Source organism: Bos grunniens, chromosome 25, assembly GCF_055505025.1.
Source record: "Bos grunniens cultivar Pamir isolate PY7600 chromosome 25, Bosgru_T2T1.0, whole genome shotgun sequence".
Lineage (NCBI taxonomy): Eukaryota > Metazoa > Chordata > Mammalia > Artiodactyla > Bovidae > Bos > Bos grunniens.
In genome coordinates, this window is record NC_141189.1 from 16,005,429 (window position 1) to 16,068,540 (window position 63,112).

At 48.7% G+C, this 63,112-nt stretch overlaps 3 protein-coding genes and 2 long non-coding RNA genes across 8 annotated transcripts; 1 reads left to right on the forward strand and 4 right to left on the reverse strand.

Moving 5' to 3' along the window:
- Window positions 1-6,247: 6,247 nt before the first annotated feature.
- On the reverse strand, window positions 6,248-17,868 carry FBRS (fibrosin). Its single transcript, XM_086374931.1, has 18 exons — window positions 17,039-17,868; window positions 16,562-16,741; window positions 15,793-15,828; window positions 15,645-15,674; window positions 14,520-14,568; window positions 14,128-14,428; window positions 12,474-12,775; window positions 12,063-12,268; window positions 11,903-11,947; window positions 11,589-11,684; window positions 11,284-11,352; window positions 10,494-10,523; window positions 10,040-10,111; window positions 9,609-9,729; window positions 9,432-9,512; window positions 8,504-8,587; window positions 8,155-8,362; window positions 6,248-8,059 (listed from the first exon to the last, which is right to left on the reverse strand). Exons 1-18 carry the CDS (start codon window positions 17,492-17,494, stop codon window positions 7,480-7,482), a joined length of 2,946 nt encoding a protein of 981 aa, XP_086231057.1. The 5' UTR covers window positions 17,495-17,868; the 3' UTR covers window positions 6,248-7,479.
- A 2,156-nt stretch (window positions 17,869-20,024) lies between these two features.
- PRR14 (proline rich 14) lies at window positions 20,025-27,126 on the reverse strand. 4 transcript variants are annotated; one of them, XM_086374932.1, is made up of 12 exons: window positions 24,821-27,126; window positions 23,988-24,059; window positions 23,695-23,863; window positions 22,999-23,120; window positions 22,735-22,924; window positions 22,406-22,449; window positions 22,095-22,204; window positions 21,217-21,805; window positions 21,010-21,079; window positions 20,835-20,926; window positions 20,504-20,575; window positions 20,025-20,413 (listed from the first exon to the last, which is right to left on the reverse strand). In XM_086374932.1, the coding sequence occupies exons 1-12, from the start codon at window positions 25,039-25,041 to the stop codon at window positions 20,131-20,133; spliced, it is 2,034 nt and encodes a 677-aa protein (XP_086231058.1). In that variant the 5' UTR covers window positions 25,042-27,126; the 3' UTR covers window positions 20,025-20,130. The 4 variants fall into 4 exon arrangements, with proteins under 4 accessions (XP_086231058.1, XP_086231061.1, XP_086231060.1 ...); XM_086374935.1 differs by having other exon boundaries at window positions 22,999-23,049; window positions 24,821-25,247; XM_086374934.1 differs by lacking the exon at window positions 24,821-27,126 and adding an exon at window positions 24,461-24,732.
- A 7,727-nt stretch (window positions 27,127-34,853) lies between these two features.
- On the reverse strand, window positions 34,854-58,934 carry LOC147345124 (uncharacterized). Its single transcript, XR_015154558.1, has 2 exons — window positions 58,677-58,934; window positions 34,854-37,470 (listed from the first exon to the last, which is right to left on the reverse strand). It is a non-coding gene; the product is annotated as an uncharacterized LOC147345124 (long non-coding RNA).
- LOC147345125 (uncharacterized) lies at window positions 37,690-40,782 on the reverse strand. Its single transcript, XR_015154557.1, has 2 exons — window positions 40,484-40,782; window positions 37,690-37,957 (listed from the first exon to the last, which is right to left on the reverse strand). It is a non-coding gene; the product is annotated as an uncharacterized LOC147345125 (long non-coding RNA).
- Window positions 40,822-46,591, forward strand: LOC147345126 (uncharacterized). Its single transcript, XM_086374937.1, has 3 exons — window positions 40,822-41,370; window positions 41,579-41,692; window positions 43,668-46,591. Exons 1-3 carry the CDS (start codon window positions 41,166-41,168, stop codon window positions 44,849-44,851), a joined length of 1,503 nt encoding a protein of 500 aa, XP_086231063.1. The 5' UTR covers window positions 40,822-41,165; the 3' UTR covers window positions 44,852-46,591.
- Window positions 58,935-63,112: the final 4,178 nt, after the last annotated feature.

The following is a 63,112-nucleotide window of genomic DNA, read 5'->3' on the forward strand; positions in this document are numbered from 1 at the left end:
TTTCGTTGTTTTGTTTATGGTCTCCTTTGTTATGCAAACGTTTTAAGTTCTTTCTTATGATTTCTGACCAGAAAGGCATCACCAGCAATTGTTCTGCAAGTACCCTGTTCCAGGCACAGAACTTGGTGCTTATTAACATGGAGAATTCATAGAGTAATGTTAAAAAAAAACCCAAAAAACATTAAAACTCCAGTTTCATGTATTGTTGGTGGAAATGTAAAATAGTTAAGCCACTTTAACTAGTTGGCAGTCCCCCAAAATATTAAACATAAAACTACAGTATGATCCAGCAATTCCACTGCAAATTATATACATAGGACTTCCCTGGTGGTCCAAGGGCTAGGAATCCGCCTGCCAGTGCAGGGGACACAGGTTTGGCTTCTGGTCTGGGAAGATCCCTCACGCCTTGAAGCAACCAAGCCCAGCAACCAAGCCCATGCACCATAACTACTGAGCTTGAGCACCTACAGCCCATGCTCTCCAACAAGAGAGGTTATTGCAATGAGAAGCCCACACAATACAACTAGAGGGTAGCCTCTGCTCACCACAGCTAGAGAAAGTCCATGCAAAGCAACGAAAACTTCAGCATATATAGCCCAAAAAATCCCCCCAAAACAAAGTATACCCCTGAGAAAATTGAAAGGGCTTCCCTGGTAGCTCAGTGGTAAAGACTTCACCTGCAATGCAGGAGACCCAGGTTCAATCCCTGGGTGGGGAAGATCCCCTGGAGGAGGACATGGCAACCCACTCCAGTATTCTTTCCTGGAGAATCCCATGGACAGAGGAGCCTGGTGGGCTGCAGTCCATAGGGTTGCAGAGTTGGAACAACTGAAGCAACTGAGCTCAGCTCAAGAAAATTGAAAACAGGCATTCATACAAAAACTTGTACACAGATATTCACAGCAGCATTATTCATAATAGTATAAATAAACAACTCAAATATCCATCAGCTGAAAAATGCATAACACAATGTGGCATTTTCATACAACAGAGAATATTACTTGGCAATAAAAAGGAATGAAGTCCCAACACACGCTAGAACATGAATGAACCTTGAGACCACAATACTAAGTGAAAGAAGCCAGTCATAAAAGACAAGGTGACTTGTATGGTATGTGAATTATATATTAGTAAATTTGTTTTTCCCCTTCATGGATCACAGCCTTGTCATGGCAAAGGGGCTTGCATAACTCAGTGAAGCTATGAGCCATGCCGCATAGGACTACCCAAGAAGGACAGGTCATAGTGAAGAATTCGGACAAAAGATGGTCCAGTGGAGGAGGAAATGACAACCCACTCTAGCATTCTTGCCTGGAGAACCACACAGACAGTATGAAAAGGCAAAAAGATATGACACTGGAAGAGGAGCCCCCAGGTCAGAAGGTGTACAATATGCTACTGGGAAGAGTGGAGGGCAATTACAAATGGCTCCACAAAGAACGAAGTGGCTGGGCCTAAGTGGAAATGATGCTCAACTATGGATGTGTCTGGTGATGAAAGTAAAATCTGATGCTGTAAAGAACAATATTGCATAGGAACATGGAATGTTAGGTCCATGAATCACGGTAAATTGGACATGTCAAGCAGGAGATGGCAAGATCAAACATCAACATCTTAGGAACTGGTGAACTATGCAAAAAAGGTCTTAATGACCCAGATAACCACGATGGTGTGCTCACTCACCTAGAGCCAGACATCCTAGAGTATGAAGTTAAGTGTGCCTTAGGAAGCATTACAATGAACAAAGCTAGTGGAGGTGATGGAATTCCATCTGAGCTATTTCAAATCCTAGAAGATGATACTGTTAAAGTGCTGCACTCAACATGTCAGCAAACTTGGAAAACTTGTCAGCAGTGGCCACAGGACTGGAAAAGGTCAGTTTTCATTCCAATCTCAAAAAAGAACAATGCCAAAGAATGTTCAAACTACCATATAACAATGCTCATTCCATATGTTACCAAGGTTATGCTCAAATCCTTCAAGCTAGGCTTCAATGGTGCATGAACTGAGAACTTCCAGATGTACAAGGTGGGTTTAGAAAAGGCAGAGGAACCAGAGATCAAATTGCCAACATTCTTTGGATCATAGAGAAAACAAGGGAATTCCAGAAAAACATTTATTTCTGCTTCCTTGACTACTTGAAAGCCTTTGACTGTGGATCACAACAAACTGTAGTAAATTCTTAAAAGAGCCTGGAATACCAGACTACCTTCACTGTCTCCTGAGAAATCTGTATACAGGTCAAGAAGCAACAGTTAGAACCAGACATGGAACAACAGACAGTTCAAAATTGGGAAAGGAATACATCAAGGCTGTATATTGTCACCCTGCTTATTTAACTTATATGCAGAGTACATCATTGGAAATGCCAGGCTGGATGAAGCACAAGCTGGAATCAATATTGCTGGAAGAAATATCAACAACATCAGATTTGCAGATGATACCACGCCAATGACTGTGGCGTGGTACAGCAGAAAGTGAAGAGGAATGAAAGAGCCTCTTGATGAAGGTTAAAGACGAGTGAAAAAACTGACTTGAAACTCAACATCAAAAAAGCTAAGATCATGGCATCTGGTCCCATCAGTTCAGACTCTTTGCGACCCTATGGACTGCAGCACCCCAGGCCTCCCTATCCATCACCACTCCCGGAGTTTACTCAAACTCATATCCATTGAATTGGTGATGCCATCCAACCATCTCATCCTGTGTCGTCCCCTTCTCCTCTCACCTTCAATCTTTCCCAGCATGAGGATCTTTTCACATGAGTCAGTTCTTCACATCAGGTGCCAAAGTATTGGAGTTTCAGCTTCAGCATCAGTCCTTCCAATGAATATTCAGGACTGGTTTCCTTTAGGATTGCCTGGTTGGATCTCCTTGCAGTCCAAGGAACTCTTAAGAGTCTTCTATAACACCACAGTTCAAAGGTATTAATTCTTTGGCACTCAGCTTTCTTTATAGTCCAACTCTCACATCCATATACGACTACTGGAGAAACCACAGCTTTGACTAAAGGGACCTTTGTTGGCAAAGTAATGTCTCTGCTTTTTAATATGCTGTCTAGGTTGGTCATAACTTTTCTTCCAAGGACAGTGATTTTGGAGCCCCCAAAAATAGTCTGTCACTGTTTCCACTGTTTCCCCATCTATTTGCCATGAAGTGACAGGACCAGATGCCATGATCTTAGTTTTCTGAATATTGAGCTTTAAGCCAATTTTTTCACTCTCCTCTTTCACTTTCATCAAGAGGCTTTTTAGTTCTTTCTTCTTCACTTTCTGCCATAAGGGTGGTATCATCTGCATATCAGGTTATTAATATTTCTCCTAGCAATCTTGATTTCAGCTTGTGCTTCCTCCAGCCCAGTGTTTCTCATGATGTACTCTGCATATAAGTTAAATAAACAGGGTGACAATATACAGCCTTGATGTACTCCTTTCCCTATTTGGAACCAGTCTGTTGTTACATGTCCGGTTCTAACTGTTGCTTCCTGACCTGCATACAGATTTCTCAAGAGGCAGGTCAGGTGGTCTGGTATTCCCATCTCTTTCAGAATTTTCCAGTTTATGGTGATCCACACAGTCAAATGCTTTGGCATAGTCAATAAAGCAGAAGCAGATATTTTTCTGGAACTCTCTTGCTTTTTCGATGATCCAACGGATGTTGGCAATTAGATCTCTGGTTCCTCTGCCTTTTCTAAAACCAGCTTGAACATCTGGAAGTTCACAGTTCATGTACTGTTGAAGCCTGGCTTGGAGAATTTTGAGCATTACTTTACTAGCGTGTGAGATGTGTACAATTGTGTGGTAGTTTGAGCATTCTTTGGCATTACCTTTCTTTGTGATTGGAATGAAAACTGACCTTTCCCAGTCTGGTCGCATCACTTCATGGCAAATAGAAAGGAAAAAAGTGGAAGCAGTGACAGACTTTATTTTCTTGGGTTCCAAAATCACTTGTAGATGGTGATTGCAGCCATGAAATTAAAAGATGATTGCTCCTTGGAAGGAAAGCTGTGACAAACCTAGACAGCATATTAAAAAGCAGAGACATCATTTGGCCAATAAAGGTTCATATACTCTAAGCTATGTTTTTTTCTGGTAGTTATGTATAGATTTGAGACTTGGACCATAAAGAAGAGTGTCAAAGAATTGATGCTTTGAAATTGTGGTGCTGGAGGACTCTTGAGCATCCCTTGGACTGCAAGGAGATCAAACCAGTCAATCCTAAAGGAAATCAACCCTATATATTCATTGGAAGGATTGATGCTGAATCTGAAGCTCCAATACTTTGGCCACCTGATTTTAAGAGCCAACTCATTGGAAAAGGCCCTGATGCTGGGAAAGATTGAAGGCAGCAGAAGAGGGTGACAGAGGATGAGATGGTTCGATGGCATCACCGACTCAATGGATGTGAATTTGAGCAAACTCCAGGAGATAGTGGAGGGCAGAGGAGACTAGTGTGCTGCAGTCCATGGGGTTGCAAAGAGTTCGACATGACTCAGCGAGTAAACAATGATAACAACAAAATTTGTTGTTTTTAAAACCCTCCATCCAATAAGGAAACCATGGCACAAAAATGAGCACATTCCTTAAGATTACACAGCTACTCTCCTGAGTTCATTCAGGGCAAGATACACACTTCCAAATAGCAGCATCTCGATGGTACATGATCATGGTTTTGTTTTGTTCTTCCCCAATGTTGACAGTCTTTTCTGGACTCCCCCTTTACCTCTGCTTGAAGAACTGCCCGAGTTGGGTCAGAGTAGGAGATGGGTCAGTGGAAGATAATAGTTACCAGGACTCTTTAATTTCACTCCTTCATCTCATATGAGTTTACTGCTCCTCTCTCACTGTAGCATGTAAGCGCTAGGAATGCTGGGCTTCTGTTGTTTACGCCTGTATCTCCAGGTACTACTAGTTCCACACCCAGCATGATGGATGCAGCAAATAGCCATTGAAGGAATAAAAGGCAGACAGTGGAGGTTTCTGACTTTGGCTCTAACTCTCAGAGGTAGAAATGGAGTAGGGGTGAGGTGGTGCACAGCATCAGGGATCTGAGGCACTTGTGGGAGAGATCTAGGAGACATTGGATATACGTGTCTAGAAAGTATTTCCCTGAGAATTCCACACCCAAATGCTTATGGGGACCAGGGAGGTGCCAGGAATCATGACAATGGCCTGTTCCTAAACAATGGATTGGAAAGGACAGTGGCAATCTGGAAAGAATACGCCCCATCTCAAAGGACAGTCATAGGGGAAGTAGGTATAGTGTCAACAGATGAGTTTTCAAGAGAAGCTGAGAACAAGAACTGCCGGTGAAACCTTGTGTGCAAGCCAAGCTTCCCCTGGCCAATCCATTTCTGACTTGTCAGCATGAACTAGGCTTGAGTCCTCCTGAGAAGTCAGGTATGTGTGGCGGTGGCAGAGGACGCTGGATCTGTCTTTCCTAAGGTGATCGATGGGTACACTTGGAACAAGTCAATTCTGGGTAGTTTGGGTGAGAGCCAGCTTTTGTAGCTTAGTTTAGTAGTCACTTGCTTTTTGAATGATTATACCAAAGAACGTTAACTGTATAGTACATTTCACAGGATCCCATTTTTTTGTAATATTTTAAGAATACCAAGTAAAGTAACTGGAGGAATATGCCCAAGTTAACAGTGGCCATCTCTGAGGAATGGGATTATAAAGCATTTTTTCTTTGTACTAAGTATTTGTGTACTTATAGTTTTATAATGACCATGTATTTAAAAAATCAATTAAAAAAATTACACATCTAACACTAGTTACTATGCGTGTTCATATACATGTGCAGGTGAACACAAATACCAAATGATTGACGGTGGTTACCTCTGGAAGGGTATGTGCCTTGGGTGTGTTGATAGATGCTCAAGTGCTATAGCTGGCCCTCCCTGTCTGTGGTGCCACATCCATGGAGTCACCCGACCATCGATCGCGCGGTACTATAAGACGTATTTGTTGACCGAAGTCCACATGTAAGTGGACCTGTGCAGCTCAAACCTGTGCTCAAGGGTCAACTGGAGTACGTAGTCCTCGCGGTCAAAAAGTATGAAAAACTTCACTGCCCAGCACTCCAATCCAACCCCTCCAGAGGGAGAACAAACTGCCCAGGTGGGAAGGAGGGTAAAACCTTCATCAGGACATGGGCAGTACTGTCCTCATCCCTCCCTGACCCCAGGACCCAGCCCAATACCCACCCAGGTGATCCAAACACACTCAAAGAGGAGCCAAGGGGCCTCATTGTAACACTCGTTTTTATATAAATATCCGCAAGTCATGTTACAGAATAAGCCCCACCGGGGAAAAAAAGTCAACGTTATGTTTTTGTTAAATCAACCCCTGCCTTCTAGGTTGGGCCCCAGCCTGGGGGCACTGCTGCTTTGGGAAGGCTGGGGCTGCTGCCAAGAGGCTGCTGAAGAAGCTGCCTATGTGGCCCACCCCCAGGCCGACCCCCTTCTTTGGTGTGTGGTACATGGTGACCTTCTCTGGCCCCTACTCAGCCTGAGGCAGGGTTCTGGGGGACAGGGTTCTGGAGAGCAGGGCCCAGGAATCCTGGGGGCACTTGGAATAGAGTGGGTGGGGGGGAACCAAGCCACTAAGAGGTGGAGTATGAAGCTTAGAGGTTGCGCCTTTGGGGAGTGGGGGCACAGAGGTAACAGGAGCAGGTGGGGGAACCCGGGCTGTCAGTCAAGCATGAAGCATCTGCCCTTCTTTCTGGCCTAGGTACCCAGGTCCCTTCCCCTGTTGGTCCCCCTCCTGCTGGTCCCCGTATTCCCAGGAATAACCCCTGGGTTCCTGCCTGTCCCCTCCCAGCTCTTCCCCCTTCAATTCCCCCTCCCCCCACAGAGAGGCCAGAGGCTAGGAACACAGCACCAGTCTTAGGATTTAATTAACCAGGAAGGGGGATTATTGGGAGGGGCACCCCTGTAAAAATGTACAAAAGGTCTGGGGGGCTATGTGGAAGGGGAGATAAATATGTACACGGAACCCCCCTTCCTTTAGCCCCTCCTCCCCCAGCCCTGAGAGGGCATGAGGACTTGGGTGGTAGGTGACGAGGAGGGGGGCACTTTGGCCTCTGGCTTAGTGAGCCCTTGGCGAGGCGGGCCAAGGGCCTAGGGGCCCTCAGAAGGGGCGATGGTGCACCTCAGGAGATCATGAGATGTGACCTCTGAAATGACCCCCACTCTCAAGTACACACACACACACACACACACACTCTCTCTCACAGACACACACACACACACATACCTCTCTAGAGGCTTGTGACCTCTGCCCTCCCAGTGACCCCAAGGTCCAACTGATGCGTGATCTCATGGGGGTTGGGACTTCTGCTCCCAGATTCCATGACCTCAGAGGTGGCTGGTGAGGTCAAGATCTCTGCCCTCCAGCCCTGGCTCGAAAACCTCAACTCTAGAACCATGTCAGAAGAAAGGGGGGATGGAGCTATGCCCCTGCCCCTCCCCTTCCCTCACCTGTCAGCCCGGGCTGGGCCAGGGGCCCGAGGAGGGGAACTGGGCCGGGGGGCGGGCACAAGTGGAGGTGGTGCCCCCAAAAGGGCTCCTGGTGGGGTCTTGCTGAGAAGGTGAGGGGTTCCTGGGGCCGCAGTCGGTGGTGGCGGCGGAGCCAAGCGGCTGTAGAGGAGGGGATGGGCAGGCTCCAGACCATAGAGGCGGGCGGCGGCCACGGCCCCAGGTCCAGTCAGCTCCTCGCCCGCCTCGTAGAAGCGGGGCGGCCTAGCGAGGCGAGGGGGCCCAGCCAACCAGGTTGGCTCCAGGAAGCCAGCACAGCGCTCTGGAGGACTAGGGCCCAGAAATGGGGGTGGCCGGGGCCTCTCAAACAGCAGGTGAAGGCCTTGGGGCCCGGTGGTGGCAGCGGCGGCGGCGGCAGCAGCGGCAGCAGCAGCGGCAGCGGCGGCGGCGGCAGCCTCTTCCTTTCGCTCCTCCTTTACCCGCACTGACTCCTTGGTGGGCCGGGCTCCTTCCTCACCAGCCCGGGCCTTGGGAGTAGCAGGAGAAACTCGGAGCTGGGGCCGGGAAAAGGGGAGGTCCCTGGGGGAGGTGAGGAAGGAGAGGATGAAGGAGCTTAGATGGATGGTGGGCAGCAGGCAGAGGGCTGGGCAGGTGGGGAGCACGTGAAGCCACACCTGTCCTTCTCCTCCTTGGTGAGAGAGGGCTCCCTCCGCTCCACCGGCCGCTCCTTGTCTGAGCCCGGGGTCCGGGCGGCCTCAGGGGGCCGGACCCAGGCAGGAAAGGCCAGAGGACTGCGGTGCAGGCGGCCCCATGGGTCTGGGGGGGAGGCGAAGGCTGGTGGGGCCCCTGGACTTTCTTTCTGGGCAAAGACGGCGCCGGAGTCTAGACAGAGGACAGAGCAAAAGACAATGGGAGCCAGGGGTGGTAGGGCCCACTCAGGCACCCTCCTGGCCCCCTGCCTGAGCACAGCAACCCACCGCCCTAGTCCCCACCCCACCCCTCCCCATCCCCTCCAGCACTCACTGAATGTGGGGCTGCCCAGGCCTCCAAAGGCCCCGTTGGAGAGGGCAGCCAAGGAGGCGAAGCTTGTGGGACGCCCAAAGGGATCTGTGGGAGAAAGGGGGGACGGTCAGAGCATTGGGCGGCCGGCTCCGAGCAGGCATCATGGACTGGCAAAGAGGCTGGTCAGCAAGCAGGCCCTGGAAAGGTACTGAGGTTTAATGTGCAATGTGTTGTTTAACAGCATAAGTTCCATGAGGGAGGTGGGATCATTCCCATTTAAGGAAGATCAAACAGGCTCAGAGAGGTGAAGTGACTTGCCCATCAATGGTCATCTAACCTGCGAGCGGTACCCCTAATCCAGGCCTCTGACTCCAAGGTCAGGCTCTTACCCCACATTCCCCTATACCCGCCACCCAGGCCAACTCAACAGCCAGCCACTCCCCTGAAGAATCTCTGCTAGCTGCCTCCCACCCACATGCAACTGAACCCTGACTGTGTGTGTATGTTACATGGCCGTGAGAACACCTAACCTGCCAGCTGGGGAAATCTCACAATTGCCTCTTCTAGAACACCTTTCCCTGGGCCAGCCGGCTCAATTCTTCCTTGTTCATCCAAACTAGGATAAACCTCTCCAAGAAGCTGGCGGAGACCACTGGGAGCCAGGGACCATGCTGCACAACCTTCCTCCACACGCCTCTCCCCACTACTCCTGGCTATTTCAGACAGTGACTGAGCTGGGCAATGACTCTGCCCTTCGTTATCCCATTTTACAGACTGTAAGATCAAGGCTCAGAGCAGGGAGAGTAACTTGCTTGAGGTCACAAAGCAAGTGGACCCAGGTCTACCCTCCATTCCAGCTGCCTCTCAGGTTTAATTTCAATCCCCCGCTTAACACCTCCAAGAAGTCAGGGTCAAGGCCTGGGTTGCCCAACATGCCCTTGGCTCTTACCAATGTGGGTGCTGGGACTCAGAAAGGGTCCATGGGCCCCGGGAGCTGCCGTGAAAGGGTTGGCTGCAGCATGGACGGCACCTGGGGCAGAGAGGCGGATGAGGCTGAGTGTGTGCAAGGTGGGCCTTGGGCTACAGGTGGGCACCCTCAGGCCCAGAGAGGGCTGGCCAGACTCACCAGTCGCAGTGAAGAGGGAGGCGGCCGGGTGGGAGAGCTCCTGCCCAGGGGGCAGGGCCCCATAGGGCCCCGGAAGGCAGGGCAGGAGGTCGTTCCGAAAGTCAAGCTTGTGGGAGTCGCCCTGCATGGGACAGGGAGAGGGGCAGTGAGTGAGGAGGCAGGTGTGGTCCCGCTCTTGCTCTTCCACCCTGAGGCCCCCTCCGAGAGCTGGCTGGTGCCAAGGGAGGGCGAGGGTGGGCCTCTGCCTCTCTCCAAACCTTCTCTGACCACCCCCCAGTTAGCTAGAGAACCTAGTACTGACTGTGGAATTGCTCAGGCAGTGACCAAGGATAGGAGAAGACGTTTCTGGCCAAGATTCTGCCAAGCTCCACTGAAGGTAGACACCCAGAGCTCAGGCAGGCCCGCTCTCCCCAGCCCTCTGGCCCCAGTACCTTCATCTTTTCCTGGTGTCTCAGGATCATGTAAGCCACGCGCACGTGCATGGCACACCACTTCCCTGGTTTCTGCCGCCCCAGAAGGATGACCAAAGGGAAAGGGAAGGAAAGAACGTTCACTCATCACCCACTCCAGACCTGGCCCTGGGCCCAGCATCGCCATACAACATCCCCACTTGTCAACCCCTACAAGTGAAGGGTTAGGACTAGGTTCATTTCACAGCCTAGGAAACTGAGGCTCAGAGAGAGAAACAGTCTTGCCCAAGATCCCACGGCCTGCTATGTGTGAACCCGGGCCTGCGGTTTGCAAGCCTTTCGTTTCCTGCTGTTCCATCTGGCTGCCTCCATGTCTTGGGCTTCTGGCTTATTCCCAAGCAAGACCCACCCCTCAGACAAACACGCTGACACCAGCCCCCAGCCTCATGCAGCCTGAGGTCCTCACCAAACTCACCCTCAAAGGTGGCCGGAAATGGTCAGGGATCTGGGAAGGGCAAAGCAGAGATTGGCGGCAGTTCAAACCTGTTTACTGACCTGGGCACCTCATCTCCATAGTCCCCAGTACCCCACCCACCCAAGCACCTCTCGTGTGGTACCCTCAAACCTTTCCTTTTCCCCGCTTCTCCAACTCCAGGCATCTCCCTTCCAGTACCAAGTTACTGAACCTGGCCCCAAGGAGGTGCCCTGCCTGGAAGGCTGTAGAATGGGTTAGTGGGCAGCAGGTTTCTCAAAGAGTAGCTCTCTGACTGACAACTTCATGTATAATGAGGAACTGCTTAAGATTTCTTTAGAAAAATACCTTTACAATTGTTAAAACAAGCTGGAAAACCTCTGGACTAGTCTCTTTAGGAACTATATCCTATGCTTTTCACCATGTTCCCAGAGCCCTGGGCTTTAAGGCTGTTGCCCATGTCTCGTCACAAAGGGGCAGCTTATCTTTTCGTTAAGAACAGAACTTCCTAGTGTGATGTCATTTGGAAAAATAGAATGCTGTGACTTAAAAAAACCTGAAAACTCTTATAAAAATTACTGTCCTATAATCTTATTTCTGGGGCAACTTCACAAAATTCCTATCCCTCATGCCTGAGAAACTCTTCACCGACAGAAATTCCCTCTCCTCAGATTCTCAGGGATACCCCTGATCACATATTAAAGAGAGGGATCAGGGGGTCACTCTCAAGTCAACACTGCTCTCCCTCAACAGATCTTCGAGCTCCCTGAGGACCTGCCTTGACCCCCCTCACCTGTGTCCCCTTTTGGGGAAGCCCGCTCGGCACTGGCCCCAGTCGTGGTGGCAGCTCGGGGTTCGTGCTCTGAGAAAGGGGAGTGGAGGGATCAGTCAGAGAAGCTGATGCCAGGCATAAAAGGGGGCTAGAATCAAGCTGGGGGCTGGGACTGGGAGGGAGTATGGCTTTGAAAAAACCTGGATCCACAGGGTGAGGGCAGGAGGAGGGGCGTGGTTTGGGGCAATTAGAAGGTACATGGTTCTGGGGGTGTCTGGGTTTGTAAGGGGTGGGAGGTGGTGGTGGTGTCTGGGTTGGGAGCTCACCTTGGGCTGGAAGGCCCCCTGCAGGGAGCCAAAGGAGACAGCCGGCGGGAGGCCCGGAGGGAGGCCGGGCACTGCGGGAGGGAAGGCCGTGTACGGCTGTGGAGAGAAGGGGACTAGTCCAACTGGGGGTGGAGGTGGAGCCCAGGGCGGGTCTGCTCATTGGTCCTCTGGCCTCCACCCTAGACCCCCCACCCTCCCCCAGGGAGCTCTCCCAGGCTCAAGGCTCTTGCTTTGGAAGCTGAAGACTGGACCCCCACAGTCAGGGCCACACACACTGATATATCAATGCCCACGCACCACACACACACACTCACATTATGCCGGAAAAGGCCTTCCATCTTTCCTGGATATTTCTCAAACTAGGGAAGAGAAGGGAAGAGTAAGCTGCCAGCCAAGAACCCAGGGCTTTCCCCTGGAAGCCACACCCTCCCCCCAGGTCTCTGAGTCTCATCACTGGCCCAATGAGGAGCTCACCATGTGGGGGCCGTGGGGTGGCAGCAGGCCCGGGGGGTAAGGGGTGAAGTGCTGGTGGGTGTGCTGGTGGGTGTGCTGGTGCTGGTGGTTGTGCTGGTGGAACTGGAAGGCCAGGGGCCGGGCCGAGCCCCCTGCCCCCACCACCTCGGGGCCACCCTGGGCATTCAGGTAGCGAGAGTTCAGGTCCTGGCCGATCAGGTCCTGCTCTGTGGGAGGGGAGGGGGAGAAGGCTTTAACATCTGTAGCCACCATGGCAGCCTCCTAGGGCCCGGGTGACTGGCCTTCCCTTCTGGCCTTGGGCCACTCCCTCCTCAAGCCCTGCTGCCTGCTAAGGTCCAGATGCCCCGAAGTCAAATGGGCCCAAGCCCAGAGCCATGGCCCCCCGCCCCCCGGCCAGGATCCCAAACTCACCAGAAAGGGCGTTAGCGGCTGAGGCCCCAGGGTGCCCTGGCACCTGCAGCAGGGGTGGGGGTGGGGGCAGGGTGGGGCCAGGGGAGAACAAGGAGGGGTGGTGGGGTGGTGGGGGGGGCCGAAGCCCAGGAGGGGGGAAGCTGTGGGTGGATAAAGGCAGGGGCAGTGAGGGCGTCGGGGGCCGGTGGGTGAGCTGCGCGGACGAGGAGGAGGCAGATGAGGAGGAAGAGGACGAAGAGGATGATGAGGGGGGAGGTTGAGCCACGGGAGGGGCCGGGGCCTTGGGGGGCGGCCGTGAAGAGCTGGGGAGAGAAGTGGGGAGATGAGTGAGGGGCTGGGAGGTGCCAGCTCTGACGGGAGGGGGTCAGAAGCCTGGGAAATACCTTGACCCTGGTTCTCCAACATGGAAGGTGGTAGAACCTGGCCCCCAGGACCCCTACCCCTCACCCAGGGAACCCATCCTCAGACGGAGGTACCTCCCACACCCAACAAACCCCCCTCCTCCTGTCTCTTCTTCCACACAGCTGCTTCTGACGCCTCTGGTCTTTCCCTTTTCTGACTCAATCACAGCACAAAACATCATTCACTTTGACGCTTAATTACAACAGGCCACCTGGGTTCCCACCCGAAGCCAGTGGAAGCAGCGCTGCGCTGGACTGGTGTAGGAGTCAGGAGGCCTGAATTCTAGGCCCATCTTGCCATCAACACCCTGGGTGACCTTGAGCAAGTCACTGCCTCTCTCTGAGCCTTAGTTTTCTCAATAAGGGAAAAAATGATGATAACAACAAAAATTGCATCAATCCTTGAAGTGTCATTAACTCTTACCCTTTACTGAGCACTTGCTGTATGCCAAGTACTGTCATCTGCTTTACATGCTAATCCAAGTCTCCAACATTCCACATCACCTTCCCAACTGCTGCCGCATCCCTGGGACCCCTTGTATCTTTTACTTCTTTAAACTTAACTCAGTTTCTTTTCCACTTGGCCTCACCAAACAGCAATGTGTAAAATTAAGGGGCTGAGGTACTACTTGTATTTTTTTTTTTTAAACACATCAAAACTGAAAAAATTTTACTCACGTACCATCTAAAATTCCCTCGCACACCACTAACAAAAGTGTGTACACACTTTGGGAAACACTGCATTAACTCATAATTAATCCTCACAACAGCTTTACAATGAAGGTACTATTATTATTTCACTTTACAAAAAGAAAAAATTGAGGCTCAGAGAGGTTAAGTGACTTGTCAAAAATCACACAGCCATTAAGCGGCAGAGTAAGAATTTGAATCCAGGTTTGAATAACACCAAAGTCAGCACTCTTAGTCATTATGTCAGCATTTCCCAAAGTATGTTCCAAACAACACTATTCCTAAGAGATGTGCCTTACAAAAAAAAAAAAAACTTGGGGAATAAAATTGGGAAACGGCACAAACTGGATTCCTCTGCAAGTCAACGTATAAAGGGTTCTGAGAAGTCCTGTAGTAATCTCTTTAAATTTGTCCCACAGTATCTCTCAAACTTTTTAGCCCCCAAATCCCTTTTCAAGTGATATCCCATAGGAACCAACCCATGTCCCCAGACACAGAATGCAGGGGTTGGCAGCAAAATGACTAGGCCTTTCCAGACCTGGCCAGACCTCCCGATCACTCACCTGCCAGTGCTGAGGTCCAGGCTGCTGCCATAGGGGGAAGTGCGGAGGCCAAAAGGCGAAACCCGAAGCTGCAGCTGGGGCTGGGGTGGGGGTGGCAGATTGGGGGCGGCCGGCAGGGGTGCAGGGGGTGAGACAGGAGGCCGAGGGGCTGGTGGAGGCGGTGGTTCCTTCGGGGGGAAAGGCACTAGCAGCGGGTCGGGCCCTGGGGGCTGTTCCTGGCTCCGCTCCAGGCCCGACACTTTAGGGACCACGGAGAGTTTTGCTTCACAGTTCCCATTGAAGGCGCCATGGGGGCCCGAGGCTGTGAGGGCAGGACGGCAAACATATTCAGTTAAGGACCATGCTTACCCAATTTCCCGCCCGTATCTCCAACCCCAGCCCTTGGGACCAACCTTTGCTGGTTGAGACAGTAAAGGACGGGTCGAGGTCATCATCGGAGACCTGGGGAAGGATAGGGACACAGTCAGGTTCTGGTCAGGTCAGGCCTTCACCCAGGAAGGCCAACAGCCTCTGGAGTTGGCTAGGCACTGGTAGTGGTGACAAGTCTATTCCATCAGCTTAGCTGAAATCCACTCAAGACTGTGGGCTCTAGGAGGCCCAATGCTTGGGGAAACGGGTAGAGCAACTAAGCCTGCGCATTTGATAGGCCAGGAAGATTGAATTGAGGCAGTACTGAAGTAACAGAGAAACAAGTAAATCAAGGCAAAAATGTCAGATATCACTAACTGCTGGCCCAGACTGTCTACCAGGCTTATAGATCTATTTGGTCCGTAAATGTCACCAAAAGTTTTAAACTAACTGCGAATACTTAGAAATCTGGAGATTCTTCATAAAAACTCAGACTCAGGTTCTCTTGACAATAGGCTCCCAGTCTCCCACTTGTGCCCCGATCAGATGGACAAAGACTATTTGCTTCACTACAGAAGTCCCTGTCCAGTCAACTTTTTAAACTACAGCAAGACATACATCAGGGAATACACGTTTAGTTAGTGACAGGAGAAGAACATCAACTGCTAGAACACACTTTGAAAGCTAGCACATCAGCCCTAAAAGCAAAATGAAACACACCTTTATAGCTTACGTTCTTACACTGTGTACAATAGTTTAGCGTCCTCACTGCCACGACTATTGTCTACAGACTGTAATCTATAGGAGCAGACTAATAACCAGCAGGAAGAACCAACTGGGTTCCATAGCCACCCTGGGTTTCCATGGAGAACCACTGGTATCTCCAAGTGCTTTGGAAAGGATAGCATAGCAAGGCATAGGCCTTTGATTCTTTGGTCAATTGGCTCCAATTACCAAATAAAACTTGTCATTTACTTTCTCAATCCCCCCCACCCCCCAACCTGCCTACCTGTCCCATGCATCCTCCCCAAACATCCATTTCTGGCTCGACTTAACTCCCTTTCCCCACTTAAGGGAAGACTCTGTCTGCTGTACAAGGAGACCTTTAAGGCACAGTTCATTTTATGAGCTGTAATACTGCCCACCCAACAAGCTCTAGCCCCACTCACCCTCTCGTCCAGATCACTTTCTGCATCACACTGGGGAGAAGGAAAGACAGAGGTGTCAAAACAGGGAAGAGAAGGGGGACCCAAGGTCAAGGGGTGTTTCAGACAGGGAGTGAACGGGGAGGGGCCCATACAGGTGGAGAGCACTTACTATGTATCCAGCTTCCAGAGAATGACGGGAGGAGGCCTGAGAAAGACCAGAGTCCAGAGGTAAGGGAGGCTGGCTGGCGAGGCCTTTGGATAAAGTCTAAGCTCCCTGGCAAGGCACTGAAGGCCCCTCATGACCTATTCTCAGTCTCCTTCTATTCCCCACCCAGTTCCCAATGCCCTGGCAACTTTTCAAATCTACCAGATTCTCACATCTCTGCGCTTTTGCCCAAAACAACTTAGCCCTATTTCTCTTCTCAGCAACTTATGACTATCCTTCAAGGCCTGACTAAGACATCCCAGGGGGCTTTCCCTAACCACAACCCTCCTCCCATCCCCCAGGCAGAATGAGTGGCTTCCTCATGTGGGTTTCTGCAGCATCTCTCCCAGATCTCTACCTTCTGGTGCCTCTCAAGTTTTGGTCTAGGTGTTTGCTCAAAGATTCTTTCCTACTAGACTGACACTGACTTGAAAAGGGGTGCAGAGACCATATCTAATTTACGATTCAACTACGTCCTTTTGATACATCTCTGAATTATCAATATGTTCAAGGCAGACCCAGTATCAACCCAAAGCAGGAAAGTCTGACTGTGGACATGTCTTTATCAGTCCGGGATGGGGCAGTGGGCGCTCAAATATGCTCTGCCTTTCTCTTTGACCTGAGAGACTGGGGTCACTTCACCATGGGTAGCAGCACTGCTGATGGAAAATGGGTCTATGTGAAGAACATTCGGCTCAGAATTTTAAAGGACAGGGATCTGGGGCAAGCTCACCTCTTTCCTCCTCCTCTTATTGGGCCATTTTCGGGCCCGATCCCCAGAGGGCCGGCCAGGCTCTCGATCAGAGCTGTCCCCTGGTTCCCCAGTTGCCCCACTGGAGCCCCCCCTCTTCCGCTTCCCAGAATGCTTCAGCCGATGCTCCAGTCGCTCTGGGGGCTGAAGAGACGCATCCTTCTGTGGAGGAGGAGGTGGGACTAAAGTACATACATGGTGGAGAAAGGAAAGCTCCCCACCTCTCTAGGGGTGACCAAGTTACCAAAGTGGCTCTCGGGCCCGGTAACCTGGTTGGTCCCTGGAGACTAGCTCTACCTCCTCCCACCCCAGGGTGGGGCAGAGGCCTGGCCAGAGGAGCCGGTTGCTCTGGTTTGGGGTGCCAGCATTCCCCCCTCAACTCCACCCACTCCAGGCACCGTACCCTTCTCTCGGGCCCTCTGAAGCCCCCCAAAGGTCCCCGGCCCCAACAGGCCCCACCTGCAAGGCCTCGAGGCTGGCGAAGCTGGCGATAGCGAAGCCATCGATCAAGTCCTCCTCTTCTTCTTCCTCCTCCTCAGGCTCTTCCTCGGCCTCCCCATCGTCTGCGCCCCCCTCCTCCTCCTCCTCCTCTTCCTCCCCGCGGCTGCCCGAGCCAGCAGGCCGCTTCCGAGCTCGGGGTCGCGGGGGCCGAGGCCTGGGACGCGGCCGCCGCCGTCTCGGGCCTCCGGGCCGCTCTCCAGACGAAGCTGACGACCACGGCCTGGCCGGCGGCGGCGGCGACGACGAGGACGAGGAGCCGCGCGGGGCGGCCAACAGGGCCCGGGGCGCGTCGCCGCCGGGACCTCGGCGGCGCCGCTGCTCCCGGTCTCGGTCTCGGCGCGAGCAGCGCCGCCGCCGCCGCTCCCCCTCAGCGGCCCAGCCCGGGCCCGGGGCCGCGGCCGCTGCCGTCTCCATGGCGACCGCCCTCAGCGCCGCATCCGGAGGCGGCGGGCCCCGGAGCGGCCTGTCCGCAGGCCCGGGGTCGCAGGCGCGGCGCTGGCGGCTGCACAGGGACGAGAGGGCCACGGCTTTCCCTTTAAAGCAGGATCTGCTCGCCCCGAGCGTGCCCCAAGGCCAAGGCCCAGGGAGCCGGCGCCGCCCCCGGGGCGACAAGCCCGAGAGCCCCCCCTGTGGGGCCGGCGGGGCCGAGACAGCGAAAACGGGGCGGCCGTCCCTTTAAGGCAAGGCCTCAAGTTGTCCAGTCTCTGACTCCTTTAAGACGACCCGACGGTGTCCGACCGGCCTAGTTCGGTGGCTGCCCCCTACCAGGGGTCGAGACAAGTCTCCCCGAAGAAGAGGAAGGGCCACCCCTTTAAAAGGGGCCGAAAGCTCGCCCCGAAACGTCGACCTCCCCTTTAAAAGTGCCTCAAGTCCTCCGGCTAAAAGAGGCCACCCCTTTAAGGAGTCCCAGGTTCTCCAAACAGCAGGCCGCCCCTTTAAGGGCTCGGGAGTTAGTTTCTAGTCCTCCACAAACGGCCACTTCCCCTTTAAGTTGAATTTAAAGGACTTCTTGCTTTGAGAAGTGGCGATGAGAATCCTCTGCTCGCTCCAGTTCTCCCAACAGCACAGTTCTCAATTTGTCAGCGTCTGTTCGGCGGCTTCCCCTTTAAAGGCTGGCGTTGTAGTCCGCCGAGATAGGTGGCCACCCCTTTAAGGAGATTTAAAGGGGCCTCTTCCAGGCCCAGCTCTTCCAGCCTCCGCCTCCGGTCGCCATGAAAGGCGCGAGGTGGGGGGCGGGGCCGAGGGGCCAGCCCTCCAAAGCCCCGGATGTGAGGCAACGGTGACGGGTAGAGCTTGTCTGTCTGCCGACATAAAATTCTCTTCCTTCTTTCCTCCGTCTCTGTCTGACGTTCGCCTTAAAGAATCCGGAACGGCAGCTGGGCAGCTGGGGAGCTCCAGCTCACCCTCCTGTCGTCTCCTTTGGAGTCTTGGGCCTCTTCTCCGCCAGGACTTCCCTGCCCCTCCTCCCTCTTCCTCCTCAGCCTACGCCTCCTTCCTCTCTCTGTCTCCTCCCACTTTTCGCCCCCTTCCCCTCACCCCCCTACAGGCTTAGCCGTTGATAGGCTGAGAAGTGTACGTCAAGTCGAAGGGGCGGAGTCAAACGCGGGAGGGAGGGAGTGAGTAATATGTAACCGCCCTCAAATCTTGGATTTGGTATACGTCAGATTAGCTCCGCCCCTCATCAAGTCTTGTGACTCAACTGGTTAGAAGTAGGCGCTTGGGGCGGTCCTCCAGATGACCCCGCCTCTTCCTGCTCTTCGTTTATTGGCTACTCTCCTGACGGCGTCTAGCCGAGGATCTGGATCTAGAGTGCGAGTCGTTGGGGACAGTTGGCCGCTGGGTGGCGCGCGGCCGCGGAAGGACACTGTACACTGCCAGTTATGTGTTCTCTCCCTTTCTGCCGCTTGGCTTAGTCCACAGGCTGTCTGGCTTCTCGCGCACGCGCGTGATGCTACAACCATCAGGCTGGCCGCTCAGCGGGATCCCCCGCCGTGCCGGGTGGTTAGAGCACGCGGCTTGAGCGCCAGTCGAGCGTAAAGGAAGCTTTCGCGTCCAGTTATTGCTCGGTGCAGGAGTGCGGGCCTGGGGTCTGCGTGCTAACAAGATAAAAACAGTTTGCATTGTGTGCCAGACACTTTCTCACATAGGAACTCATTTGACAGAAATCTCTTAGGAAGGTACTACCATCAGCCCCATTTTACAGGAGAGGGGAATTGATAAACTTTCAGTTTCCTAAGCAGGATTTACTCAGGAAGCTTAGCTCCAGTCTGTGCTCCTGGCCACTATTCTACCTTTAAGTTATGAAAGATGTAGTGTGCCGCTTGTGTTCTCTGGTTCCCTGGGTTTCCCTTTTAATGTGAACATTATGACAGCTTGCTTTTTCATGTATAAAATGGGTATAATTCTTATAGGGCTATTTGTAGGTCAAGTACCTGTGACAGGTTGTTGTAGGTGCTTACTTATAGCTGATTATTATTAGTTCTTGAATCCAACAACAGATTCTTGGCCTGTGTGTTAGAAGGAACTCAGGGCTATCTAGAACAGGGCTTTAGTCCACTCTAGGACTTTCAGCCTCTTCTTTTTTTTTTTTTGCTGTGCCACGCAGTGTGCAGGCTCTTAGTCCTCCAACCAGGAATGGAACCTGCAGCCCCTGCAATGGAAACATGGAATGCTAACCCCTAGACCACCAGGGCATTCCCTCAGTCCCTGACCAGGGTCCAGAGTCACAGTATCTTCTGGAGCAGATTCAGAAGTATCCCTCTGCATAGGAAAATTCTCAACCCAAGAAGGTATCTCCAATGACCATTCCTCTACCCCATTCCCTATATCCCACTTCATGGTCTTTCCTGGTACCACCCTCATTTCCCAGTTTTACAGGCCAAAGTAGAAACATCAGCCAGTACTGGCAGTGAATCTCAAACTCTGCTAGAGACATACAGAAGAATCAGAAACATATCGAAAACTTTACTAGAAATATAGAGAAAAAATTATAACTGCCTCAGAGACTTCCCCCCACCCCCTCAGGACGCATGGACAGACAAATGGAGCTTCTAAGTCCGATGGGGCTGATCTTGATCCCCTTCCTCCTCCTCTTCCAGGAGTGAGGCGTCCAGCTCCTGGAGTCGCTGCTGCAGCAGGGGTTCTACATCTGGGCTGGGGGCCAGACTGGGAGGAAGGGTCCTGCCAGCTGTAGCCCGGGCCCCTCGAGATGGCCGCCGGGATCGAGGAAGACTGCTGTCCCGAAATTCTACAGTCCGCCGGAGCTTCCTTGAGCTGGTGAAAATCAGAGTCCCATTGCGCTCCCGGGGTTCCTCAAAGATGGTCTCAAAGGTCCTGGACCAGGCAGGGAGGAGTCCAGGTTACCAGCATGCCCCCTGATTCCAGTTTTCCCTCTGTCACCCCTAAGCCTTCAAAGTTTCTCACCTCCTGGTTGTGGGTGACTGGTAATTCTTGTTGGTGTAAATTTCTTCCAAGCTGAACTCCTTCTTGTTCAACCTACGAGCCAAGAGCAGACGTCACTGAGAAACCTGGGGCTAGTGGGCCTGGAGAAGGGATAAATAAGGCCTGGTCTATATTTCAGTTTCTTGGATCTGTCAGGAGCCAGGAGTGCTGCCTGAGGCAGACAGATGGTTCTATATGCAAACCACGTCCAGAACAAATGGAGTCCTCCAAGCTTGACTGAGAGGAAGCAGAGCCACACTCAGGGGACCTGAGCCTACACCTGCTTCAGATCCATGCACGACAAGCTTCTCACCTGACTGGCCGAGGCAGCCCCATTGGTGTGAGGTTTATTTGAGAACGGGCCGGTGTCCTGCGTATTCTGAATCGAGAAACCTTCCCGATGGTCTGCAGAGATGGGGCAGAGGGTAAAAAGTGCAGCGTGGACTCAGGCTCCCACTTGTCTCCTCCCCGTTCACCTGTACCCCTACCTTGGTCTCGGAATCTGGAAGCACCTGGTCTTCTGGGGCCCTTGGCTCCTTTCTCTTGGTTGAGCTCAACCTGTAGAGAAGGTCAAGGCTCAGAGCCAAACAGCATTCCCAGCTGCCTCCCCCTCTCCTGCCCACTGGATACTAGGGTAGGAGGCTGGGCCCCCTCCTGTGGCCAGAGCTTTAAGGAGGGTTTATCAAGAGCACTACCTGGGTTCTGCAGGTTCAGAGAAGGAAGAGGTGGATGCAGTAGACGAACAAGATGTGACGAGGGGAGGAGAGCCTCCCACTCCTCCAAGAGGGAAGACCTCTTTCCGGAGACAGGGCCGAGGGGGTGGTGGGGCTTTGGCCATCTCTCCACCACCCACCGTGTGCCGCCGAGGCCGTGGCCGGCTTGAGGGGGCTGGAACAGGGGGCCAGCTGCAGGGATCTGGGCCAGGGGGCCCCAGGTCAGGGCAGGAGTGGCTTCGGCCCAGAGAGGGCTTAGTGAGAGTTGCTGAGGGGTTCTGGTCTTGGGCCCGCCATTGGCGGATAGGGGGCCGGGGACTGACTGTCACAGTGCCCTCAGAAGCCCCGGGCTGCCCGGCCTCTGAGATGGCAATCTTCAACTCCAACTTCATGGGGGGTGATGGGGGTGGGGGCCGCGGGGCTTTGTTGGGTGTGAGGAAGATGTCAGCAAAGCTCTCCAGCTTGGAGCGGACGGAATGGAAGAGGGGGGCCAAGCCCCAGGGACTGAGGCGGGGGCGTAAAAGGCTGGACGGCGGTGGGGTCGATGGGGGCTCCAGAACAGGATCTGGGGCTGAGGAAAGGAGAGGGTCAGGTGCATATTCTGACCTGTCTAAGCCCCACTTAGGAACCTTAGTCCCTCCCCCAAACACTAACCTTTGCCCACTGAGGAATAAGCCCAGCCCTAAAATACCAAGCCTTAAATTCAGAAGTTCAGACGTCTCTGAACTCTAAACTCCATCTTCACACACCAAGCTCCACCCTGAGAGGGAGTTAAGCCCCATCCCCACCTCTGCATCTGACACTTCTAAGCTCAGCTAGAATTTTCCAGAACCCTCCTTCTCATCCATCTGAGTCCTTACCTGGTGGTAGGCTCGCCAGAGGGTTTGCAGACAGGGCAGATGGACGGGATGGGGCTGGCAGGTCCCTGGACGGAGGCTTTGGCTGGTGAACCATCACCTTGGGCTCAGCTCTGGGGTGAAGGCGCAAGTTAAAGGCAGAGGAACCTTTCACATTCAGATCCCACCTGAGCCAGGACCTCCCCTGTCCCTTAATGCTTCTGAAGGTGCTGCAAGGAAGCACTGGACATGTAAAGTCTGATGCCCCTAGCTTTGGCTGCCTGGATAAGAGCTGCCACCTACACGTCTTCATAATCCCTTCCCAGCCCTCTCACCTTCTCGCTGGGATGATGAAGTTGGAAGCCTCATCAGCAAAGCCCTGGATATAAACAGGGGGTGTTTATGGGGAGGCAGGGAAGCCCCCTGTGGCCTCCGTAGCTCCCCTATCCCAACTCTGTCAGTCTCCAGATGCCTGCCTGGGTTCATGCTAAAGACTTTTTCATATAGGTCTTTGTTCAGGCAATGTCTTCCAATCTAAAATGCCATCCTCCTTTCTCTGAGCAAAATCCACCCCAGACATAGTCCTCCCACAACTTTCTTCTATGCCCAGTGACATGCCTGCCCCCAACTGAACCCCTGACATCTTTCCCTGAAGTTCCCATACCTCAGCTCGGGGTCTGGAGCTGGCAATGTCCTGCAGCATCACCACCAGGGTGGGCTGGTGCACCTGGTCCACCTTTTGTGAAGGCCCCTCCTCTGGGCCAGGTGTTGTCCTTGATTGCCGCCTTGGGGTGGAAGGGGGCCGACGGATACGGCTCAAGGGCTCTCGACATAGGTGCAATGGGTCGGGAGGCCTAGAGAGGGAACGGGAAGATGAGTGGGGCTCAGCTGTGTTCCCAGCTCCTCCCCCCCATTCTGCCATTCTCACCTGGCTTGTGGGGACCACGTGGCCTGCCGGGGTGGTGAGGCAGGCGGCTGGCTGCGAACAGAATCCCGATGGTTGCTGTGGTGTCGTGGGGTGGAACTCTCTTCTTGGGGCTCCAGGGGGACCTCAGAGAGGAGGAGATGTCAAGAGGAAGGTGACAGAATGAAGCTGGACCAAAAAGGGCCTCCCTATGCCTAACAGTGCCCTATGCCATCAAGATGACAGAAATAGTGGCTAGAATTCATTTGCAATCCCCAAAGAAGAGGTCAGTTATGGCCCGAGCTACTTGGTATGGGGCCTGGGTAATGTCACCCAGGCTATTTGCATAAATGAAAAGGACAGGGTGACCTGGAGTGAGTCATTGCCCTAGTTGGGGCCTCAGTTTTTCTAATCTGTGCAATGGAGCCAAAGACCTCAGCCTGCTTCCCAAGGATTGCCTAGAAATTGGGCTGGGAAGAAAGCAGGGGAGTTTCTCACACTTAAGAATTGTGGGGATGTGGTTTTGGCACCAGAGACCTGCCCAATTCCAGGTTGGAGTAAGTGAAAGCCAAGCAAAAAAAAAAAAAAAGCATTAGGGAGACTGACTGATGAGTGTGAGAATGAGGTGTTTGGACCTCAGTGATCTTCACTTGACCTAGTTTGACTTTCCTACTGAGGGGACCTGATGAAGAAGGGGGCCTCTCAGTTCAAGAGGCTCACCATGCGGGCAGCCATGACATCTTCCAGGACCACGGCCAGGACCCGCCGAGAGGCTTTTTCCAAGGGCGAAGGGGCCCCGAGAGGCTGCAGTTTCGGCCGTTTTGGGCTCTTGGCTCCCCATAATGCTCCAGCATGGGGTTGGCGGCACAGACGCTGCCGGCCAGGCGTGCTGAAGGATGAGAAAAGCAGAGGACGGTCGCCTAAGCCTGTTGTTGGCCCTGTGGTTTCCCCGGTACGGCCACCAGGCTCCCCGTTTCCCGGGCTCAAGACAGGCGGGCGGGGTGCGCTCTCACCTGGAGTCCCCGGGCAAGTCCATGGGGGAAGCGGCGGCTCCGGGGAGTCCCTGGGGGATCCCAGGTTCCAGCCTGGGGTAGGAGGGGAGCGGGGGAGCGGGGAGTGAGGGCCAGCCCCTCCCGTGGGGCTCCACCCTTCATGGTCCGCCCGCGGCTCCCGGTAGCCCACGGTTCGGAGCCCTGGGGCGCGTAAGGGCGCCCTCGCCTGGCTACCGGGAACGGGTGTCTCCCCTCTGCCGCCGCGGCGATCCGCGATCGCCCTGTCTGAGCCGCGAGAATCTGAGTTGCAGCGGTCCCAGTTCTCCCACGGCCGAGCTTCCTGGGGCCTTTGTCCCTGCAGATTCCGCCCTGAGATCCCCGGGATCAGCTGGGATCCCAGTCCTCGGAGGCTCAGTTTCCGCCGGATCTCTTCACGGGGAGTGGCTGAGCACTCCGAAGCAATACTCGCACAAGCCGGCGGCCCTCCCTCCCACCTGATCCCCTAGACTGGATCCCCGCGGACACAATGCTCCAGCGCGGTTCCTCCAAACAGACGCCGCGCGAGTATCCTCCTCTCCCTGTGAGCTTCGGCTCCGTAAAGCTACACTCAGACAGAGGCGGCCCGAGCTTGAGCATCACGAACTCAGTCCGGATCCCCGGGGATCCACTGTCAAGCAGTTACCCCTTCACTCCAATCCCGGGAGGTCCCGCCCACAGACCCCCTCCCTCCGCCCTCCCCTGATCCCCGCCCAGCGCTCTCCCCAGCCCGGGTCCAGATGGCTCAAAAGTTTCTTTCCCTCCCTCCTCCCGCCCTCTCTCCAGCCGCTCGGTGCCCTCCCCCGCACGCCGCTCACCGCCGCCTCCCGCAGATCCCGGGTCTTCGACGGCTCCCACCTCCGGCTCCTTTAAAACTAGTCTTACCCAGCACTGCCCAACCGCCGAGGGCCTTCTTCTCGGAGCCTTTGGGCACCGCCCAATCGCCGGTCCTGGTCTTCCGGGGTGGTGAGAAACTAACTGAAGCCGCCTGGCGGCCATCATGCCTAGGGGTAAGAAGCCAATTGGGCGGTGCCGCCATTATAGTTGAACCCAGATTGTGCTGTCCTCGATTAACTTAAAGTGGACCGCACGGCGTCTTCTTTTCTGGCCGGCGAGTGGCCGAAGTCTAGGGCAAGTTTCTAGAGCTACTGAGGCAACTCTGGTGAAGCTAGACTACCGCCACGTTTTTTAAGGGCATCTTCCGGTTCTTTCGTTCTTAGACCAATAAACGTGAACTGAGTGCTAACGATATGTGAAAGTTTCCTAGAGAGGCCCCATTGAGTCGGTTTCCAGTTCCATTCTAGGTTCCTGAATCACGTTACCAGGTTGCCAGGGAAAAGTTTGGCAGGAGGTGGTCGGGGCCAGAGATTAGCGCTGGTGCCGACTCAAGCTTCTTTGCTCGCACGGTGTCCTGGAGAGCCTGGGCTGAGTCAAAGTGAGGAGGAGGCTGGGGCGTTCACTTCACCCGACTGTTATGTACCTCTTCCTGCAGGAGAGGTTTCTATAGAGGACGGGTTCCCACGAGCACTCTGAAGAGGAGCCTGGCTGATGGGGTGTGTAAATAATCCTTAGCAGTAAGGGATCAGGGATCCTGCTGCTTAGAGAGGCTGCTTCGTGAAACTTTTAAACCAGGAGCCTGCTGTTGGGGGTAGGTAATGGGCTTGTACTGGCTTCTGGACTGTGAACGCGCCCCCACTGCTTTACCAAAGCCCATGCCTCCACTAGTTCTCTTTCCCCAGGATTCGCTGGTACAAACTAGTACTTATTTTTCCTGATAGAACAAAAAAGACTAAAGCCTAAAATCGGGCCTGAATGAAGATTAAGACTCGGCCCAACATAATTCTCTTCTATGGGATTGAGTAATAAGAGTAATGACCCAGGAAGGATGATGTAAAAAGACCAGCACTGGTTAGTGTTGGTGTGGGACGTGAAGACTCCCCAACTCTGTAACGAAAGACTCAACCAGATAGGTGTCCTAGGACTACAGCCACTCTCTGTAGTACAAGGCTGGCTGGGTCCTCTGGAAATCCATCATGAGACTTCTGGTGAGAATAAGCAACAACTGGTTCAACTAGAAGTGTTCTATCTTCCCCTGGAGCAGGGCTGGCTACACAGGTGCATGAGGAGGGTCCCTGCTGGTATGGCAATGCATCCAGCTCTAAGTAGAGATCCCTCTCCATCTTGGTAAATTGAGAGGCCTCCTGTAGGCTTTCACTTAAACCTGCCTGCTTAAACACAGAGGTATTTCCCAGATTGCAGGTTAATGAAACGCTTTCAAGGGCAGAGCAAACCTGATCTGAGTTTTGATTCTCTAAGTCTGCTGAAGAAGTCAATGCCAAGGGTAAAGGAAGTAGGCTAAAGAAAGGGCCTGGTTTCTGAGAATCTGGTTGGGGAGGGCTTGGCCCTCAACTCAGGCCAACAGTGATGAGCCTTCGTACCCTCACAGTCCTGCCTCACCCCTCTTTGTAACTACCCTTTAAACAACTCTTACCTTACCCACTGCCTGTGTACATACCCCAGGCAAGGCCAGTGTGTGGTGATCAGTGATTAGAGGCCCCTCCCAGCCTTCAGTGGAGCAGGTGATGTGGCTGGAGATTGGCACATCCATGTATCTATTCTTCAGAATCCCTGGACCCTGTTAGACTCTGGGTCTCACATCTGCTTAACTGGTCCTGGCCTTAGTGGTCTCAACTGTAAAATGGGAACAATAAACCCTGCCATACTTGTCTCAAAATGGAATGAGAAGATCAAGTGAGAAGGCACATCTGAATGTGCCTGATAAATAAGACTCAGGCTGCAGGTAAAAAGGATGATAAATAAACTGCCTCTTCCTTCTCACAGAGTACGCTATCCCTTCTGGTCCTCAAGCCAGCTGCTCTGCTCAGTATCTTTGTTTGCAGAAGCATCTGGCCTGAGCTCTAGATCATCCAGGGTGGATTAGGCTGGGTTGTGGCCACAGGGTGTTGAGATGAGAGAAATGCACTTAAAACCCTTTGCCAAGAACCACCCCTGTGGACTTCGCCCGTGGTCCAGTGGTTAAGAATTTGCCTGCCAATGCAGGGGACATGAGTTCGATCTCTGCTCTGTGAAGATTCCAAATACTGTGGGGCAACTAAACTCATGTGCCACAACTACTGAGCCCACTCTCTAGAGCCCGTGCTCCGCAACAAGAGAAGCCAAGGAGCCCGTTCACTGCAACTAGAGAAAGCCTGCGCACAGCAATGAAGACCCAGCACAGCCAAAAGTAATATTTAATTAAGAAACAAAAAGAACCACCTGTGAGAAGTGATAGGACACTTTGAGTTTGGGTTGTTACTCTGGTTCGCATCAACTATTCAGCAAAATTGCAATGTCTGTGTGCCATGCTGTGGCAACAGACAGGTGCCTGTCCCAAGGAGTTTGGAGTTTATATGCCTGTATATAAGATGGCCATTGGCTCCATTGCTTCCGTCAGCCTCAGTCCCCTCCACCGGGAAGTACTTAGTCCAGCCAGGTACCAGCACCAATTTCATTCCCCTAGTGAGGAGCTTTTTAGACCACCTCTGGGGGCTCTTTCACTCTGGTCAGCTACTTCCTAGAATTTTTATTTACCTGGGGAAGTTGGTCCTGCCTATGGTTTACCTCTTCTCTTCCCCACCTGCCACCACTTATAACCTTGCCTCCTTTTGTGCATGGGGAGGGTATGATAGACAGGTGTCAAGTTTGGAGGAACTGAATGGTGAAGTGAGGGGGCTTATGAGGAAGATGTCAGGGGAGGGGAGACGGGAGGACTGGAGAGAGTCGGGAAGGGGGAAGGGAAAGAAGATGTGGTACATGTTTAGAGTGGAATATTACTCAGCCATAAAAAGGAACAAAATTGAGTTATTGGTAGAGATGGGATGGCTCTAGAGTCTGTAATACAGAGTGAAGTAAGTCAGAAAGAGAAAACAAATATCATACATTAATGCATATAAGTGGAATCTAGAAAAACGGTACAGATGAACCTATTTGCTGGGTAGGAATAGAGAACACACATTTGAACACAGAGGGAAGGGGAGGGTGGGATGAATTGGGAGATTAGGCCTGACATACACACTACCATGTATAAAATAGACAGCTAGTGGGACACTGCTGTACAGCACGGGGAGCTCAGCTTGATGCTCTGGGATGACCTAGAGGGGTGACACTGGGGCTGGGTGGGAGGGGGCTCCAAGACGGAGGGGATATATGTATACATACAGCTGATTCACTTCATTGTACAGCAGAAACTAACGCAACATTGTAAAGCAGTTATCCCCAACTTAAAAAAAAAATGGGTGAAGGAAGCTGCCTATTAGTATCTGAAACAGACATATAACACTGTGACAGTTATTCATTTATTACCTCTCAGAAAAAAAATGTCACTCTTTTGGCCTGCTCTATGAAAATGGAGCTGGACCCTAGAACTACTTTTTCTTTGCCAGCTGGCATCTTACTAAGTTTTATCAGTAGAGAGCTGGTGAAACACTGCAGGAAGAAAGGGCTTTGCTTCTGGGTTCCCACTGTGCATAGCAGCCAGCAGCAACCAGTGACCAGCAACTTCCCCTGGTACACCCCGGGGTAGTTTGTAGTGGAGTGCCTCTGTGAGACACATTCCCATGAACAGTTTTCCTTGGTACCCTAGAGGGAAGATTTCCAGCAAGTTCCACCAGAGTGGCACTCCAGTGACTTCTGTGTTCTCTCCAAAAAATTCTGCATCTCCAGGCTTCCCTGGTGGCTCAGTGGTAAAGAATCTGCCTGCCAATGCAGGGGATGTGGGTTTGATCCCTCAAGGAAGATCCCACATGCTGAGGGACAGTAAAGCCCGTCCGCCACAACTCTTGAGGCTGCACACCCTAGAGCCCCGGCTCTGCAACAAGAGAAACCACCAGGATGAGAAACCAGCACCCTACAACAAGAGAGCGGTTCCTAGTCACTGCAACTAGAGAAAGCTGGCATGCAGCAGTGAAGACCCAGTGCAGCCATAGATAGATAAATACTTTTCAAAATCCTGGATCTCAGCCCCTGGGAGGCCCAGATAGAGGCTCTTTCTTGGGTGCAGTATCTCCAGCTGAGGGACAATGGCTGCTCTTAACAGGATTATTTATGTATTTACTTGGCTATGTTGGGTCTTAGTTGCCATGCTTGGCTTCTCTTTAGCTGTGGTATGCCAGCTCTAAGGTGCTTGGACTCCGTAGTTGTGGTGCATGAGCTTAGTTGCTCCGCAGCAGGTGGGATCTTGGTTCCATGACCAGGATCAAACCCGAGTCCACTTCCTTGGAGGGCAGACTCTTAATCACTGAATCACCAGGGAAGCCCTAGTGGCTGCTCTCAGATCCACTCTTCCTATATTCTGTAGAATTCTCTCTACATCTTACTATCTCTAGTGGGCAGAATTGTGTCCCTCAAAAAGATATGTTCAAGAGACTTCCCTGGTGGTCCAGTGGCTAAGACTCTGAACTCCCAATGCAGGGGCCATGGCTTCAGTCCCTGGTCAGGGAACTAGATTCCACGTGCCCTAACTAAATATCCTGTGTGCTGCAACTAGAAGATCCCACGAGCTGAGATTAAGATCTAGCACTGCCAAATGACCCCTAGTTCCTTTGACTATGACCTTGTTTGGAAATAGATTCTTTGCAGATATAATCAATGAACTCATACTGGATTTGGGGCAGGGGGAGGGGCTCACTCCAATGACTGGTGTCCTTGTAAGAAGGAAATTTGAACAGAGATACACGGAAAGGAGAAGGCCATGTGAAGATACACAGAGAGACACGTAGGAAGAATGCCTTGTGGTAACAGAGACAGAGACTGGAGTGATGCATCTACAAATCCAAGGCCAGAGATTGCCAGCAAACACTGAAGCTGGGAAGAGGCAAGGAAAGATTCTACTTAGCATCTCAAAGGGCGTATGGCCCTGCTGATGCCTTGATTTCAGAATTCTAGTCTCCAGAATAGGTTTGTGTTGTCTTTTTAAAATTGTATTTATTTATTTTTAGTTTTGGCTGCACTGGGTCTTCATTGCTGCCCACAGGCTTTATCTAGTTGTGGAGAGTGGGGGCTAGTCTTTAGTTGTGATGCGAGAGCTTCTCATTGCAGTGACTTTTCTTGTTGGGGAGCACGGGCTCTAGAGCACACAGGCTTCAGTAGTTATGGCACACAGGCTTAGTTGCCCCATAGCATGTGGAATCTTTCTGGACCAGGGATCGAACCCATGTCCCCTGCATTGGCAGGCAGATTCTTAACCACTGGACCAGCAGGAAAGTCCTTGTGTTGTCTTAAGGCACTCAGTTTGTGGTAATTTGTCATGGCAGCCCTAGGAAACTAATATATAATCCAATCCCTCATTTCTCTAACTCCCTTTTATAGTTGGGGCTTCCCTTGTGGCTCAGCTGGTAAAGAATCCATCTGCAACGCAGGAGACCTGGGTTCACTCCATCCATAGACTGGGAAGATCCCTGGAGAAAGGAAAGACTACCCATTTCAGTATTCTGGCCTAGAGAATTCCATGGACTATAACAGTCCATGGGGTCGCAAAGAGTCAGACATGACTGAGTGACTTTCACTTCACTTTTATAGTTGATTTTCTTTCTCTCTTTTTTTTTTTTTGCCCCTTTGGCTGTGTAGAATCTCAGTTCCCTGACCAGGGATTGAACCTGGGCCACAGCAGTGAAAGCCCAGAATCCTAACCACTAGGCAACCAAGGAATTCCTGATAATTAATTCGTCCTTGTTGAAATTGCGGTGTGGATTCTCTCTCCCAGTTGCACCCGGACTTGCACCATCACCAACAGAAATACCAGTGTTTTTGTACTAAAGAAAATGGAATATCTGATCTTGAAAGTTCCTACTGCAATTAATATGAAAATATTTCAGAGAGAGTAGGCCATTTTTGAGAGAGGTTTAAAATCTTTATTGCGGACATATTCCTTAAAGGCATTTTGAATACTCCTATCACACCTGAAAAAGAATAAAAAATGAGAACAGATGGTGCCTGTGAGGAAGCTGACTCAACCAAAGTGGAGGATGTTGTGCTGGACAGCTGCCCTGTTGTCTCAAAGCCATTCCTGGCCTTCTGTGGTTTCAGGTGACGGCCAGCTCTAGACAACACTCAGAATACAAGTTTAGAAATGGGTGCACCTAATATTATAGGTGGGAAGGAAGAGAGATAATGGTATCAGTAGCGGTGCTGGGGCAGGGAGGTCCATGACACACAGAAAACACATTCACAGGGACTTCCTTGGTGGTGCAGTAGCTAAGATTCCATGCTCCCAATGCAGGGGGCCTGGGTTCATTCCTTGGTCAGGGAACTAGGTCCCATATGGTGCAACTAAGAGTTTGCATGCCAAAATGAAGATCAAAGGCCACAACTAACACCCAGCACTGCCAAATAAATAAATAAATATTGAAAAAAAAGAAAACCACACTCATATGCCAAGACCTTTGTCCTAGAGAAAGAGGCCTAGGTGAAGGAGGCAAGGTCCCAGGCTGGTCAAGAAGGCTCTAAATATGGGATGACATGTCTTTATTTGTTCAACACATTTTTAAAATGCCAACCACATGCCAGACACAAAAGAATACTATGGCAAGCAAGACAATGAGAGTCCTTGTCCACAGAGAGACAAGCAAACAGAATGGTGCATAGTGACATAAATGCTAAACTCAGCTTATATACAGATTCCCCAAAAGGACATAAGCAGAGCTAGAGAAATTCTCAGAAAAAGTGATGAATCATCTAAGAACTGAAGGAAAAGGGTTTGGGGGAAGGAGAAGATTGTGCATCAGTCAGTACAACTGTGCAAAGGAGCAGAGGATAAAACTCAGGAGGCTGCAGATAATTTTTGAGTGTCAGCCTTCCATAACTAATCCACACGGGCTTCCCTGGCAGTCCAGTGGTTAAGAATCTGCCTACCAATGCTGGGGACACAGGTTTGATCCCTGGTCCAGGAAGATCCCACATGCTGAGGAGTAACTAAGCCCATGTGCCACAACTAATGAACCCAAGTTCTAAAGCCCGAGCTCTGCAACAAGAGAAGCCAATGCAATGAGAAGCCTGTGCACCACAATAAACCTCATAACCCTTGCTCATGGCAACTGGAGAAAGTCTGCATAGGGCAATGAAGAAGCAACACAGCCAAAAATAGCATAAATAAATCTTTTAAAAATATAAATGTATAAAAAATGTCTTAAAAAGAACTAATGCACACCTTTTAGAATAAATGTGTTGAATATATGCTCCTTTTACTATGACGAAATAAATGAGTAGAGAAATAACCCATCTACAATCCTATTTTCTGAAAATCACTAACCCTTAATACAATTTAAAGGACAAAGTCATTAACTTAAAAATACGTATCCAGTGGTAACCTGTACGTACCTTAGAATAAAAATTACAGCTATAGGCAACAATGAGTGAATTTTGAAGCAAAAGAAGGCAGATGTTAAAATGTGTGTGTGTGTGTGTGTGTGTGTGTGTGTGTGTACAAAATGATTCCATTTGTATTATGTTCAAAAAGAGGCAAAACTAATCTGTAATGTTAGACATTGGACTAGTGGTTATCTTTGGGAAGAGTGGTGACTAGAAGGTGCATAAGAGGTTTCTAGGAAATGCTTTGGTTTCTTGATCTGGATACTGGTTGTGTGGGTGTGTTCATTTTATGAAAATTCATTCAGCTTACACTTAAGATTTGTGCACCTTTGTGTATATTATGCTTTAAATTAAAAAAAAAATGTATATCTCAATATGTAAATGCTTGGGTAAGGCTTTGCCAAAGGATTTAGTGAAGTGTTCATATAGAAATATGCTTGCACCTACACAAAAGGCTTCCCTGCTGGCTCAGATGGTGAAGAATCTGCCTGCAATGCGGGAAAACCTGGGTTCAATCCCTGGGTTGGGAAGATCCCCTGGAGGAAGGATGGCGACCCACTCCAGTATTCTTGCCTGGAGAATTCCACAGACAGAGGAGCCTGGTGGGCTACAGTCCATGGGGTTGCAAAGGGTCAGACATGACTGAGTGACTAACACTTCACATATAGGATTTTTTGTTTAACTTTTTTAATTTTTAAAAATTAAAAAAAATGTTATTTATTTATTTAGGCTATGCTGAGTGGCTTGCAAGATCTTAGTTCCCCAACAAGGGATTGAACCAACGCCCTCGGCAGTGAAAGTCCTAACCACTGGACTGCTAAGGAATTCCCTAGAATTTCTATGAACACAGCAGCTACAAAGCCTTTGACTGTGTGGATCACAATAAACTGTGGAAACTTCTGAAAGAGGTGGGAATACCAGACCACCTGACCTGCCTCTTGAGAAATCTGTATGCAGGTCAGGAAGCAACAGTTAGAACTGGACATGGAACAACAGACTGGCTCCAAATAGGGAAAGGAGTACGTCAAGGCTGTATATTGTCACCCTGCTTATTTAACTTATATGCAGAGTACATTACCCACTCCAGTGTTCTTGCCTGGAGAATCCCACGGATGGAGGAGCCTGGTGGGCTGCCATCTATAGGGTAGCACAAAGTCAGACACGACTGACGTGACTTAGCAGCAGCAGCAAAGTACATTATGAGAAATGCTGGGCTGGATGAAGCACAAGCTGGAATCAAGATTGCCAGGAGAAATAACAATAACTTCAGATATGCAGATGATACCACCCTTATGGCAGAAAGTGAAGAGGAACTAAAGAGCCTCTTGATGAAAGTGAAAGAGGAGAGTGAAAATGTTGACTTAAAGCTCAACATTCAGAAAACTAAGATCATGGCATCTGGTCCCATCACTTCATGGCAAATAGATGGGGAAACAGTGGAAACAGTGGCTGACTTTATTTTTTTGGTCTCCAAAATCACTGCAGATAGTGACTGCAGCCATGAAATGAAAAGACGCTTACTCCTTGGAAGGAAAGTTATGACCAACCTAGACAGCATATTAAAAAGCAGACACATTACTTTGCCAACAAAGGTCCCTCTAGTCAAAGCTGTGGTTTCCCGAGTAGTCATGTATGGATGTGAGAGTTGGACTGTAAAGATAGCTGAGTGCCAAAGAATTGATGCCTTTGAACTGTGGTGTTGGAGAACACTCTTGAGAGTTCCTTGAACTGCAAGGAACTAAAGGAGATCAGTCCTGAGTGTTCATTGGAAGGACTGATGTTGAAGCTGAAACTCCAATACTTTGGCCACCTGATGCAAAGAGCTGATTCATTGGAAAAGACCCTGATGCTGGGAAAGATTGAAGGCCCGAGGAGAAGGGGACGACAGAGGATGAGATGGTTGGATGGCATCACCGACTCAATGGACATGAGTTTGGGTAAACTCTGGGAGTAGGTGATGGACAGGGAGGCCTGGCATGCTGAGGTCCATGGAGTCGCAAAGAGTTGGACATGACTGAGTGACTGAACTGAACTGAGCAGCTACAAACTCAGGCTGTCACAGATGGGTTGTGTTGCTGATTCAAATTCAAGTGTAGCCATTTATGCAGTGATTTTCCAAAATGGCAAACAATTCTCAGCAAAATTCCAAACTAAACAAAATACAATCTTCCCTCCATATACACAGGCTTTCCTGGAAAGGTCAGGATTAAAACTGTACTTGTAAGTTTGTGCTTCTATATAAAGTAAACCCAGGTTCTGTACTTAGACAATCACAAACCTATTTTTACCTACAGAATGTCCATGGAGCATTCTGACAATGATGGGGAACAAAGGACAATTTTTCACTGAGCAGGACTATCTGGTTCTGAGCAAGACAACTGATACCCTTGGGCCCACCCTTATCTAAGTTTATTAGAAATTGACCATTCTCCCACTGTGGAATGTAAGCATCTTGAGAGGACCTTTGCCTGTGTTTTTTCACAGATTTATCCTAAGCTATAGGATACAGAATAGACTGGAACGGGCAGGGAAAAGCCATGAGAAGGAAGGACTAGGATAACAGGATTTTACATCTGATATACTAGCAACGCGAATGAAGTGTAGTTGAATAATCAACTAAAATGTTTAGGAAAAACAACAAGCTCTCTCGACTCAACAAATACGTGAAAATATTTAGCAGCCAGTTAGATGTGCAGGCCTAGAGGAGGATTTCTCAACTGCAGTTGGATGCCTGAAACTTTAAAAATGCCTATTAAAAATACAGGGTGTAACAAGACAGAAAGATGAGCTGAAAAATAAAACCAACAAAACAAAAAGGGATTCAGAAGCCCCTGGAGGAAAGTGGCAGAGTGTTTTAACAAAGAGGTTGGCAGGACTTGGAGAGAATTGCTTTAGCAGAACAATAGGACAACAGCCTGGTTGGCATGAATTTGTCCTAGGTGGACAGATGATGAAAATGTAGATGTAGCCCAGTAGCCAGTAAGAAGGGGAAAACAAATAATTTTTTTCCCATTATTTCAATATTTTTGAGAAACTGCTGTGCCAGGAGTAGCTGTACAGGAGAATGGTTAGGATACATGGGCTTAAAAATCAGATACATTGGATTCTATTGCTTGTCCTTAATTTAGCAATGTTGGGCTTCCCTGGTGCCTCAGCGGTAAAGAATGTGCCTGCAAGGCAGGAGCCGCAGGAAGCGTAGGTTTAATCCCTGGGTCGGGAAGATCCCCTGGAGAAGGAAATGGCAACCCACTCCTGTATTCTCCTGCCTGGAGAATCCCATGGATAGAGGAGCCTGGTGGGCTATATAGTCCATGGGGTCGCAAAGAGTCAGACACGACTGAAGCGACATAGCACACACAAATGTTACAGTAAACAGGTTCTTACTCGACTGCGCTTGAACGCCCCCATTCCGAAAGTCCATGGGGTCGCAAGAGTCGGACACAACTTAGAGACTAAACCACCAAATTGCACAGTTGCTGGCACATGGTGTGGGTTGTTTTTCTTGTTACACTATAGTTATTAGATGCTCAGGAGCAACAAAAACTAAATTCTGACTTTACCCACTCAGCTCTCAGAGCGGTGGAGAAAAGGGAAGAGGGCTCTTCTGTAAGTCACTGAAGTCCAGCTAGTGTGTCAGGGACTTTATGCCAAGACTGTCAAGAAATGGACAGTCTCAGGGCCAAGATGTCTCAGAAGGAAAAGCCCTAGTGATTAGGTCAGAAAGAGCACTGGACTTGGAGCCAGAGAGACCTGGGTACCAGTCACCCAGTCTCAATGTTCTTTTTTTTTTTAATCTTTTTATTCTTAAATAGGGCTTCCGTGGTGGCTCAGATGGTAAAGCGTCCACCTGCAATGCGGGAGACCTGGGTTCGATCCCTAGGTTGGGAAGATCCCCTGAAGAAGGAAATGGCAACCCACTCCAGTACTCTTGCCTGGAAAATCCCATGGACGGAGGGGTCTGGAAGGCTACAGTCCTTGGGGTTGCAAAGAGTCTTTAACAGGGACCACACTCCCTGCCCTCACATGGAGCATTGCTCAGGGTTAGATGATTCTAATGAGAAGGCTGTTTTGCACCTGGAACAATGTAGAAATTCCATAAAGGTGCTCAGTTCCATAAAACTGGCATCTCTCAGGACAGGAACCCAGTTCATTTTGCTGTCAGGACGCACTCTCTGAGGCCTTGGGGGTCAGCAGAACAGAAAGAGTCGACGTAGAATCTCCCAGAGGGCGCTGACCAGTGCGGGCTCCCTGCATAGTAACCTCCTGGGGACGCCTGCTGCAGATCTGCGAACCCAGCCCCCTGTCAGGCGTTACCTAGCAACAGCGTCCTGGAGGCTGGCCCAGGAGGCCAATCAGCGTGGACTTCGTTATTTCAGTGATGTAAACAGTCCAATCACTGGGCGTTGTCAGAAGACACGTCTTCAAGCTAATCTCCGCAAGCACCAATGAGGGGTTAGGAGTTTTAAAAGCTGGAGCTAAATATTTGGACCTGGCTCTTATTTGATAAGATCATCTGAAGGAAACGAATGACTAGCTTCCGACTGTATTTGAATGATGGTTATGAAGGCAGTCGCCGCCATATTCTCTTAGGGCATTTTCCGATACCTTTGTTCACTCTTGAGTCCTAGAGTGACCCACGACGCTATGATTCCTCTGTTTTGGCCGCAGCTTGGCCCCATGCGTAGCCAGATCCGGGCCGACTCAGACGCTGGGTCTAGCAGGGCAGTGCTCCTTGGCTCGGAAAAGAGAGTGGCCCTTGGATTGGGGCATCCAGGACTTGGGGACTGGAAGAATTCAAGCGCCGTACCAGCACCGTTCCGCACTTGAAGCCCAAAGCCTGGATCTCGCCGAGGAGGCTGTGAGCTGTGAAGCTTTACCGCCGCGGCCGAGTATTTCTTGGAGAAGTGAAATCTGAGGCGCAGAAGGCTCTTTACCGAAAGTGATGCAGAGACCTACGGCCACCTGGGGGCGCTCTGTGAGGGTCTTTCGTGGTCTCCTCCCTGTGCCTATTTTTGCTTGTTATTCGTCTATTCACAGCGTACCTAATTAAGCGAGTTCTTAGACGAGAGCCGCAGAAGCGGATTACTCAAACCGGGCAAAATGCCTGAAGGGGAGAGGAAAAGAGGGCGCAGTGAGCTGAAGCTTGGGGAGGGGCTGTCCTAGAGTGTCTAGGAAGCCTTTTATAATTATTTACCACGATCATATTGCTATGTCTGTGACTGCTGCTGCTGCTAAGTCGCTTCAGTCGTGTCTCTGTGCGACCCCAGAGACGGCAGCCCACCAGGCTCCCCCGTCCCTGGGATTCTCCAGGCAAGACATAGTGTTTTTTTTTTTTTTAACGGCTTTATTGAGATATTATTCACACACCATATAATTCACCCGTTTAAACTGTACAATTCAATGGTTGTGGGGTTTTTTTTTTTTTTTGGTATATTTAGAGTTATGAAACCATCACCACAATCAACTAAGCACATTTTCATAACCCCTGAAAGAAACTCCTCAGCCATCACTCCTCATTCTCTCCTCCCTCAGCTCCTGGCAACCACTAATCTGCTTTTGGTCTCTGTAGATGTGCCTTTTCTGGACACTGCCTGTAAAGGAAATGTAAAAGATTTTGTCAAATTCTTTTTGCACATCTGTTAAGATGACTCTGTGGTCTTTGTCTTTATTTTATTGACACATGATGTATTACATGAATTAATTTTCAGATGTCATGTCAACCTTGCACCCCTGGGCTAACTCCCATCCAATCATGGTATATAATCCTTTCTATAACCCCACTAGAATGACAAAAAAGAAAACAAGAAGAGGGAAAAAAAAGAAAAAAAAAAACACCTTCCTATTCCCAGGGCCTCAGCCCATGATAATCACCCAACCACCATGCTACTTTGTTTCTATGAAACTGGCTACTTTAGATACTTCATGTAAGTGCAGCCATACAGTATTTATCATTTTGTGACTGCTTTATTTCACTTAGTATAATGTCCTCAAGTTTCATCCAAGTTGTAGCATGTTGCATAATTTCTTAATTTTTTAAGACTGGTTAATATTCCATTGTTTGTAAACACCACATTTTCATTATCCATTCATTGGTCCACAGATACTTGGGTTGCTACCACCTCTTGACTATTGTGGATAATGCTGCTATAAACACGTGTGTGCATAAATATCTCCTTAAGACCCTGCTTTGACTTCTTTGGAGTATATACTCAAAGTGGAGTTGCTAGGTAATAAATTCTATTTTTCAATTTCGGAGGAACTGCTATACTGTTTTTGGTGGCACAGTGGTTAAGAATCTGCCTGCCAATGCAGGAGATGCACAAGATGGGGGCTTGATCCCAGGGTCGGGAAGATCCCCTGAAATAGGAAATGGCAACCCACTCCAGTATTCTTGCTTGGAGAATTCCATGAACAGAGGAGCCTGTCGGGTTACAGTCCATGGGGTCACAACAGTTGGACACAACTGAGTGACTGAGCATAGCTAGTTCACCTCTGGACTTGATGGCTTCTTATAACCAAATCACAACTAGCTATACTAATCATTGAAATTTGTTCTCTTTTTGTTGTTTTCAAATCATGTATGCTTTGTGTCTCTCTGCTGTGCTGTGCTTAGTTGCTCAGTCGTGTTCCATTCTTTGCAACCCCATGGACTGCAGCCCATTAGGCTCCTCTGTCCATGGGGATTCTCTAGGCAAGAATACTGGAGTGGGTTGCCATGTCCTCTTCAAGCGGATCTTCCCAACCCAGGGATTGAACCCAGGTCTCCCTCATTGCAGGCAGATTCTTTCCTGACAGAGCCACAAGGGAAGCCCTGTTTCTCTGCTGTACTATAATCTTATTAGTAGTACTAGCTGTATTACTTATAGCCTATCTATAAGATTGTTGCCTCTTGCATTACCTAATGTATAACCAGGCCTCCAACAGAATTAATGGTGGCTAAATGTCTTGAGGCAATTGATCATATATATATATATAACTCTATATTAAATAATTGTAACAGTGTGACTCTAGGTATGAAGAAGCAACAGGGGAAAACATTTCCTGGTCCTATTCCAAAAATAGCACATTGGGTGGCTGATCAATAAAATCCTCCTCTGACCTAGGAATGAAAATTCCTGGTGCCATGGGACAAATTGATCATGAAATGCCTCTTAAACCTTACTTGAATTTATGACCAAGAGGGGGCCCTGTATGGGGGGTGGGGTGGGCCCTGTATTGGGAGTTCCCTGGTGGCCAAGGGGTTAGGATTCCAGGCTCTCGCTTGTGTGGCTAGAGTTCAATCCCTGATGGCGGAACTGAGATCTCACAAGCATGGCGGGGGGGGGGGGGGGGGGGGGGGGCCCACCAAGAGGGCGGGGCCCTATGGAGAGGGAAGATATCCTGCTATTCATGCCACAATGTTAGCATGAATAAATGAATAACGAATGAATGAATAAACCGCAAATGTTGCCCACCATCAAGCCATCAGCCACTAAAACCGCCAAGTCCCCCTGCCCCTGTCCTAAGGGGCACCCTGAGGGGAATTCAAGACAGAAAAATACAGGAAACATTCTATTCTTTAGGTACTGGGCTAGATAGTTACAATAAGTTGCACATCTAAAGAACAATTTCAACACGTTCCGATGCTCTTCCAACAGAGAAAAGCACAATATCATTAATTTGAAATGTCGGGGTTTTTTTGTGATCAGCAATAATCTTTTGATTTTATAATTACACATATATATAATGGGTATATTTCCAACACATTTTTTTTGTGGAAATATTATTTCCAAAAATGTTTCCAAAATCTGTTATATATACTGGCTCCTTCCTCGGAGCAGTTCCTCAGAGCTATCGGAGAGAATATAGTCCTCAGTTAAGGTCCTTGAATAAAACTCAACTCTCAAGTTTTAGGCTGGTGCGTTTTTCTTCAGTACCACAAAATCTTTGTTCCTTCTGCTTACTAGCAAGTACCCTCTGAGTTTTTCCTCATCGGTAAAACCAGGATGATAACCATCACTTCACACAGAAGTAGCACAAAATAAGTTGAAATGTGTAATATGTTGGGCGTGGTACCTGCGCACAGGAAACACTAACATTAATCCCCTTCCCCAAAGGGCAATAAGGAACTAACTCACTATCGGAAGAGAAAGCCAGGAAAGACAACCCAGGGAAATCGCGGCCCCCGGTTGGCCAGAGTGGCTCCGTCGCTGAAATTCTTCCTTCCCTCAGCTGGGCTGCACCTCTAGGGAACAGGGGCCGTTCCTGACCCCGACGGGTTCGGCCCTTTCTGTCTCACGACTCCTGGCAGTCACCCGACCCGAGGGTCCAGCTTTTCTGCCCTTACGCTTCCGTTGGCTTCGTTCAAACAGGCCGCTTTCGGCATCACCCAATCAGAATGCTCGATCTTCGGCCGCCGCCCAATGAGCACGTGGAACGGGGGGGGGGGAAGGGCGTGAAGCCCAATCGCAGCGCCATCACACTTGAGGGCAAAGAGGTTAGGCAGCCCGCATGGCGCTCCGGTCAATAAAATCGATAGCTGGAAGCTGCCTGTGTCTCAGGCAAAGGCGGTGCAGTAGCGGCGCCGCCATTTTCCCCGAAGGCATCTTCCGGTGCCTTTCATCCAAGTTCGGGCAGGAGTTTCCTGAATAACAGCGAAAGGTTTCCGTTAGCCCCGCAGGCGGCTGATTCCGGTTCCCGCCGGGCCTCCCCAGAACGCTCCGCACGGGTCCGGCGGGGGCTCCCAAATCCCCGGCCCCTCCAGCCCCCAGGGGCCGACGCTGGGACGGGCAAGGCCGTGGTGCCAGCTTCTCGGGTCCAATGGCGCGGCCTTCGGCTCCGCTTCCCGCGCGGGGACCAGGAGAGGCCAGACCCGGCCGGAGAAGGGGAAGGAGACCGAGGGCGGTGAAGTTCGGGGACGTGGCCTTGTACTTCTCCCGGGAGGAATGGGGGTGTCTGCGGCCCGCGCAGAGGGCCCTATACCGGGACGTGATGCAGGAGACCTACGGCCACCTGGGCGCGCTCGGTGAGGCCCGGCCCAGTCTGCTTCCGCGGCCCGAAGGGATGGAGGAGCTGGGGGTGGGAGGAGGCAGGGAGTGTAGAAGTCCAGGGTCCTGGCCTGCTACCAGGTTGTCAGGGGAGGAGGACGGGGGCTGGGCAGATGATGCCACCGGGTAAATCAATCTACCCAGCATTGTGTATGAGCTGGGCCTGACTGGTTCTCCTTCCCCCAGGGTGCGCAGGTCCCAAACCAGCCCTCATCTCCTGGTTGGAACGAAATACCGATGATTGGGAAACGGCTGCCCTGGATCCACAGGAGTGCCCAAAAGGGGTAGCAGTCCAAAGAAGTGAGTGAAAAATGCCTCTGGAGGGCTTGCAGCCTCTAATGATGACTCAGTCCAGAGTATTTCGGTGCCGAGGGGTGGTAGCTATGACCCCAGCTGGAATGCTCCATTTACTGTATTTATTTTCACAACTTCAGGGTTTTTGTCTCTGTGATGGTGTCCAGTCCCTGTTGTCAATTTCTAAACTGACCACATGCAGTTGTCTGTTGTGTAAATGGATCAGTGAACTTTTAAAAAGAGTTACCACCCTCTTGGGGCTTCCCAGGTGGCTCAGTGGTAAAGAACCCACCTGCCAATGCAGGAGATCCTGGTTGGATCCCTGGGTCAGGAAGATCACCTGGAGAAGGAAATGGCTCTCCATTCCAGTATTCTTGCCTGGAGAATCCTATGGACATAGGAGCCTGGTCGGCTACGGTCCATGGAGTCGCAAAGAGTCAGACATGACTGAGCAACTAAACCTCCACCTCCACCACCCTCTTGCCTCCTTCCCAGGACTCTGCCTCCAGCCTGTTTTAAATTGGGCTCCAAGAGAGCCTGTAGGGCTTCCCTGGAAGCTCTGAAGGTAAAGAATCTGCCTGCAATGCAGGAGACCCAGGTTCAGTCCCTGGGTCAGGAAGATTCCCTGGACAAGGGCATGGCACCCCACTCCAGTATTTTTGCTTGGAGAAATCAGTGGACAGAAGAGCCTGGTGGACTGTGGTTCATGGAGTTGCAAGGTCAGACAGGACTGAGCAGCTAACACTGAGAGAGCCTATAGCTCTGAGTTTTCCAGGTGTGGATTGAAAGGATCCAATGGGGAAGAGTGGTCTGGCGTGCACTGGCCTCTTTTTGCCCTTCTGGCCGAGTGACCCTGATCAGTGCAGGAATCTTTAGCCCTTAGGATGAAGCAAGGCTCTGATTAAGGCCATTCAGGTAGAAGGAGCCCAGATCCACCTACAGGGGCAGATGCAACTCTGGGCTGGAGTCTCTTTGCCAGGTTCTCTAAGAGCAGGGATTTTTCTAAGTTCTGACATACTTCCTTGCTTAAAACTTTTCAGTTAAAAAAAAAAAAAAACTTTTCAGTTTTTGCCAAGGCAGTTGTCAAATGGTTGGTAGTTATATGTAAGTCAATTGGGGAATTTGGTGAAAATACACATTTCTGGACCCTATCCCAGAACTATTCATATACTTATATAGATGTGTATGTGTGTGTGTATTTTTAGTGGCCCCAGTTGATTTGGCTGTATATTTAGGTTTGGTTCTCAGAGTGTGGTCTCAGACAACCACCAGCAGCAGCAGCATCACTTGGGAGTGTATTAGAAAATGCAGAATCCCAGGCCCCACCTTAGACCTGCTGAATCCCAAACTGGGAGTAGGGCCCAGCAGTCTCTTTCATGCCTGCATGCTCAGTCGCTGAGTCATGTCCAACTCTGCGACTCCATGGACTGTAGCCCACAAAGCTACTCTGTCCATGGGATCCTCCAGACAAGAATACTGGATTCGGTTTTCATTTCCTCCTCTAAGGGATTCTTCCCAACCTGGGAATTGAACCCTCATCTCCTGAATTTCCTGCATTAGCAGGCAGCTTTACCACTGTGTCACTTGCGAAGCCCTAATGTGTTTCATTAAACCCTCCAAATGATTAGGATCACAATAAAATTTGAGAAGCATGGACTTAGAGGGCCTTATGACCTAGTTACTGCCAGATCATACCTCATTTGTTTTCATTTCCTGCCTTAAATTTAACCTCTTCAAAAATTGTTTAGTTTTTATAGTCAGCTTAATCTTTCCAAGAAACCTTCCCTGACTTCTCCAAGCTGGATTAGGGGCTTCGGTAATACCCTCCATATTCTGGAGCAGTATGTCTCACTTAGTTGGTTGTCTGTGTCACTGACACTCCTTGAAGATGGCGTTGAGTCTGATTGTTTTATAACCTGTAACACTAGTAGGAAAGAGTAGAAGCCCAGTATTTGTTAATTTCTCCTTTGTGTCCATATAGAAACCAGAAAGAAGAATGAAGAGAAGGAAGTATTCCCGCCTAAGGAGGCACCCCGAAAGGGGAAGCGTGGCCGGCGGCCCAGCAAACCCCGCCTGATTCCCCGGCAGACCTCAGGAAGTCCCATCTGCCCTGACTGTGGTTGTACCTTTCCCGATCACCCAGCCCTGCAGAGGCACAAGTGTGCCCAGAATCTGAAAAAGCCTTACCCTTGCCCAGACTGTGGACGCCGCTTTTCCTACCCGTCCCTGCTGGTCAGTCATCGGCGGGCACACTCTGGGGAGTGTCCCTACGTTTGTGACCAGTGTGGCAAGCGGTTCTCCCAGCGCAAGAACCTCTCCCAGCACCAGGTCATCCACACAGGCGAGAAGCCCTACCACTGTCCTGACTGTGGCCGCTGCTTCCGGAGGAGTCGGTCCTTGGCCAATCACCGGACCACGCACACGGGTGAAAAACCCCACCAGTGCCCCAGCTGCGGGCGTCGCTTCGCCTACCCCTCCCTGCTCGCCATCCACCAGCGCACACACACCGGAGAGAAGCCCTACCCCTGCCTGGAATGCAACCGGCGCTTCCGTCAGCGCACCGCCCTGGTCATCCACCAGCGCATCCACACGGGCGAGAAGCCCTACCCATGCCCAGACTGCGAGCGGCGCTTCTCGTCATCCTCTCGCCTGGTCAGTCACCAGCGGGTACACTCTGGGGAACGTCCCTACGCCTGTGAGCACTGCGAAGCCCGCTTCTCGCAGCGCAGCACGCTGCTCCAGCACCAGCTCTTGCACACGGGAGAGAAGCCGTACCCCTGCCCGGACTGCGGCCGCGCCTTCCGACGGAGCGGCTCCCTCGCCATCCACCGCAGCACGCACACGAAGGAGAAGGAGAAGTTGCACGCGTGTGATGACTGTGGTCGCCGATTCGCCTACCCCTCACTGCTGGCCAGTCACCGGCGCGTCCACTCGGGCGAGCGGCCCTACGCCTGCGACCTGTGCTCCAAGCGCTTTGCCCAGTGGAGCCACTTGGCTCAGCATCAGCTCCTGCACACGGGGGAGAAGCCCTTCCCCTGCCTGGAGTGTGGCCGCTGCTTCCGCCAGAGGTGGTCTCTGGCGGTCCACAAGTGTATCCCCGGCGTCCAGAACTGTGGCCCTAGATCTGCCATAGGGGCGCCTAGCCAGAAAGGCCAGGCCCTTTAGAAGGGGAGGGACTGTGTAAGTTCATTTCACTTCATGGAGGGGGCCCAGAAAAGGGAAGGAGCCCCCTGATCATACAGGTCAGAGTCAGAACTAAAACCCTGTTGCTACACAGAGCTGAAGTTTAGTGTATTCTACCATGCTGGCTGCCTTAATACCTGCGTCTAGAACAGACAGCCTCAGTGACGAGAGGGGACATTATGCAGTAAAAATTTTTCAACCTGCCCTGTCCTAAAGGACTTGTGTGTGGGGTATCAGGCTAAAGGTTCTCCCCATCTAATTTAGGGGCTGTGTTTTCTAGTTTGTGCATGCAGTCAGGAGGATCCCATTCATGGGGTGCAAGATCTTCCCCCTCCTCTGCCTCTTCTTCCTTGCTAGGTTTGAAACAAACTTGGTTTAGCCCCCTTTTGACAGTATTCCTGCCAAGTGATCTGCCCTTTAAAACCTCCCTTAATGCAGCTCTCTACCTCACAAGGCGGGTCCTTTCACTGTGGCATAGCTCTGACTTTTAGAAGGCCCTTAAGTACTACATTCTCCTTCCCTGGAAGCCTTGTCCAGAATATGTTTAAAACTTGATCTACGTGGCAGCCCTTCAGAAAACTTAATCACAGATACGTTTCCATGTTTTCAGGTTCAGTTCAGTTGCTCAGTCGTGTCTGACTCTTTGCAACCCCATGAATCGCAGCATGCCAGGCCTCCCTGTTTTCAGGTTAAATAGCATTAATTTGGTCAATCATTCCTAAAAGACAGGCTTTCAGTTCCCACACGTGATCTCTCCCCAGGCAGGTGCTGGTTTTTTGATGTCTTTTTTAAAAAGTCATACAAAATAAGCCAGCATCATAGTGTGCACTATACCCCCTTGGTCTGTACTTGTTTGAAGAGGTCTAGATTGTACTGGATTTGGAGGTGGTGACAGTGTACCAGGGCTTTATTGGGTTGCAGACACCTATATATCTAAGCTTTTTCTTTTTAAACCACGTGCTGTGAAGCTAAGTCTTCTGCATTCTGCATTTGGAAGTTTGGTTCAAGGTAGGTCTGGGACATAAGCACAGTGAGTTTTGGGAGACTGATTTTAAGGAAAAGCAGGGTGGGGGAACTGTGGTCTAGCAGCAAGAAGTAAAACCAGGACCAGCTTGTACTTTATCTGGTGGATTTGAATTTCTTGGGAACTGGGTCTCGCTCCCCCCCTAAGTCTCATGAGAATAAGGAGACACTAGTACAGAACCTTCTTTTGATTCCTCTGTCAGCATCTTTCATGAAATGAGGCGAGGCCATTCAGGGAAGTTAGAAAGTTAGGTAATTGAATATGAAGCAGAAGTCTAGTCATCAAGTTATGTTCATCCCTGCCTCCCTCACAGAAGCTCCATATGGCAGCAGCAACATGTTTTAACCTTTGATATGCCTTCATGGCACCCATCCCTAAGTAGGTACTCAGTAAAACTTTACTGAATTAAATAAACAAGGCCTACCACTTGGCCTTGGGGAGCTGCACCAAATTGGAATTTCCAAACATGATGTATAGTCCAAACCTTGGAGTTGGTCATCCTCCTGCCCATTGCTTCTTCCCTCATTTCTTCTGCCATCAGCCCCAGGGATGTGTGGCTGGGGCAGAGTGTTTGTAATTACCTCTGTTCTGGTTTTTAGCAAGTTGAATTGTAACTGTTTCTTCTTGGATTGATGGGCTACCCCCAAAGCAGAGGTCGTATCAGATTGGGATTCATTAAAATGTCTGATGAGTGACTATGTTCCTTGTGGAATTATTGTTTATAAAATATAAATCTAGTTCCTTAACTGAGGAGACATTTTTATAGTTCTGATGGAAACCTTGCCCTTCCCTAGCAGAGACCTATTAGAATTCTGCTTCACCTTCTGTTGTAGAACTGATTCTTTTACCTACTTTTATCACCAGGCTAACCCAACTATTTCCTTTCCTAGGAATTTTAGAAATTTCTTTGGACCTCAATTGTAACTCATAAAATTTCAGAGCTGTTGGTAGGCAATCCCAGTATGTGGTCTGTAGAGGGCTGAGATGAGACAAGTTCTTAGGTTTACCTCATCAGTCCCAGGATCCCAACTTCAGCTGGTTGATCTTCAACCAGCTATAGCCAGTGGGAGAGTTTTTGTTTTTGGCTGTGCCATATAGCTTTCGGGATCTTAATTCCCTGACCAGGAACTGAACCCATGACCCTTGCAGTGGAAACTTGGATTCTTAATCACTGGACCGTCAGGAAAGTCCCTGTAGTCAGTTGTTGATCCCAGTATTCTTCCAAGTAATTCTCTCTTCTGCTTCTGGTAGTTAAGAGTTTGTTACTTGTGACCAAAAGAATGAACTAATCTACAATGCCATTATGGATCTATCTCCCATCTGTCTTTATGCCTATGTGTGGGCTATGAAGGAAGACAATTACAACGCTGCTGAGAGGAGCCAGCCTTTCCACTCCATCCTCAACTGAACTTTCAACATTACTGTCTTTCATAGGTCCCAAACCACTGACTGCCTTCTCTTTCACTAAGAAAACAGGGTGTCAAATAAGAACTCCCGTAACATTCCACTCTATTGTCACTCCAAAAGTTCTGTGTGATCACTTGTTCTTACTTGCTGTCAGGGGAGGCCCCTCATACAGTGCTTCCCAATACAGGTATGCCTGGATTTCCTCTACTTCTGCCCCCTCATGGACTTTGCTCCATCTATTATTCTCTAAGTTTTATAGTTTCAGAGTCTTGTTTTTTTATTAAGGTACAAACATACCTTTAAAAAAAATTCATTATTTATTTGGCTAGACCAGGTTTCAGTTGTGCATGCAGGCTCTAGTTCCCTGACCAGGGATTGAACCTGGGACCCCTACACTGGGAGTGGAGTCTTGACCCCTGGACCACCGGGGAAGTCCTAGTTTCAGAATCTCTTTTCTGGAACATACATACCAACCTATAAACATACTAAAATCTGTCTTTAAAAATAATAAATTTCCCTTGGCCTCTGTCCTAATCTGTTTTCAGCTAAATTTCTTGAAACAGTAGTCTACATTCACTGTATCCACTGTTTATTCTTTGGCCCATTGCCTAGTATTCTAGCTACTTTGTTGAGCATCTGTGATGTGCTGTGTACTGTGTTAAGCACTTTATATACATTCCTGTCTGTAGTTCTTACAAGAACGCCATAAAGCCAGTGTTAGGAAATGCTCCTCCTTGGGGCTCTCATGTCGCTACACATCTTGTTGAGTGTGCAAAAATGCAAGGCCCTGTCTTCAACAAATTCTCAGATTTGTGTCAATTCCAAAGCTGGGGCCTTTTGATAGGAGGCTGGGTCCCTGTGATGAAGGACTTTGTTACATTGGCAAAGACATGCTGTAAGTCTTCCTACTCTTTACCAAATACACCTGCACCCGTTTACCAGGGTGGCTGGGCATGGGAGAAGGAAAGTAACTAGAATTTTCAGGGTTCTAATTCTTAAGAGATCCAAATGAGAGAAATTTTATTAAATAAGAGAAAATGTTCTTCCAGAAATTAACCCTAATAGTTAGGATTAATTGATTTGCAACAAAGGTGCAAGACAATTCAAGTCTCAATCTTTTCAACAAATGGTCCTGGGACATCATAAGGAAGAAGCTGGACCTCTAATCAGACACAAAAAGTAACTCAAAATGAACCCCAGAACTAAACGTGAAAGCTATAAAACTTTGAAGGAGACATAAGTATGTTTGTGATTCTGGATTGGGAAATGGTTACTAAGCTATGACACCAAAAGCACAAGTGACAAAAGAAAAAACTGATGAGCTGATCATCAAAACCAAAATTGGGGGAGCTTCCTGGTGGTCCAGTGGTCAGGACTTTAGTGCTTTCACTGCTGTGGCCTGGGTTCAGTCACGGGTTGGGGAACTAAGATCCCGTAAGCCATGCAGCACAGCCAAAACCCCAAATTTTAAAAACTACTTTGTGCTTCAAAGGACACCTTCAAGAGAGTGAAAATCCATAGACTGGGAGAAAGTATTTGCCAATCACAGATCTGAAATGGAATTTGCGTCCAGCATATATTTTGAAAACTTTTACACTGATACCAAAGACGGGCAAAGACACTACAAAAAATTACAAATATCCTTTGTGAATATTGACATAGAAATCTTGAACAAAATATGAGCAAACCAAAGCAGTATACTAAAAGGTTTATATACCATGACCAAGTGGGTTTTATTCCTGGAATTTGAGAATGTGTCAACAGACAAAAATTAATCAATGTGATATGTCACCTTAATAGAATGAAGGAAAAAAAAACCAAACCATCTCAATTAATGCAATAAAAGAATGACAAAATTCCACATCTTTTCACAATAAAAACACTTAATGAACAAGAAACAGAAGGAAACTATGATAAAAAACCATACATGAAAAACCCACGGCTAATAACATACTCAGTGGTGAAAGACTAAAAGTTTTTCCCCTGGAATTAGGAACAATGTCTGCTTTTGCCACTTCTAGTAAATATTACATTAGAGGTTTCAAGCAAAGCAAGTAGGCAAGAAGAAGAAATAGGCATTCAAATTACAAAGGAAGAAGTAAAATTATCTCCATTCACTGACAACATGATCTTATATCTAGAAAACCCTAAAGATTACACACACTAAGAGCTAATAAATGAATTCAGCAAAGTTTCAAGATACAAAATCAACACACAAAAATCAGTTGCAATGAACAATCCAAAAAGATAACTCCATTTACAATAGCATAAAAAGAATACTTAGGAATAAATGTAACCCCAAATCAAAGTCTCAATGGTGATGAAGCTTTGAAACTAGAGACGTGGTGGTTATACAACATTGTGAATGCACTAAATGCTGCCTGATTGTACACTTTAAAATGGTTAATCATGTTTTGTCCAGGCAATACCCAGCTTGCTTCTCTTTCTCTTTTCCTCCCAACATTTTACTTTTAGAATTTTTCAGTGAACACCCATATACTCATCACCTATTTTCTACCCATTAGCATTTTACTATTCTATTCTTTATCACATAACTACCTATCTTTCTACCAGTCCGTTTTACTTTCTGATGCATTTCAAAGACATTGTCATCATCAGTACACTTCGCCCCTAAACATTTCAGCATGCATGTCATCAACTAGAGCTCAGTATCTGTTTTACATATTTTTGAGTCAAACTTACATAAAATGCACAAATTTTAAGTGTATTTTGCTGGATGTTGACAAATGCACCCATCTGTCTAACCCAACCCCCTATCAAGACACAGAACATTACCATCCTAGAAATTTCCCTCAGGCCCTTACTTAGCCAATCCCAACCACACCCCACCGGAGACAACTACTGTTATAATTTTGTCCCAACCATACATTCATTTTCCATTATATTAAACTTCATATAGTTGGTATCACAGAACATGTATTCTTTTGTCTAAGGCTTATGTCATTCAGCATGATGTCTTTGAGAACTGCTTCTCTTTTAGACCTCTAATTTTTGAATTCAGAGCTAGGAGGATGCTCCCAGACCCATTAAAAAAAGCAGAACTATACGGGCTGAGGAGAAGGCAATGGCACCCCACTCCAGTACTTTTGCCTGGAAAATCCCATGGACAGAGAAGCCTGGTGGGCTGCAGTCCATGGGGTTGCTAGAGTCGGACACGACTGAGCGACTTCCCTTTTACTTTTCACTTTCATGCATTGGAGAAGGAAATGGCAACCCACTCCAGTGTTCTTGCCTGGAGAATCCCAAGGACAGGGGAGCCTGGTGGGCTGCCATCTATGGGGTCGCACAGAGTCGGACACGACTGAAGCGACTTAGCAGGAGCAGCAGCATACGTGCTGAAATTGAGCACTTCACAAGAGATATAAAGTGAAAGAGGGAAAAAAAGCAGTGAAGTGTGATTCATATGGTACTTGTGAAAAAAAAGATGTAAGCTTTTATATGCTTAAAATAACTCAGGAAGGACACAAGAAACTGGTTATAGAAATTGCCTCAAGGGATGGGAAAAACACTAGAGAACAGATTTTTTTGCTAAAAAACTGAAGCATAATACACATACAAATAAGTTCACATATCACAAGTGTACAGCTCAGTTTTCACAAACTGAATACATCTGAGTAACCAGCACTTAAAACAGGAATCAATCTGTCAGCACCCTAGAAACAAGAAAGATAACCCTCTATCACAATTTTTTAGCGGGGGATTATGCTGGGTCTTCCATGCTCTGTGGAATTTCTCTAGTTGTGGGGTATAGGGGCCACTCTCTAGCTGCCGTGCTCAGATCTCTCATTGGAGTGGCCTCCCTTGTTGCGGAGCACAGGTTTCAGGGCACACGGGCTCCAGGAGTTGCAGCTCCCGGGCTCTGGAGCACAAGCCGAATAGCTGTGGGCTTAGTTGCTCCAAGGTATGTGGGATCTTCCTGGCCCAGGGACCAAACCTCTGACTCTTGCATTGGAAGGCGGATTCTTTACACTGAGCCACCAGGAAGCCCACTTCTGTTGTTTATACTCTGGTTTTTTGGCCATGAGGCATGTGGGATCTTCTGACATTTTAACTATGTCTTGGTGTGGGTCTCTTTGTGGACATTGTGTTTGGGACTCACTGCTTTCTGGACCTGGTTGTCTGGTTTCTTTGCCAAACTAGGGAAGTTTTAAGCCATTATCTCTTCAAATAGGTTTTCTGTCCCTTCTTTCTCTCTCCTTCTGGGACCTCTCTAATGCGAATGTTCATCTGCTTGATGTTCCCTCAATGGTCCCTTAAACTACCCTCATTTTTGTTTTGTTTCCTTTTCTTCTATAATTGAGATTTTACTGGTTGTTTTGAGGATCGGTGCACAGATGTTTCAATTTGTACACAATTCTTAAGGTATATACTAAAAATCTAAAAAAATCATTTAGTTGTGATTCTTTTCTGAACAGTTATTCCAGTGACTTTCTAGCTTGAAATTTAGAGGCACGTTTTCCTTAACAGGATGTGCTTAGTCGCTCAGTTGTGTCTGATTCTTTGCAACCCCATGGCTCCTCTGTCCGTGGGGGTTCTCCAGGCAGGAATACTGGAGTGGGTAGCCTATCACTTCTCCAGGGGATCTTCCCGACCCAGGAATTGAACCAGGGTCTCCTGCATTGCAGGCGGATTCTTTACCAACTGAGCTATCTGGGAAGCCCCCTCTACACTCTGTCCACTCTTAAGTTTCTCTAACACAAATTTTCCTATCAGGGGAGTTTACTAATATCTAACCCTTGACATTTATAGAAGAAATGCCACATCCAAATTTGCCACTATGCAAAAAATGTTCATTGAATGGAATTTAATGCATTGAACTCATAAAATGACTTGCTCTCATTTTGTCACAAGAAAAATGCCATCACCAGTAAGAGTGTTCCTGACCTAGGAAGCAGCAGCAAATGAGTCACCTTGGAACATGATTTGCCATAAATGACAAGATACAATAACCGTAAAACCCTATTATCATAGTGTACTTACACATATACATTTACTGATGATATATAATATAAACAATATACTACATGCAAAATATACTATAACTGAAGTACTAAACTATCTCCACCAAGGGGAAAAACAGTACCTCATCAACAATGGTAAAAAAAAGAGCAAAGCAGAAGCACAATTACACTAAAAAAACCATTAAGGCTCCTTCCATCCTTATGTTCCATGAAAAATACAACCCAATGATACTGCAAAAATGATAAATATAACCTAAAACTAATCAAATTTTGATGAACAACATTCTCGCACTAATTTTAAAGATAGGATTGCTTTTATCACTTAGATTTCTTAAGATTTCAAGAGGAATAACGACACTACATGTAATGATCAAGGGTTCAATCCAGAAAGAAGATATAACAATTATATATGCACCAACACGGCTATGGACAGAGGTTCGTGACATTGTACAGGAGACAGGGATCAAGACCATCCCCAAGAAAAAGAAATGCAAAAAAGCAAAATGGCTGTCTGAGGAGGCCTTACAAATAGCTGAGAAAAGAATAGAAGTGAAAAGCAAAGGAGAAAAGGAAAGATACACCCATCTGAATGCAGAGTTCCAAAGAATAGCAAGGAGAGATAAGAAAGCCTTCCTCAGCGATCAATGCAAAGAAATAGAGGAAAACAACAGAAAGGGAAAGACTAGAGATCTCTTCAAGAAAATTAGAGATACCAAGGGAACATTTCATGCAAAGATGGGCTCAATAAAGGACAGAAATAGTATGGACCTCACAGAAGCAGAAGATATTAAGAAGAGGTGGCAAGAATACACAGAAGAACTGTACAAAGAAGAATCTTCACGACCTAGATAATCACGATGGTGTGACCACTGACCTAGAGCCAGACATCCTGGAATGTGAAGTCAAGTGGGCCTTAGAAAGCATCACTACGAACAAAGCTAGTGGAGGTGATGGAATTTCAGTTATGGAATTCCAGTTGAGCTACTTCAAATCCTAAAAGATGATGCTGTGAAAGTGCTGCACTCAGTATGCCAGCAAATTTGGAAAACTCAGCAGTGGCCACAGGACTGGAAAAGCTCAGTTTTTATTCCAATCCCAAAGAAAGGCAATGCCAAGAATGCTCAAACTACCGCACAATTACACTCATCTCACACGCTAGTAAATTAAAGTTCAAAACTCTCCAAGCCAGGCTTCAGCAATACATGAACCGTGAACTTCCAGATGTTTAAGCTTGTTTTAGAAAAGGCACAGGAACCAGAGGTCAAATTGCCAACTTCCGCTGGATTCATCGAAAAAGCAAGAGAGTTCCAGAAAAACATCTATTTCTGCTTTACTGACTATGTCAAAGCCTTTGACTGTATGGATCACGATAAACTGGAAAATTCTGAAAGAGATGGGAATACCAGACCACCTGACTTGCCTCTTGAGAAATATGTATGCAGGTCAAGAAGCAACAGTTAGAACTGGACATGGAACAACAAACTGGTTCCAAATAAAAAAAGGAATATGTCAAGGCTGTATATTGTCACCCTGCTTCTTTAACTTATATGCAGAGTACATCATGAGAAATGCTGGGCTGGAGGAAGCACAAGCTGGAATCAAGATTGCTGGGAGAAATATCAATAACCTCAGATATACAGATGACACCATCCTTATGGCAGAAAGTGAAGAGGAACTAAAGAGCCTCTTGATGAGAGTGAAAGAGGAGAGTGAAAAAGTTGGCTTAAAGCTCAACATTCAGAAAACTAGGATCATGGCATCTTGTCCCATCACTTCATGGGAAATAGATGGGGAAACAGTGGAAACAGTGTCAGACTTTATTTTGGGGGGCTCCAAAATCACTGCAGATGGTGATTGCAGCCATGAAATTAAAAGACGCTTACTCCTTGGAAGGAAAGTTATGACCAACCTAGATAGCATATTAAAAAGCAGAGACATTACTTTGCCAACAAAGGTCTGTCTAGTCAAAGCTATGGGTTTTCCAGCAGTTATGTACGGATGTGAGAGTTGGACCATAAAGAAAGCTGAGCACTGAAGAACTGATGTTTTTGAACTGTGGTGTTGGAGAAGACTCTTGAGAGTCCCTGGGACTGCAAGGAGATCCAACCAGTCCATCCTAAAGGAGATCAGTCCTGAGTGTTCATTAGAAGGACTGATGTTGAAACTCCAATCCTTTGGCCACCTGATGCGAAGAGCTGACTCATTGGAAAAGACCCTGATGCTGGGAAAGATTGAAGGCAGGAGAAGGGGATGACAGAGGATGAGATGGTTGGATGGCATCACGGACTCAATGGACATGAGTTTAGGTAAACTCCGAGGGTTGGTGATGGACAGGGAGGCCTTGTGTGCTGTGGTTCATGGGGTCGCAGAGTCGGACACGACTGAGTGACTGAACTGAATGGGTTTCCCACATGGCTTAGTGGGTAAAGAACCTGCCTGCCAATGCAGGAGACACAGGAGATTAGGGTTTGATCCCTGGGTCAGGAAGATTCCCTGGAGGAGGGCATGATAACTCACTCTAGCATTCTCACCTGGAGAATCCCATGGACAGAGGAGCCTGGCGGGTCACAGTCAACAGGATCGCAAAGAGTCTGACACAACCAAAGCGACTGAGCACGCACGCACGCACCCAACAAAGGAGCACCTCAGTGTGTAAGGCAAATACTAACAACCATAAAGGGAGAACTCGACAGTAACACAATAATAGTGGGGGACTTGACTACCCCACTTTCACCAATGGACAGATCATCCAGACAAAAAATGAATAAGGAAACACAGGCCTTATGTGACACTTTAGAAGAGCTGGACTTAAATGACATTTAAAGAGCATTTCATCCAAAAGCAGCAGACTACACATTCTTCCCAAGTGCACACGAAACATTCTCCAGGACTGACCACATGGTGCACCACAAGGCAAGCTTTGGTAAATTTAAGAAAACTGAAATCATACCAAGCATCTTTTCTGATCGCAATGCTATGAGATTAGATATAAACTACAAGAAAAAAACTTTACAGCACAAGCACACTGTGGCTAATCAATATGCCACTAGACAATCAATAGATTTCACTGAAGAAATCAAAAAGGAAATAAAGACCTAGAGATAAATGAAAATTAAAGTACAGGGGTCCAAAACCTATGAGATGCAGCCAAAGCTGTTTGAAGAGGAAGGTTTACAGCAATACTACCTTACTTCAAGAAACAAAGAGAAATCTCAAATAACCTTACACCTAAAACAACTAGAGAAAGAAGAAAAAACAAAACCTAAAGTTAGAAGGAAAGAAATAAAAAAGATCAAAGCAGAAATAAATGAAATAGAGACCAAGAAAACAACTGCAAAGATCAATGAAACTAAAAGCTGGTTCTCTGAAATGATAAACAAAATTGATAAACCTTTAGGCAGACTCATCAAGAAAAAAAAGGGAGAGAACTCAAATCAATGAAATTAGAAATGAAAAAGAAGTTACAACTGACTCCACAGAAATACCAAGGATCCTAGAAGACTACTACAGCACCTATATGACCAATAAGGGATTAGTCTCCAAAATTTACAAACATCTCATGACATCTAACAGTTAAAACGAACAACCCACTCAAAAAATGGGCAGAAGACCTAAGTAGATATTTCTCCAAAGATGACATACAGATGGGCAACAGGCACATGAAAAGATGCTCAACATTGCTAATTATTAGAGAAATGCAAATCAAAACTACAATGAGGTTATCACCTCACATCAGCCAGAATGACTATCATCAAAAAAGCCACAGACAATAAATACTGGAGAGGGTGTGGAGAGAAGGGAACCCTCCTACCCTTTGGTGGGAATGTAAATTGGTATAGCCACTATGGAGAACAGTATGGAGGTTCCTTAAAAAACTAAAAACAGAGCTACCATATGACCCTGCAATCCCACTCATGGGCATATCTCCAGAGAAAAACATGATCTGAAAAAATACATGCACTGCAATGTTCACTGCAGCACTGTTTACAACAGCTAAGACATGGAAGCAGAGGAAGCAACCTAAATGTCCATTGACAGCGGGCTGGGTAGAGTAGATGTGGTACATACATACAATAGAATATTACTTAACAGGATACACCTATCAATATCTTCAAATGTTGATATGTTGTTACATCATCAGTTCAGTTCAGTCGACCCCATGAATCGCCAGGCCTCCCTGTCCCTCATAAGTCCCACTAATTCACAATTTAGTATCATATACAATACATACTCAAGTTTTTCAAGTGTTCATAGCACATAACAAAGTTACTAGGAAAATTGGACTACCATGACCCAAGATGTTACAGAGTGCACAAAATTCTGACCAGAGAGCCAAGATCAAGGAGTGGTTTGCTTTGGGAAACAATTCTACCCAAAAACAACAGAGAAAAGAGAAGAAATTTAAAGTGTTCAATGAGACTGTCCTGGCAGTCCAGTGGCTAAGACTCCTTGCTCCCAACACAGGGGGCATGGGTTTGATCCCTAGTCAGGGAACTAAGATCCTTCATGCTGCGTGTCACAGCCAAAAAAAAAAAAGTGTTTAAGACATTAAATGCACTACTGACTCCAAATTGCCATTTAATATGCTTCCCAAATTCAATATAATAGTATTTTCTGGTTGTACCAAAAAAAAAAAAAGCAAATAATTTCAACTCTTAAATAAAAATTATTTATAGCAGCAACATGGATGGACCTAGAGATTGTCAAACTGAGTAATGTCAAAGAAAGACAAATATCATATGATGTCACTTACATGTGGAATCTTAAAAAATGGTACAAATAAACTTACAAAACAGAAATAGAGTCACAGATGTAGAAATCAACCTTATGATTAGCGGTTGGGGGGAGGGAGGGATAAACTGGGATTGACAAAGACACATACTATATATCAAATAAATAGCACAGTATACAGTATAGTACAGGGAACACCACTCAATACTCTGGTTTAGCCCTATATAGGAAAAGAATCTAAAAAAAGAGCGGATATATGTATACCTAAGTCACTTTGCTGTGCACATGAAACTAACACAACAGTGTAAATCAACTATGCTCCAATAAAAAAAAAAAGTGCTTGCACTTTAAAAATGAAGTAGGATTTCTACTTTCTTAAAAATACCACTAGAGCTACTAAAAAACTTTGCATTTACAAAATAATTGATAAAAATACTCCTCTGGATTGTATGAGAAGGTAGACAGGGACCACTGATAGACTAGGGTGTGTGATATTAATCACACGTAACTTCTTTCTTTCCTTGTTTTCAGTCTCTCCATTTGATGCCGGTAAATCTTTAGTCTCTTGGTGGCCATTTCCACCTGTTTTCCCTTTGCTCCCTTTTTCCCTTTTGTATCTGAAGATTCATCCTTTCCTGTTGCCTTCTTTGGCTTTGTTTCCACTTTGGCAGTAGATTTAGTTGACAACCTGCCAGGTCTCCTCTTGGGCTCCTCCTTCCCCACCCCCGATGAGCAGCTGACCTTCCTCTGGGGCACCCTGGCAGCAGAGTGGGCACATGCTGGGAGTGGGGAGAGGAGTCTGGAAGCTGGTCTGCCTGCCCACGGCTGCTCCTTCCCCTGCCGGAGCAGCTGGGACACCTCATGGGCCCTATTTTTGTTTTGTTTTATTCTCTTTCCTTTTTGCTGTTCCGATTGGGTGACTTTTAATACCCTTGTCACCCAGATCACCGGTCTGTTTTTTTCCCTTCTCTGACTTCCTGCTGGTTTCCACTAGTGTATTTTGGTGTCAGTAAATGAACTCAAAAGTTCTAAATCTTTCTTTTTTATAGTTTCTAGCCCTTTGCTGAAGGAGGCTTACTCTTCAGGTTAGTTCTCAGAGACAGCGGTTCTATATGTGGTTGTAGTTTTGGTGTGTCCTCCACCAGCTTGATATGAAACTGAACAAAACTTTTAAGAGATGGTCTGCTTCATTCCCCAGTGTTATTAATCATTTATGAGCTGTAATTTGAACACAGATTTTCAGATCGAGTCCTGTCCAGTTAGTGTTATAATTACAATAACTATAAGCTCCTATTTATTGAGTACTTACTTTGTGCAAGGCGCTATCCTAAGCACTTGGCTGAAATTAAGTTCAACCTAAGGACTGTGGAATCCAGCTCTGCTGCCCCTTGAGCAGTCACTTGCCCCGTCCCTTAGTTTCAGTGTCTGTAAAAGGGGAGACATCTGAGACCTTGGAGCATGGGCCAGATCAAATACAGGTTAGGAACCTATTTCCACAGCCCAAGGAGCCAGCCCTGCCTGAGTACCAGGGCACAGCGTTGGGATAAGCCTCCCTCCACTCCCTTACCTCCAGAACCCGCCTCAATCTTGCCCTTGGGCTTTTACCCACCTCCATTTCCCGGATACCCTCAAGAGATCTCAAGAGAGTAGCAGAAAGGAGTACCTTTACTCCGTTAGAACCTCTCTTTTAGATGCCAGAAAAGCCAGATCAAGAGCAATCTCACGGCCTTTCAATGCCGACCACCTTCAGCTCTGCCGTTACTGTACTGTCGGCCTTTTAAACAAACCGCCCCAGAAAGTCCAATCCGAGTCTTTTCTTCTCACGGCGACCCAGGGTTAAGCCTTCCGGTTCGTCTACTGGTACGTAGAGGACGGATTGAAAAAAGCCCGGATGTTGACGTCGAGAGGCGCCATCCTAGTTAAGGGCGGGTCTGTGAGCCCCTCTGGCCTTTTTCTGAGGCCGGGCGGAAACAGCTAACAGCATTTCCACATTTCCCAGAAGCCTCTCTGCGAAGCACAGAAGTTTCCCGTGGTGCTGCCCCCAGTCCCGTTGAAGGTGGCAGATGTGCCCTGGGAGGCCGGGACCCAGCGGATGAGGGAAATCAACCGAGGGGCCGGGAGGTTCGGTGGATGTGGCTGGGTACTTATTCCCGGAGGAGTTGAGGTGTCTTGCGGTCTGCCCAAAGGGCCATGAACCTGGAGACTTACAGCCTCCTGGCCGCGCTTCTTGCGGCCCCGGCGGCCCAGCGAGGACGCAGTACTCTGTGGGAGGGGAGGACTGATGTGCCCAGAGACGAGTGGGTTGGAAGTGTGGGGCACTGGGCAAGCGTCCTCAGCTCTCCTCTCGGGTTCTCATCGGAGCCCGGTGTTTCCCTTTGAAGTGAAGTGCAAGTCGCTCAGTTGTGTCCGACTCTTTGCGACCTCATAGACAACTATACAGGCCATGGAATTCTCCAGGCCAGAATACTGGAGTGCGTTGGGTAGCCGTTTCCTTCTCCAGGGGATCTTCCCAACCCAGGGATCGAACCCAGATCTCCAGGATTGCAGGCAGGTTCTTTACCAGCTGAGCCACAGGGACCCTTTTAGGAAGTAGTTCAGAGCCCACCCCTGCTTCTACCCCTTGTGGAAGGAGCGGTACCAGCTCAGCATCCAGATCTCACCTGCTGTTAGCAGAGACAAGAGAAAGATAAACGCCTCCCCTACTCCGATCCTTTGCACACATTCCCTTCTCCAGAGCCCTTCTGTGTCTCCCTGAACCTCATCACCAGAGAGCTTCCTTTCTCACTGTACAGTGACCCAAGTGAGTGAAAGTCGCTGTCATGTCCGACTCTTTGCAACCCTATGGACTGTATCCATGGAATTCTCCAAGCCAGAATGCTGGAATAGGTAGCCTTCCCTTCTCCAGGGGATCTTCCCAACCCAGGGATCGAACCCAGGTCTCCCACATTGCAGGCGGATTCTTCACCAGCTGAGCCAGAAAGGGAAGTCCAAGAATACTAGAAAGGGTAGTCTAGCTCTTCTCCAGGGGATCTTTCAGACCCAGGAATCGAACCGGGGTTTCCTGCATTGCAGGCGGATTCTTTACCAACTGAGTTATCAGGGAAGCCCTGATATCACGGAAGTTATCGGGGAAGCACAATGGCCCAAGAGAACACCTAAATTAGGACTAGTAGCACTCTTGGGCGGAGAAAGCAATGGCAACCCACTCCAGTACTCTTGCCTGGAAAATCCCCTGGATGGAGGAGCCTGGTAGGCTGCAGTCCATCGGGTCGCTAAGAGTCGGACTCGACTGAGTGACTTCACTTTCACGCATTGGAGAAGGAAATGGCAACCCACTCCAGTGTTCTTGCCTTGAGAATCCCAGGGAAGGGGGAGCCTGGTGGGCTGCCGTCTATGGGGTCACACGTTGTGGGACACGACTGAAGCGACTTAGCAGCAGCAGCAGCAATCTTGGGACTGCGTTGCTGCCATCTCTTAGGAGGGCACCTTCAGCCACCTGCTGTTAGTGTTCAGCCTGAAGGCTGAACCCATTTCCTTTTTTTGTTTAACTTTATTTTGTAGTGGCTCAGGTGGTAAAGAATCTGCCTGCATGCAGGAGACCCAGGTTCGATCCCTGGGTCAAGAAGATGCTTGGAGAAGGGAATGGCTACTCACTCCAGTATTCTTGCCTGGAGAATACCATGGACTGAGGAGCCTGGCAGGCTACAGTCCAAGGGGTCACAAAGAGTGGGACACAATTGAGCGACTAACACTTTCAGTTTAATAGCAGATTAACAATGTGATAGTTTCAGATGGACAGTAAAGGGACTCAGCCATACATATACATGTATCCGTGTGTGCCTGCTAAGTCGCTTCAGTCGTGTCTGATTCTTTGCGACCCTGTGGACCAAGCCCCACCCCCAGGTTCCTCTGTCCAAGGGATTCTCAATGGATTGGGTTTCCATGCCCTCTTCCAGGGGATCAAACCAGTGTCTCTTACATCTCCTGCACTGGCAGGTGGGTTCTTTACCACTTAGCGCCACCTGGGAAGCCCCTAAGTGTATCTATTCTCCAAACTTCCCTCCCATCTAGGCAGCCACATAACCTGGAGGAGAGTTCCCTGTGCTACACAGTAGGTCTGTCTTGGTTATCCATTTTAAATACAGCAGTTGAACCCATTTTCTGAGGCTCCTGCTCACACTTGGAAACTAATTCACCTAACTGGCTTTTCTTTCTGGATTATTTCCTCCCTTAGAGTGTTCTGCTTTCTGAACTGCAGCTGGAAATATGCTGGGGAATTTTTTAAGAAGGAGCATATTACTTGTGATTAAGAGTTGAAATCACGGCATAGTTATCTTCCATCTTTATTTTTACCATGTTTGTATGTGTCAACAGTTGAGAGGTCTTTCTGACCCATTGAGATCTGCTAGCCCTACTTTAGAACAGCAAACTCTTAAAAGAATAAACACAAGGTTGGTGGGACTAAGTATGTCTGCATGTAAGGAGTGGTGCTGGAGGCTCAAATATTGGTATCTCTTGACCAAAGACTTCTTCTCTGAATATGTTTTCCAAAAATGATTATTAATGGGAACTGTGGCTTACTTTTATTTTGCCACATAGGCTCTTCTGAATTGGTAGGCCTGGATTCCAGGTTCAACTCAGTCCCCACTAGCTGTGTAGCCTTAAGCATGTATTTTTAAAACATTTTAGTTATTCTTGGCTGCGCTGGGTCTTCGTTGCTGCACGTGGGCTTTATCTAGTTGCAGAGAGCTGGGGCTACTCTCTAGTTGCAGTGGGAGGGCTTCTCATTGCGGTGGCTCCTTTTGTTGTGGAACATGGATTCTAGGGCACAAGGGCTTCAGTAGCTGCATCACATGGACTCAGCAGTTGTGGCTCGAGGGCTTCATTGCTCCACAGCTTGTGGAATCCTCTCAGACCAGGGATCAAACCACTGTCCCCTGCATTGGTAGGCCTGGATTCTTAACCACATCCAGGGACATCCTGCCTTAAGTAGATTACTCAACATTTCTGAGCCTTAGTTGTCTCACTTGCAAAATAAGACCAATGTCAACTTCACAGAGTTGTCTGAGATAAAGTGAAGGCATCTAGGCATATCTTTATGATTCAAAGAATAGCAGAGCTGCCTCAACATTTTAGTGTGAAAATTTTTCAACATTTCTAGAGTTTAAAGAATTTTATAGTAAGACTTCTCTGGTGGTCCAGTGGTTAAGGATCCACTTTGCCAACCAGGGAACTCCCTGTTGATCCCTGGTTGAGGAACTAAGATCCCACATGCCACAGAGCAACTAAGCCAGAGCGCTGCAACTACTGAGCTCAGGAGCCACAACTAGAGAGGCTATGCACTGCAAAGAAAGATCCTGAATGACGCAATGAAGATCTCCCATGCCACAACCAAGACTCAACACAGACAAATAAAGAATTTTATGGTAAACACTCATATGTTCATCATGGTGTGGTTGCGCCCATGACACAGGCAGGATCTTAGTTTCCCAACCAGGGATCCAGCCTGGGCCCCCTTGCATTAGGAGCGGGGAGTCTTAACCACTGGACCACCAGGGAAGTCATTGTATTAATTTTTAAAAGCCATGCACAGTAATTATTTCGGAAAAACTTGAACCGAAATTTGGGTGGGAGGGTGCTCAAGAGGGAGATTATATATATATATATATATATATATATATATATATATATATATATATAATGGCTGATAGCCCTTATTGCACAGCAACACCCAACACATTATAATGCAATTTTCCTCCAATTACACACACACAGGTAATTTAAAACTTCCTAATTCCAGCTTCACCAAGAACCTTCCTACGTCGACTCCAGTCCAGAGACCAAGAGAGCCGAGCCGCTGGTGCAAGGAGTCGGGTGGGCCCCGCGGCGGGCGAGAGAGTAAACCAGTACGTGGTCTCTACCTCGGCGACCCCGGGTTAGGACAGGTGTGCGTCTTTCCGCAGGAGCCAGGACCCGCTTCCGGATCCGCGGTCGGGAGGTGTTGGGGCCGTTGGAACACAGTGCAGGGCTCCACAAACGCCGAGGTCCTTGGTGGGTTCCACATCCGGCTCTCCGAAACCTCTGTCTCGCTTCCTGCTG

Bases quoted from the DNA above. Each gene is read 5' to 3' on its own strand.
- FBRS (XM_086374931.1), bottom strand. From the start codon at position 17,494: ATGGAGACGGCAGCGGCCGCGGCCCCGGGCCCGGGCTGGGCCGCTGAG. The intron at 11,685-11,902 runs GTGAGTGTGTGT...TTCTCTCCACAG, and splicing joins AAGGCCTTTTCCGGCATAAT to CCGTACACGGCCTTCCCTCC. The intron at 8,060-8,154 runs GTGTGGCTTCAC...CACCTCCCCCAG, and splicing joins ACCAAGGAGGAGAAGGACAG to GGACCTCCCCTTTTCCCGGC.
- PRR14 (XM_086374932.1), bottom strand. From the start codon at position 25,041: ATGGCGGCACCGCCCAATTGGCTTCTTACCCCTAGGCATGATGGCCGC. The intron at 24,060-24,820 runs GTGAGCGGCGTG...CTCCTACCCCAG, and splicing joins GGGATCTGCGGGAGGCGGCG to GCTGGAACCTGGGATCCCCC. The intron at 21,806-22,094 runs GTAAGGACTCAG...TCCTTTCCTCAG, and splicing joins TCTGGCGAGCCTACCACCAG to CCCCAGATCCTGTTCTGGAG.
- LOC147345126 (XM_086374937.1), top strand. From the start codon at position 41,166: ATGGCGCGGCCTTCGGCTCCGCTTCCCGCGCGGGGACCAGGAGAGGCC. The intron at 41,371-41,578 runs GTGAGGCCCGGC...TCCTTCCCCCAG, and splicing joins CGGCCACCTGGGCGCGCTCG to GGTGCGCAGGTCCCAAACCA. The intron at 41,693-43,667 runs GTGAGTGAAAAA...GTGTCCATATAG, and splicing joins AGGGGTAGCAGTCCAAAGAA to AAACCAGAAAGAAGAATGAA.